This window comes from Poeciliopsis prolifica, unplaced genomic scaffold, assembly GCF_027474105.1.
Source record: "Poeciliopsis prolifica strain line A6 unplaced genomic scaffold, Auburn_PproV2 SCAFFOLD011, whole genome shotgun sequence".
Taxonomy (NCBI): Eukaryota; Metazoa; Chordata; class Actinopteri; order Cyprinodontiformes; family Poeciliidae; genus Poeciliopsis; species Poeciliopsis prolifica.
Window position 1 is genome coordinate 12,309,568 of NW_026562386.1, and position 55,081 is coordinate 12,364,648.

Sequence of the window (55,081 nt, forward strand, 5' to 3'; positions counted from 1 at the left end):
CAGTGTCCTCTAGTCTTCTTTAAAAATACATTTCCATGTTATTGCTGCAAAATCATCATAAAATCCATAACTGGTTCTTAAATACAGAATGCGTGTTGCAGCCATGGGGTTTAGAACTTAATATATTTGAAGAAGAAATTTGATCAATAAGAATAAATAAGATGAAAATAGCAAAAATAAAACTCTGGTCAGTTGCCTTGTTCCCTCTGTGATGTCAGCAGAGGAATGTGTTTCTGAAAAATTAGGTTTAGAAGGGTGATCAAATAATGATCTCCAACTAAATACAATAAATATGAAAGCTGACCTTATCAAGCTGTTTTAGAGATTACAAAATATATCTAAAATGAGGTTAAGGGATTTTACAAAAGTCTTGCCAGTTTATTTAACTCTACAAATATGTGAGTTCAATAGCAAATTTAAAATGTTCATTTATTTAGCCTACTACAAACATCATGCTTATTCTTTGTAGAGGCTAGAGTTCATCTTATGCATTGCTTTTCAACAGTACAGCCATACAATTGGCAAATGACCGAATAGCTGGCGGCTCACAGCGCACCGCCTGGTGACAGTACTCCGGGCTGATAAGCGCTCTAAAGAGGTAAGGGACACCCATTCAAGTCTGGGACCGGTCATTTCCTGAACAACCCAGAGAACCGGGAAGTTATTTCCAGGAAGAGAAAAAAAAAAACGTCCTTGTGATCTAGAGCATTAATAACAGAGTTTATAGCCTCCTCTAGTTTTATGCGTCTTGGTGCGATCAGGCGCGTAACAGAAGGTGTGCGCACATGGGCAAACATTTGTCATTTTAACTCAGTGACCGGAAAATAAAATAAATAAAAAAAACTGTTAAAAAGTTAAACTATAGAAGAAAGAAAGAAGATCGAGATGTCTACTTCTTCTACTCCCGGCCGGGAGAACACGAAGAACTCCAGGAAGTTTTCAGGAGAGGCACGTGGAAAGAGACCACCGGATTTGGAGCTCTCTGAAACCGCATTTAATGGGCATGAATCAGGAACAGCTGCGGGCAGCAACGACACAATGCAAGGAGAAGGCAGCTCCCGTGTTGAAGCTTCCCCTGGTCACCTGGACCCCTACCTGTCTCATCCCCGGATGTCTGTGCGGATGTCAGTGTACAGCACCGGGGTTCGCCCAGCTGTTACCCGCGCCTACATCCAGGGACGGGTGTATAACTTTCTGGAAAGGCCGTCTGGCTGGAAGTGCTTCATGTATCACTTCACAGTGTAAGTGTTTTCCTCAAATCTTCTTTATGTATAAAATTCTGGATTCGCGGGGTATTTCGTGGGATTATTACACACAGATTCAAATTAAACAGACAGTTAGTTGCACTTGGCAAGTGTTGCATTGGAAGGTCTTGCAATAAGGAGCTGTTCATCTTTTGAATTTAAGAAAAATGCTGATCAGATAGACATGCATCTCCAGGTTCCACTGGGAAAGATGAAAGGACTAGGCTGGAAATAAATGTGATCCATTAAAATTTATGAAATGTTGGGAGCACTGAGATGACACTATTACACACATTTTAATTCGGAATCATGTTATTTATTTATTTATTTTTGACCAAGCACCAATCTGTATTTAATTTTCCAGAGATGCATTGAGAATTTACTGGATTGTATTCAGAGATCCTTTGAAAAACACACACAATCTTTACTGCCAGATGCAATGTTATTTTTCTTTTCTTTCTAGTTTCTGCACATCAAAGATGAAATATCAAGTGAAATCACTGTTTATGTTTTGAATTGATGCAATCCACTTTCATGAAACTCACAAGCTTTAAACTGGATGCATTTGATGGTAACCAGCCAGAGGTTTTGGAATGTGGGATATGGTTTTCTAGCACACCCCCATGTGTGCTGTCCATCCCTGCTTGCTGGCACTGATAGCGGGCAGCTAAACTTGGCAGGATGCATGCTGTGGAGGAGCCAGCGGCCCGGTCTCGCCCTGCTACCCTGTGACCCTCTGGTGTCGGTGGGGACACTGAGGAACGCGGCCTGTCGGAGCGGGTTAGAATCTGAGTGACTCAAAGGGAACATGAGCAAACGTAATGCAACTCCAGCATATTTAAATGGCAAGTTCACAGAGCATTTCAGTACGGAAATTATATGGTTAAACACTGTTTTTGTTCAGTTAAGTATGTATGTAGCCTTTATTCAACCAGCTATATCTCATTAAGATAAAAAAAATGTCTTTGTTCATGAGACCTTGAATTACTGCATTTTTAAATGATATTTCTTGAAAAACAATCTTTTGTTGTGTATAGTTGTTAGTTTTTAATTCTGTGTTTGTTTGATCTTCTTATGTTTAGAAAAACTGATTACTACTAGTTTCATTACATTATTAGGGTCCAATGTTTCTGTTTGCTGCAGCTCATCTACTTTCTTCATGAGAGCATTCTTTGCCATGTTACTGGAAGGTTCTTGTTTCACTAATGTTATGACTTTATTGGCCTAAGGGTTTAATGAAATTGGCCTTTCCCTGCACCCCTAAAACAAATATGATGTCAATGGCTTTTGTATTGATTGTTGATGCTTAGTAGTGTGAGAGACTGTAAAAGGTTGGTGAGAGTGATGCAGCAGGTTGTAGCATGAAATTGCACATTTGTGCTAAAAGTGGTGATGAAAGGTCTACATGGCTGATTTCTACGTCTCATATGTCCAAATGTGTTTGTGTTAGCCGGCTGTGGATAGAAACAAGGTCAGAGTTAAATAAAGGATATATTTCATGGCCCCTTCAATTGACATTACAGGAAAATACAGCTTTGGTTTGAGGGACAATACAATTGAATTCACATTTTCTGTAGAAACATATGAAACCGCATGTGGAACCTTGCAAAAGCATTTATATATCTTGAACCTTTCCACATTTTGTCAATGTCTCACCTCAAACTATAATACATCATTTTTGTAATTTTATATGATAACTCAACACAAAATATTGTATAACTGTAAAATATTAGATAAAATAGATAAAGAAATGTGGAAACACATGGTTTTTAAATGTTTTTTATGAATAAAGCATAGCATGCATTTGAGTCAATATTATTTAGAGTCCCATTTCAAAGATAAAACTTCAAGTCTTTTGACTTACTTTATGAAACTCCATGCTTTGCATAGGCCTAGGCTAAATTCTTGCCCTTTCTTCTTTGCAATACAGTTGAAGTTCATTTAAACAGATTTAGAATATCTGGAAACATACATTTTCAATGGCTTCTCAACTGGAAGGAGATGTGGACTTTAACTAAGCCATTATAAAACTATTTGCACTTATAGTTATATGTTTGAGATGGTTGTTCTGCTAAAAGGTGAACCTCTGCCATTCTAAAGTTATTCCCATACTTGAACATTTCTATCACAATTTCACTGTATTTGGCTTCCTTCATTTTTTATTTTTATTAGTAAAACCATTTTGAGGCATTGTATAGCTTTCGTTTTACATCCCAATTATGCATTACTTTGCATGTGTATCTTTTAAAATTCCAATAAAATACACTAAGGTTGCATAGAGTCTGAGAATATTTTGTGATAAAACGTGGTAAAGTTCAAATGGTAAAAACATTTAGCAAGGCACTATGCAAATACTTATATAAATTGTAGCTAGATCATAATCAGATGTACTGGATATTCTGAGAGTGATTGATCAGCATGCAGTTTTGTGATATGAAATCTTACTGTAGGTATCTGGGGCTCAGTACAGAACTTTGTTTTGCAAATATTTGAGAGAACAGCAGCTATGAAAAACCATGTTCTTGTCATTGACCCAGAACTCAAACATCAAAGTGACCCAAAGCCTTATCAGAATGTTTCTTGTGTGTTTGCACTTGGATATACATACATTTGGTGATACAGTTTAACTTGGGCTTTAGGATCTGTTCCATTATGGTAAATATTATTAATAACATTGTTTGTGTACAGTATATGTACATAAAATATGTAAATATGCACAAGTACATATTTAGCTTCATGGAACAGATAACATCCATTGCAACACTGCAATATAGAATGGTTGTACATATTTAGTTCTCCTTTTTGTTTCAGCAAAACTTTTTCCTTGTGTTTCTGTGCGAGTGACAAATAGCTAAATGGGATGTTTTGGTCAGCAGCAGCATGGATTCACCCCACATGCTGGGCGTAGATGCGTCAGCTGGGAGAGTTAAAAGAAAACGGATATCTCAGTGTTTTCCAGACTCATCTCTATTAAACTAAACCACTTATTCTGACAAACAGTCAGAGGGAGGAAGTTCAGACATGCATCAATGATTTAACAAAAAGACTAAGAGATCACAAAGCGTTACCCGTCTTTACTAGAGACACATTTTGACTCACTGTTAGTATTTTATTTTATTGTTTACTGCAATTGTGTGATTTTCTCTTTTCTCTTTTCAAGGTGCTCCAGTTGTTACACACCTTGTCAAACTTTCCCCCCGAAATATCTGCAATTTAACTCAACAGATGCTCACATTTTCAGTGAACCACAATATCAACATTGTTTTACCTATTATTTACATACTGACTGCACTTTGGACAGATAATTTGACAAAGATTTACACCATCTATGTTACAGCCTTAAATCAATTTAGGAATTATTTCTTGATGGAATAAACATAATAGTGTCTAGTGACATGGTCAGTAGGGTAACCCCCAGTTCTCACTCTATGCTTTCCTACACACACAGTACAACATAGTGCAAGTGAACCTGTCCATCAATAATAGATAGGTGGAATGCTTTGAGCTTTTGTTTAGAGTTCAGTGGAGCCTGTGCTGCTGAGCCTTTGTATTATTTTGTCTGTTGCTACACCAAGCTCTTGGGTGCTAAAAAGAGACAGAGGCTGTATTTTCTAAGGGTCTTGAGGTAAAGAAATTGTAGAAGGATAGAGCAGTTAGTGGTGAGAGAAAGACAAGTTAGAAAGTCTTTGCTAAATAAATACTGACGCAATCAAAGCTCAGGATTGTTTATGTTTATCATCATTGCAAATGACATAAAATAAAATAGATAGGGCTTCACTGAAAAAATAGCTATTGCCATAACAAAATGACTCCTCTGCTGTTGAGTCTCTTTTCATTATTATTATTTTTTTCTCACTGCTTCTGTCACACATATAATGACATAAACATGCAATGACCAGTGATTAAATATTTATCACAGCTATTTTACTTTTCATTTTCCAGAAGACAAACATACTTTCATTTACATATGCAACATCCTGGGGACTGAATTTAGGGGACTCCAGTGTCATTTTTACTGTGTTGTTTTGTCTCCATGTTTAGTCATTTCAGACAGGACCATCTGCTTTAGTGGTGTTATCCAGCAGCCCTGAGCAGATCCCTCCTCGGTCTTTTATCTGTGTTGACGTGTGGTGTGCACGTTTTTGACTCTGTGTGTGTGTGTTAGCACAGAGGGGGGGCATTTGGATTCCTGGCTGGACTTCAATAAACGGGAAGCAGTAGCAAGAAGTGATAAGGGTCTTCGTAGTGCAAACAAAACTGTTGCTACACATACTTTCCATCAGGTCTACTCGAATAGGATTAACTCTGTGATTACTTATGATTCTTTAGTACAAGTTGAAATGTTCAAAGACAAGACAAAGGACTAAATTCTTATTGATGTCATAAAATGTCACGCTTTGTGAAAGTTTCACTTTTTGGTTTAAAGATACACTATTCCACGTGCAAACATTTACGCATTTTCTGAATTTGACATATTGTCAATGTTTAAATGGAGAAAAAAAAGGAAAAATTGATGCTGGGTAAAATTCCTTGACTTTGAAGTATCACCATGTGTCATGAGATGGACACAAAGTTGAATTGTTTGCTTCTCCATTGTTCTGCATTGAAGCTTTTCTGGATGCATTGTCTTTCCATTGTTTTCTTTTATAAGCCTTTTTGTTGCTTTTTCTTACTTCCTGCCAATTTCCTGAAATTTAATTTAGTTATACCTTCAACTAATGGCGTCTCAGATGTCTTAAAGCTGTTTCCTTGACTTGACTCACTGTAATTCAGCAGGCATTTCGACATTTGTGACTTTTTACCTTGATATTTCAGTCTTCATTGTGTAGATTTAGTCTGCAGCTGTCACCATTTTAAGGTTCGCTCACACATATCATCCAGGTGCACTGAGAGGATAATGTAAACGTTACAATTTGGATGCTCACAGCTATGCACAGGATCCATGTCCGTCTGCTCTGCAGTGATAACACAGAGTGACTCTGCAGTAGATCTAGTTAATGTCATCATTTCCAAACTCAGCAGTGTTATAACAGCCACATGTTTTCTGCTCTGGAGAGCAGCAACTCATTGAGATGGTGATTATTCTACTTGTTCAGTAAATTACCATTATCTAGTATATGGGTTAACAAGAGTAATGGGGATCAAAGGGAGAATCTACATCGTCTCTTTATTAATCCTGAAGCTTATAGCAGTATGAGATATTCATCTGAAAGTAACACAATCCACAGAATCTGATAATGTGCCATTAGCTTATAGCTTTTTAGCTATGTCAGGGTGAAACCTGAGTGTTTCATTTTTATTTTTTTTAATTTTTTTTACAATAAAACTCTTCACTGGGTTTCATTCATACGGGATTTATTTTGCCTAAAGATAATGTTAAAAAGTGTTACTTCCTAAGACCCCAGTCTGAATGAGCAATGAGTACGAGAGGTCCAAAGCTTACTGTAAACACTGAATAGTCAATTTTGACTAAGTATTAAAATAGGCAGCAACTAAAACAGTAGCAAACATTATACATAAAAAAATCAAGCTCACGTTCAATTCTGTGAATTCCCTTGTCTGTTTCCACATCAATCATAGGTTAGTAATCTCTTTTGGGTTTAACACTCTCAAGATTGCAGCATGGAGTAAACTCTGGATTGTGCTACTATTTCTCTGTCAAAATTGGGGTTCATAAAGATTTTTTTTATTTTTTTGTTTAGAATTACTTTAACAATTCTTTTGGGGTTTCTCAACACAACAAGATACTGCATCCTCTGTTTTTAAAAGGTGATGTGCTTTATTTCTGCCCCTGATTCTAAGAGAGGATTGCACTAAATATATGTAGACAAGACAACCCCTCACATGTTCAGAAAATACAATGCTTAAAATTTCAGCTTTTCTTATTCCACAAACAAAGCAGGTGTTGAAATGATCAAACAGAAAGGAGGTAAAAAATAGATTGAAATAAAGTTCTGACCTGTCAAGTATTTGCTGAGTGATGCATGTTTCTAGTTCACTGCTGCAGATATAAAAAGGCAGGGAAGTCTATTAGATTGCAGATATATTATATAACCACTTTGCGAATATGTACTGCACATCCTTGTTTTTCACAAGCAGGTTTCTTGTGAAAAAGAAACCTTGTGATTTTGACCTGGTAGTATTACTTACTAATAAATTGATGTTGGGAAATATCTGCCTTTGTGTTAGTTTCAGAATAAGAAGAACACAGTCAATTAACCAAATAGTGAATTCTTTAGTAGCATTGATTACTGCAACAGTGTCTTCTTAGGTCTGTTTGAAAAGTCAGACAGACCAGACAATTTTCTAACTTTCATGTCTAAGCTTAAATGCCCTTAAGCCAATTTCTTGAACATCATAGTAAGTTGACTGTACTCCAATGACATCCACAGTCAACAAATCTCAATCCAATAGAATACCTCTGGAATGTGGTGTGAAACAGAACATTCCTATCAGGGATATGCAAGCAACCAATCTGCAGTTACTGCATTTTGCTATCGAGTCAATATGTACTAAAATCACTGTGGAATGTCTCTGACACTTTGTTGAATCTGTGCCATAAAGGACTCAGGCACTTTTGAAGGCAAAGAGAGTCTAGGTGAGGTGTATCTAAGAGAGTCAGTGTATGCAGCTATACTACTCGTTGATATGGTAAAGATGATGTCCAAGAAGATCCTGTGTTTATGACTCAGAAATATGGGACACACATTAAATATTGGATGACTCCACATTTTAAGTGATGTGTGGAAACCCTAAAGCTAGGATAGGCTCCATCTTCCTTGTGACCTTGAGTAAGATTAGATGGGTATAAAAAATAATTGATGATGTCATTACAGTAATTTTTTTGCACTCTTGTCAATAATAGACGAAGAAAAGCATCTGGCAGATCGTTTCTTATCGGCTGTTATGCAAATCACATTTACTTCTAATTCCATGTTAACTGCATGCTGCTTCCTATATAGGTCAATGAATCACAAGAATAAAACAAGCCTTTGGATTTATTCACAATCTCCTATTTCATTCACTTTCGTTCAAGCTTTTATCCTCACATTTCTCACCACCTCTTGCCAGCAGAATAATGAGTTTGTCCTTCCTTCAATGTCAACCTTTCTGCAAAATTTCATAAAACGTTCATTTTCTATTTTACCTGGTAAATAGCTGAACCGCTGAAACACCTTCATCCAAATTTAGCGGTGATAACAGAGACAAAACTGAAGCAAATTAAATGAAAACAGGAGCTCTGGCCCTACTTGATGGGTTGAAACACATGAGAGCAAGAAAATAAGTTGAGATGGACTCGTGAGTTATATTGCAGTTCACCCTGCTTGCCTGACTTCCTCTTCTTCGATTGAAATTGAAAAGGATCCCTCATATTGACTTTTATGAAAATCTCTGAAAAATGATATACACAGGGAAGCAGACTGTATTCTGATTTTCATTTCTGGTTGCAAGTTACTACATTTGAATTTCAAAAACAGCTCTTTTTATTTAGATCTCAAAAACATGTTCATAAAAAGACTCATGAAATCAAGTTCATCCCTAAATCCGTAATCTCTAAGAGTCAGAACTGGATTTATATTGATGCTACTTCTTTCTGTGGTGAAGTGTCAAAGCAGCTTCAAGCCTTTACTTGAAGAATTGTGGCTTTTTTTTATTATAAGTAGCTTGAAGGGTTTTGAACATCTTTTTGTAGTCACATTTGAAGCACTTTTCAACTCAAGAGGGATATTGGTTAAAGAGTAATTTAGTACTTAGAGATAGTGTAAGTGGGTTGTAAAATTCACTATATGCACATGTGACACATTCTGCATGTTCTTTGCATTTAAGTGCATACATTTTCTAAAAGTTCAGTTTTCCCTTTAGAGCAGTTTCCCCAGTTTTTTGTCAGATACTTGAACTAAACACCAAAGTTGAGTTAAGGCTTTTCACTTTTGATCAGAATCTGAAATGTTGACATAAATATGAGCAGGGATTGAGGAGATTCATGTTTGCCTGACAGACTGCAAGCAACATAGAGCTTTGATTTGAGAAGTGTTTTTTTATTGGTGTAGAAGGTTCAGTTCAGCTTAATTATAGACACAGCTCCCACAGGAATATAGAAAGTGACTTCTAACATAAACAACATTTCAATCAAGACATTTTCTGCTTTGATCTATACAGGTTCCTCATAGTACTGGCCTGTCTGATCCTCAGTGTCCTCTCTACCATCGACCAATTCCAAGCTCTGGCTCACACAACTCTCTTCTGGATGGTAAGTTTAGATTCAAATATTCAGACATTCCTAATAGAAAAATACAGCAAAATGAAACTGCAAGTCAAGTGCCAAGAAAACATAAAGAAGGGAGAATATAAGGCTGTAATGTAAATACAATGTCAGAACAGTCATAACATAAAAATATCACTTTTGTCATGGGAATATATCCTACAGGTGCAATCTCCATCTGAGTATATAATTATTTATGAAAACATTACAAAGTGTGATAAACTCAGCTTACATTGAATACTCTGGTAAACCTAAGTTAAAAATGGCCCCAAAAGCAATAATCATTGGTATTTAAAACAAAGGTGACAAAAAGATCATATTAAAAACATATTATATTGGCTCAGCAAGTTTATTTTGACAGTGCACACAGTAGCTATTTTTGACTCAATCAGTGCAAAAACAAAGAAGGATTTCCTTTTGATCTGCACATCCATCAATATCACTGTCATCATCAAGCTTTGTGAATTTCATCTAGATAATTACCATCACCTCTAAGTAAATGGTATCTAAGGCTGTGTTGTAGAGAAAAGAATAACCCTCTTGAAACAGAGCTCGAAGTTAAATGTTAAAATCTCTGCAAAGACAGATTTTAACATTCTGTGAAAGAACTTGCCTTTCAGTGTGGAGTTTATGTCTTTTGTTTATAAATGTGTGGCATTTCTCGAGGTTTTCCAGTTTCCACCCACAATCGAAGACACTATTTGATGCTTCAAAGTGCCATTCTGCATGTGCCAACGGTTGTTTGTCTTCCAATGGCTTGAAGTTTATCCTGCTTTACACTCTGGATAGGTTTAATCAAGTAAATACAATATGTGCGGATGAATACTCTGTAAATATGAACACTTCCTCTGTGATTGAATAAAGCTAAATTCCAATAGACAGTATGCCAGTGGCAGGTAGCAAAGACTCTTCTTCCTCACAAAAAATAATAATGACCTATTCCTTGGATGTAAATTGCCGTATTAGTTATTGTAGGTATTATTTGCTCAGTTGAGCGATTCAGATTAAGTTCATTTTGGACTTCTGTCAATGAATTGGTTAAATGCTTAATGTAAAAAAATCTAATCTCATGTCCTTAAAAGTAACATTATTGGATATAGGCTAAAAAATCGGACTCAAATAAAACTACTTAAATGGAACTACATAAGGCATTTTTAAAAACAATTTCAGTGTGTCCTGCTGCCTTAACAGAGCTAACGCAACTCATCTAAAATCAATATTTAAAGGGATAAACTTAACCCCATTCTTCTCAGCCGGGGAATTGTTTGGTGGGGGCTCAGTCCCTCAAACTCAGATGAAAGAAAACCCAGTTTAAGGAATAAAAGAGCTGAGAATTTGCTGTGTGTAGAAATGAAGAGTGCTACATGTGACAAGTTCACCTTGGATTGAGAATATTTGGATGAGATGAGAACGAGTGCTTCTTGAGCTGTTACATTAGTGTGCCTAAGGCTGTGTAGAAGTATATTATCAGCTTCATGAGGAAAACAGTAAAACATGATTGTGTGGATCTGTAATTAAAATGAAGAATTGTTAAGTTTATCATTATCACACAATCAGGAAATATACATTTCCTTTGCAAAAATATTTTCCACCTTAGGTTTCCCCTCAGGAGATGTTTAATCTTCCTATTCTTCTTCTCAACTCAGATAATGAATAATTAATATTTACGACTGAACCTCTAGAAATCCCAGACATTCATCTGTTTCGTTCTCTGACCCAGGGGGATTGTTTAATGCTTGGTGCTTTCTAGTTGGGAGAATTTCTCTGACCCCCCCACTCCTTTCATTCGTTCCTCCTCTACAACATAAGCCTTTCTTTTTATATTCCTTCTTTCTTCCTTCACACTCAAGGTTAACAGAGACCACACTGTGCTTTGAGGTGCAACTCTGGCTGATGTGCTTTTGGTCAGATGCTTGGCAGTCTGCTCCAAAGATTTATTTTTTTTTTTTTTTCACTTTTTAGGATGCAAAACATGGATCATTTAAACAAATGAGTCAAATTTTACAGTGAATTGTAATTCTGACATATACTCCCAATGCCTTGGTGAGATATAAAATGTTTCACTTCAAATTTTAATGAGTAATAAAGATTTTTATTTTTTTTTTACCCAATTGCTGATTTCCTTTTCTTCTAAGAAATTACATAAGTGGGGGTATAAACAAAGTTTGCATGTAAAATGATGATTGATTTGGGTCAAAGATGTTGCCGTGAGGAACTCTGGGACTTTGACTCTGCGTGGGGGAAATGACTTTGGGAGGAATCCTAGATTTATTGTTCTCCTTGTGGCTTCTATAATGAGAGAAAATGGAAGAGCAGGAGCAGTAAAAGGTGGACCTGTGATCATTATGTGACTTAGAGGTTAGAAGATGTATTGGTTTTAGTCTTTTTAATTGTTATATCTTTATTCACAAATATCTGTCTTTTAATGGAGTACTAAAAAATCCTCTGCCACATTCAAAAACTTTATTTTATGTTAGCAAATCAAACAAACTTAAATGTATTTATTTGTACTTAAATAAAAAAAAAGAGAACAATATTAATCAGCACATTAGAATGAATTGGAAATAAGATAAAACTGAGATTTATTTTAATTGCATGACTTATTCCAGCTTTATCACTACAGTGAAATCACTAGCATGGCTGTATATTTTGTCATAGATGAACATCAGATTATGATTTGCCCAAGATACAAAGGAACACACAACACATCCCTGATGATCCCTGATTAAAACGAGGTCAGAAAATCTACTAGACTCCTTGCAGTAACCATGTGCAGTGACTTCCGCTCCAGCCTTCTCGATTATCTATGAAACTGGCTTCACAAGGCATTAGTGTAGCTTGGGCACCAGTGTTGCTTATCTGTCAAATGGATTTCCTCTGAAATCATATAAATGGGCCAGTCTTCGCAATCTTTTCAGAAAGATGTCCCCTCAAGCTGACTTTTTTCACACAGCTGAAATGATTTCAATTTAAACACAATGTGAGTTGAAATTCAGCCATTACAAAGGTTAGCTACATCGCTAAGATCACCTATTTCTCAGTTTGAGTGGATATTAAGTTTGTTACTTTAACACACTTGAAGACAGTTTCATATTGACATCTTAATTTATGATTTTGGAAAGTAGACATGTCTTTATGCAACATATTTCCCCATATATCTATAAAACTTCCATGAAATAAGAGGGAGAACCTTAATGATGTAGCCTCCTATTGTAACTATTAGGATGTAAAATACACAAGCCTAAAATCAACTTCAAAACAATCTGAAGTAACTTACATTGTTAAAATATACAATTTGACTTTAAATTCTGATTCAAATATGATGTGTTTTGGTTATGTCTTAAATCTTGTCATTAATTTCATAAATGGGTTTTAGATTTTTTAGTTGCTAACCATTTATTTATTTTTTATTTTTTTCAAAAACAGCTGGCTATATGTTCTACTGTAAGTCCAAGGGTAATGTGTGGTCAGGCCTAGATACTAAGTCATAATTTGCAAAGAAAGCAAAAACAATGTTTGGCCTTTTGCCTTTCTTCTAAGTAACATTTCCAGTTCAAAGGTATTCCTCTTTATAGCTCATCACACACTTGCAGAACATTTTCCTTGTGTACCTTCTGTGTTAAATTATGAAACAGACCTAATAAAATACAGATGAAGATACAGCTAAAAAGTCACAGTTTGGTCTGACTAATTTGGCAATTTGTGATTACACATTAGCTTCCTTTGACTAATATCCTACAGATTTAAGTGAATAAAAATGGTTTGTGCATATTTTTTTATTCCCTCACTGTTGGTTTGTTGCTTTTTCTTTGGAAAGGCAGCTTATTTTTCAACCGCGATGTAAAAACCACCAATGATTAAATTAGGAAATGAAACAGTTGGCTGAACATTAGCTTCCGGGAGTACAATTAAACATATTATTCATCCAATTTTCTTTTCAAACGGTGCTATTTTATATTCATTGACTCAGATAAAGAAAGCACTACTAAGAACACTGCTAAAAAATGTGCAGTTCAACATGGAAACACCATTTGTCAGAACTCTTTAGTGTATTCTCTTCATTCACTCCGTAGATAGTGTCATCATAAAAAAGAAATCAATGCGGCTATTGACTTTCTCTCAGTTCTTTTTCCTTATGGCTGTCAAATATGAAGACATAGCTGGATGAAACTGCATTTTACAAAAGCTCATTAATTTCTACTCACTGGACTCACCAGGCAGTCCTTCTTTATTGTAATGTGGCAATTGTGTTGACTGTATTCAATCACCATGAATTAAAAAAAATGAACAGATGGAATTACATTGAAGTATAGAAGTAATATATGTAACTGACACAAACATGTTTTCCAAACTTTGCGGGCAAAGTTTTTAGACAGTGTAGAATGGTTAGATTCATATTTGTTCTATGCAAGATTTTTTAAAAATCATAACATTGTTATTGAATAAAAATACAGACTATCTGTATTTTCCATTGCTGAAAAACCCTTCCAATCTGATTAGCAAATTGCTATAAAAGGAAAGATGTGCAGGCGTTTGTCGTTTTATTTTTGTCAATTTTCAATGACAAAAATATGTCATGCTTATTTTAGCTATGCTTAGAAAACAACAAAACCCTTCCGTTTTGCACCAAGTTGTTCTAATATATGATAGGAATGTCGCAAAGAACATTTCCTTGAAAGTGTCCATCAAACAGAATAATTAATTTCCACCAGAGGAGGGCACTAATGAATCATGTTTCCACCAACGCAGAGCTTGTTCAGCACTGGCAGCATGTGGAGTTGTGTGCACCAAGAAGGTGAAGACTTTTGGACACTAATTTTGACAGAAGACCAGCGATTAGAAAGTTACTTCTATCCAATAAAGTAAACTGAGAAAGATTTAAATATGCTGTCCAACGGTAATGTGTGGTCAGGCCTAGATACTAAAATATCATAGCGTTGCTTAGACCAATAGGACCAACCAGAGATAGCTGGTTAGAGCAGCTCCATAACTGTAAATATTGTGAGATGTATGTAGTCAAATGAGACTGTCCATGCAAGTAGCGACCTGTTGTGCAGAAAAAAATGAGAAAAATTAAAGGGCTTAAATGGTAGCTTTAGAATAAGCAAGATTTCTGCTTCATTGATTATAATTTCAGTTGTAGTCAAAGAGGTTTGGTTCACATATCTTATGTCCTCTTTCTGGAAGTCAGAAGCATTGTTGTTTACAGTTCCAATTCAGAAAATTTCATTTTGAGCAACTTCAGCTTTTAAAATTCACAAAACAGATTGGAAAAAAAAAAATAAAATTCAAACCACTTTTCCAACAGAGAGCCATCTTGTTTTAGAACGTGAATGTGTTCTCCTTACCTTGAAGGTGCAGGTTACTATCTATAAGGTGCAATTACTACAAATATTATTTTGTCCTCAGTGCAATAAAAGCAACTCTGGCCAACTTTAAGATATTTTATGAAGTTTAACACTTATATTCCTTGTTATTAAGTATTAGAACTATACCAATCCAGTTCAGGTAAAAGAACTGAAGTAGATCAAGTTAGAGTGTATGTTATGAATTCTGTAATGAATTAGATTGAAACTGGAATAACTGGTTTGAATGGAATGTGTTGCATATTACCAGATATGAACTTGGCCTATTTATTTTATACAGGTTGCTCTGAAATACATATTTTTTTTTCTAATTTGTCTATATTTGTATATATTTGCACTGTTTAAATACAATACTAAGCCTTTTTCCATGGTACCTAACCATAGATGTCACCTTTAAAAATGATCAAGCAACCAATAGATATCATGCACCAGTAAATCAGAATTAGCTACATATAGACAGCAGATGAATCAAAGGACAATTCCATAATTTGGTGCCAGTTAAACACAAACAAATTGCTTATCTGCTCAGGTACACTCAATAATTAGGTCATATTCTGTTGCTCCATCCATCTTTTCTAAAATCTATATCTCTATTTACATCAAAATCACAATCTTCAACGGTAATAATTTTCTCCAAGAGGGATCCTGATAGAAAAATCAGATGAAAAACAATCTGAAGAACCCTTCTTTAAAAACAACACAATACGGATAAATTCTTTGAACAAGCATGTCTTAGTCACATATTAATCAGGCACAAGTGCACTGTAGCCGAGTCGGAGAACTCATCAATGAGGTGACACGAATGAAACATTAACGAATGGTGTCTCTTCTGAGGGAGAATCAATAATCCTTAATTAATTGTGTTGACAAGATTAAGACACTGTGAAAAGCTTTACAGAGAGCTCACATTTATAATTTAACCATATTTGTTTTAAAGCAAAGGAGGTACAAACCTGAACAGCTGTTCAGGTGCTGTTGCACCAAGTAACCTGCAACAACATCTGATGTTTGTTTTTCTATCCTTCTGTCCCTCTGCCTCATTTGTCTAACAGGAAATCGTCCTTGTGGTGTTCTTCGGTGTGGAATATTTTGTCCGCATTTGGTCCGCAGGCTGCCGCAGTAAATATGTTGGCATCTGGGGCCGACTACGCTTTGCCAGGAAGCCAATATCTATTATAGGTGAAAACACAATCCCCATACACTTGTATATCTCTACCCATGCACACAAGCAGTGATGTCACTCCTCACCCACTCTTGTAATTTTTAAACAATAACTGGCAATGTAGCCTGAGCCTCTTCCTAAAATGAGATAGTTAAGACAAATTCGGCATGAAATTAAAACTGTCACTGCAATATTTTTCTTACGTTTAGATTCTATTGTTGAGATTTGTGCCTCCAGGTGCTTATTCTTAAATGTGCCACTGTGAATATTATTATTACTCACACTTTCACATTTTACCTGATTAACATAATTACTTGAATTTTTAAAAAGCCAATTTCTTTTTTTTTTTTTTTTTATTGTTTCTATCCTAAAATAAACCCCTGTTATCTCATTGATAAACAACTCCAATATGTTCATGTCCCTAACTATGCCAAATTTAAACAAAGATTCATGTGCTTCATTATCACAGATCTGATAGTGGTTGTCGCTTCGATAGTTGTGTTGTCAGTGGGCTCGAAAGGCCAGGTTTTTGCCACCTCTGCAGTAAGGTAAGTAATTTTATGTGTTCAGGCAGACAATGTAAGACATAAACTCTTTAGAGTCCCGTTTTAGAGTGACTGCCAGGACCTTAAACTCTTTTTCTCCATTGGTATAAAAATGTACCTCGTTAATTTTCTATCATACTTGAAAATACTTTAGTCCTATTGTGTCTAGGCATGCCTTGCAAAAGTATTCATTTCCCCAAAACCTTTTCAGGGTTTTCAGATTACATACACATACTGGACAGTATTTCAAAGGAATTTTATGCAACAGATCAACACAAAGTAACATATTTGTGAAAAAAAGAACAAGCCTGTGAACAAATAAAAATCTGAGCAGTCTGGAATGCAACTATATGCAGTTCCCCAATACTTTTAAGTCAATACTTTGAAGATAAGCTAACATTCATGCCCCAATCAGATTTGCATATCAAGAGGCTGAAGTATTTTCCCATTATTTCTCACAAACCCATTCCAGATGAACATGCATTTTCAAAACTTGGCACTGCTATATTTCGCTTGATCCACCTTCCAATCTGATGAGCTTCTTTGTTTATTCTGAAGAAAAGCTTTCTCACTGGATGATGCTGCCACTGCCATGTTTTATTGTAGGGACAATGTGGTCAGGGCAATGTGCATTCTTAGTTTCCTGCTTCATATAGCATATTAACACCAGAAAATTACATGTATGCCTCATCTGAGCAGAGCACACTGTGCTGCATCCTGTGTTCTGCATCCTGGCTGTGCTTCCTCTATTTGGTATTTCAAACTGCAAACAGGAGTTCTATCGGTTTTCTTTCAAAAACTATCTTCTTCTTGCCACTCTGAAATTAAAATCCGATTTGTGGCATGACCAATATTTGTACCGTCAACCACCTGAACTATGGACATGTGGAGCTACATCCACTGTTCTCATTGGCTTTTTAGCTGCTGGTCTTTTTGTCTGGTCTTTCAGTTCAAATCTATAACTAACAACTAGGTTTGAAATTGTGCCATGCTCTTTTAAGATTATGGATTTGACAATGTTCTGTGAGATCTTTGAAATCTGGGCTATTATTTTAAAACTGAAACATTCTTTACATGTCTTCAGATTGTTATCTCTGACCTGTCTGTTAATCGAACACAAATACACCACAGTTTTCAGATTTTTGCTTGTAAAAAATGAGTATCAGGTAAAACTTTCCTTTCACTTTACAATTTGGCTCTTCTCCATTGGTCTATAACATAAAATCTTACATCATTACTGAAAAGTTAGTGGTTGTAACTTGAGAAACTTTGGGCAAGATTATGATGTAGGGATAATTTTGCAAGGCAATGTAGAACACCAGGTTAGAGTGGCAGCTGTCCTCCACATGACCCTAACCTTAAAGTCATTTGGTGCATTTCATTAGCAGCTAAATTTATGTAACATCTATTATTACTTCCATGCTATTGTCTGCACTGGGATGTCTACTTGTATTTGGCAAACATATATTGTCAGCAGGTAAAAAGTGTTGCATTTTTCCAGAGGGATTCGCTTCCTGCAGATCCTGCGAATGCTGCATGTTGACAGGCAGGGAGGAACCTGGCGTCTCCTGGGCTCAGTTGTCTTCATCCATCGGCAGGTACAAAATCACAGCTCTAAATGTGTTGTATATTTCAAGTCCACAGTCATTCCTGTCACTGGGATTTCAGACTATTATAAATATGCTGGGGACTTTCCATCTGGGGAGTAATAGCCTCTCCACATCAGGTATTATTTTTCTCACTGTGCAATGAAATAGATGGTCTTCATATGAATATACATCATACGGTCAAAATAGTATTCAGAGCAGAGAAGTACAAAAAAAAAGCTCAATTATGAACATGGTTAGGTTTTCAGTTTTATAGACACATTAGCTGGAAAGGATTATGTCTTTCTCCAGGGTGTCATTTAACCGAGACACAGAGGTGGCTGTGATTATCCCCAGTGGCCATGGTCGCTGCCTTTAATGTCCATATGAAAGTGATGAGTGATGAGCAGGGTGTCAGGAATTTTACTCATTCAGGGCCACCTGCTGTTCTTCCTTGCCTTCATGATGACTATATCACTTTTTGCTGCTGAGGGTATCGACAGCTGCTGACCTTAGATATGAAGGCAGTTAATATTGGTGCAGGGAAAAGATCAGAGACCTTTTCCAAACAGAGATTGTTGATGTTGACAGCTTTGTAAAAATGTTTAAACAGATAAAACAAGATGTTCACAAAGACTACTTTTAAAATTGACAGTGTCAGATGGTGATTTAATAAGTACATTTTTGTACTTTTCTATTAATCTTGAGTAATAACATCAGGTGTAACATCTGGTGCCTTTTTATAGGTTGTTAAAAGTTACTCATTAAAACAGTGTAAATACAAAGCAAATGCATATGAAGCCAATGTAAGATAAAGCAAAAGCACACTGTATCGATCTTATTTATATACTCATGTTATTCAAGTTATACTTTCAAAATTACAATCCTTCAAAAATTTTTACAAGAAGGATGGCTCTGTGCCACAGTTAATGGAACTGCTGAAGACTGATGAAGATCTGTCTAGGTATTAAGGCCAGCCTTAATACCCCTACTTGGGGTTTGCATGATTCTCCATTAATGCATAGTAGGGCCGTAACGTTTCTTCAAATGATTTGAGTACCTTGATTAGTAAAATTCCTCAAGGAACATTTATCTGCCTCGAATCTTTGTTAAATTATAATTTATTATTTAGCACACAGTGTTGGGCAGCGTTCTCACTTCCACCTAAGAGTTGTTGCTAAGTGCTAGCAGCATAACGTCCAATTTTATGATTTTTTTATATATATATATAATTTTTCTGGGAACAAATAAGCATCCTTAAATTGATTGGTGTGACATTTGGAGTACAACAGCCTTTCTCCTCCTGGGGCTCGCTGGTGGCTGGTTCAAGGCGAACGGAGGGGAAGAGTGCAGCAGGTGTATTTATACAGATGAGTGTTTTGGTTAGAAAAAATTGAGCAAACACTGGCAAACAAACATGTTCATAAAGATGAAGAACACACCAGACAAATGAGAAAAAAATGGAGTGAAGTTTACAGCTGAATTACATTATAAAACAATATTCCAAGTTTCGAACACATCATGAGCACTACTGAATCCATCATATTAAAATGTAAATAGTATATCTCAGTGGCAAGGCTACCAAGACATTGTCATCAAGTATGTTTGTCATCTAAGTGACATATATGGCAAGAAGCACATTAATCAAAGAAACAGCCAAGGTCCATGATAATTTAGCAAGACCCACTGTCGTATATTAGTCTGAACATGACATGATTATGGTAAAACATGGTAATGTAAGCATCATGGTACAGGAAAGCATTTTACTCACCAGGGACAAGGAAGCTGGCCAAAGTTAATGGGAAGATGGATGGATACAAGACGGTCCAAGAAGAAACCTATTTGAAGCTGCAGAAAACTTCAGCCTAAGATGGAAGCTTACCCTGCAGCCCGACAACTGCTCTGACACCTAGCCATACACCAGTGCTACAATGGATGGTTGAGATCAGCGCATATTTATGTTAGAATTAACCAGTCAATGTCAAGACCAAATTTAATTCCGAATCTGTGACAGCTCTTGAAAGTTACTGTTTGCAAATAATATTGATGTGTCTAAGCTTGAACTATTTTGTGAAGAAGAATGGACAGAAAATGTTACCTTTACATATGAAATGCTGATCAAGACAAACCACAAAAGACTTGCAGCTACAACTGCAACAAAATCTGGTTCTGGATGAATGAAAACAGTCATGGCACCCTTTAGATTTAATTTTGTAAATAAAATACAAAAAATAAAAAAGAAACAGAATGTAAAAGAGACTTCTTCACAATCATGCACCTTGTGTTCATGTATCATACCAAATCTGAATAAGATACATTAAAGTCTATGCTTAAGTATAAGCAGGAAGACTTGACAGGGGCACACATACTCAGCTGCTGTCTGAGTATGTGTGCTTATAGTTGTGGGAGAAGTCAGGTATTTTCACTGCCCATGGCGTATCAGTTCATCAAGATCTTGCTTAAACTCCAACAGCCTGTGTTTTGGTATGATCTTATAGCCAATAATAGCCAGTTGCTGTTGAATTTCTTCTTCTGAGAAGTCCAGGTTGTCCATAATGTTGTCAATTTTATGTTATACATAAAATTGTCATGAACACTTTCATTTGATTTCCTTTTCTTTTATTATTATTATTATTATTATTATTATTATTATTATTATTATTATTATTATGAACACTTTCATCAGGCACTGGAGGACTTCACGTCATTAATATTGCACGTAATTTATATTAATGACAATTTTTATATATTTTTGTTTGATTCCATATGAATCCATAAAAAAAAATCTCCTTTCTTTTGAAAACAGCTGAAACCTGATAGTCACACAAAACATGGACATTTAATTCAAAACCTTTTCTCCACAGACAGAAGCTATTCACTATCCAACCCATGTTTGCCATGGACTTAAGGAAAATTTCCTTTTCCTGTGGAAAAGGAAATTTGAGGGCTTTAGCATCAAATTACTCTCAAATTTATGAGCTGGACCCATAATAGGGCTCAGCCTTCACACAGAAACACCAATGGAGTCTAATGGAGTGTGATTACAATAGTGACTCTCTGAGAGGCCTTTTAAAACTCAGTTCTGATTAAAGGCATCAGCAGTCCATCTGTGTCTTGTGAAGGTGTTGTCTCTTTGAGAACTGCACATTATATATCTTTTACTCGTCATTTCATTTCAAATGACCTTTTTAAGAGCAATATAACTATATGATATATTCCAAAGCCCCATGTAATTCCCCCAAAACACAATGCAGTGTGTGTTTGGATATGTTGTAGAAGTCGGCGGAGTTCTGCACTCTTCCGGTACTATTTTATGCTTACTAATACCTTGCAACATAATCTTACAATTTATTTACCGTGTTGGTGTTGAAAGCTGACGTTTCTAGACTGACAATTACATTATAATTATTTTTCTTTCTTGCAAATATATTTTTTATGGTTTAAGTCTAGTTTGGTCTTTAGAAACATTTGTTATTCAATAGAGGTTGCCAGGTGAAAATGGCCACTACACATTGAACAATGGTTAGAAATATTTTCAGTACTTTAATCCATTATTTTTTTACAAGTTTTTTTGGGGGGGTTTCTGACAAGAAGAGTTTTTTCTGCATTTATGTTGTTACCCAGATAAAACTATTCCATCTAAAGCAGATGGAATAGTTTTACTCAACAGGAAGTCATTCTAAATCATTTCTACAGGGCAGCATGATTTTAAAGCAGATGTTAAATCACATAGTAAGTGATTATACACCATTGATATACAACAGTTTTCCCTCCTGGGCAGATTGTAGTTAGTTGTTTGCTGTGACTACAATAATATGGCTTAAGTTTTATTTCAATGCAGCACATGGGGAGAGAGGAGTGCTCAAAGTTTCTGACTAATTGAGGGCATGAAGCAAAGCTGCAGGGGTAGAACTCAGAATGAAAAGACTATTCCGTCTTTTCATTCGGTTCCTATTTTCTGCTGTTGCAGGCAGTTATCCACTCAATGAACAATATTGGTCGTGTGTGGTACCTTCCACAGTTTTTTTGTTTGTTTTTTCAAGCTGCAGTGCAACAGCTCAAAAAAACCTCAGGACATCAGCCCTGAATAATTTTAGTCCAAGAGACTCAACCCTAAAATCTACAAACATTAAAGTTGCGGAAAGTTTTCTTTTTTGGAGAGTGCAAGAGGCTCAGTTATTCAGTTCACTGATGGAAATGATGGCAGTACAAACAAATGCACACTGATGTTTTTCTGAATAAATAAAATGAGAACATTCTGAGGAACCTCGTTTGCATTCTATAAAACATTTAACTTTACGTTTCTTATTTTCTAGTAGCAGTTTATACTCACATGCAAACAGGTATATGATAAGGAGGTGATGTTTTGTCTTCTGACACTTTTTGCGTGCTGCAGGGCTGTAGAGCAAAACATAGAAACAGACAAGAAACAAAGTGATTGACATCAATAAAATATTAACTGCAAAGCTATTTCTAACTATGTTTGGGTGCTTGGTTTTACAATGACCTAGTTTAAGTCTGGACTTTTAAAAGACCATTCAGACTAAAGTTTTCCAGAGTGGCTGAATGACTACAACTCTGCAAAGACGAGTGCGGGCCATGATTTCTACACATCTATGTAAGAGAGTCATTGCCAGTAGCTCATTGATGGCAGTTTTTGATGCCAAGGGTAGCACCATATTGAGTTTTAGAGAGCAATAACTTTTAATGTAGGACCTTTAATCAATTTAATTTAATAAATCAAATAATCATTTATGTGTGACAATAAAGCAACAACTGGAAATATGTTTTTCATGAAGCTGTCTATATATTTGAATTTGAAAGCATTGTTTTTATCATGATGTGTTTGTTAATGAACTCCAGAATGCAGACAGGGGCTGGGAGCATGGGTCATGGTGACTGTTCTATAAAGAAAGAAAATTATGAAAAACTTACAAAGGAGCACAGGAAATCAGAGCAGAAGAAAAATGAAAAATCCAAGAAAAATACTAACAGGGAAGAAATAGGAGGCAGGGGAACAACAGACTGGAGGAACTAGCAAGGAGTGTTAGCAAGAGATGGGTATAAAAACTGTGAGGGTGACCGCTGGAACAAAAGACCTGAGCTGATTAGCTAATGTGTTGCAGGTGTGAGGGGAAAGAGCAACCAGCAGTACACAGGGAACTAGGAAATAAATCTAACACTAAAGAATAGCTAGACATAAAAACAGAATTAATCTAGAGTAACAAGGAATAACGAGGGACAAGTTATGCACTGGATCAAATCAGACTAGTCAAATCAAAGAAAGAAAGAAAGAGAGTCAGGAACACAATAAACAAACCTCAACACAACCCAGCACATAACAGTTTTATCTTTTGTCTTTCTGCAGCAGAACTCAGTTCTGCATCATTAAGTTGGCATAGTACCAGAACATATTCAAACTCTCTCTGTGCAGTAACCCTCCTGTATGTTTTTCCTTGACTGTATGTAGGTTGAGATATAAACAATATGCGCTTGTCATAAATAAAGTATTAATTTGAAAGTTTCTAGTAACCTGGCCAAATCGCAAGCTTATAGAAAATTGAGACTCCAGCAGCCCATTGCATTTTTAACAACCTCTCAATATATTTTTCAAAAACATGCTATCATACACCCAACAACAAATATTTAAATTTCAAAAAGTTCCCAAGGCAGACATTAAATTTCTCTGTGAGAGGATGTTATGGCCTTATTTGTAAAAGCATGGACATAATTGTTGGGAGACGTTTTATCTATTTAGTGTTATGCAAGATAACATTGAATAACAATATTCAATAACAATAGAATTACATCTGTCTTGATGTCATTCTCTCATCAGGACAGTATGACTGTCTAAAAATCTAAGATGGTTTTTATGCTGCTGTTTAAGGGTAGGCAAGTGACTAAAATGCCCTTTTGAAAGGGCAGTTTTTTAACTGATGAATGACTCATGGGATAGAATAGAATAGAATAGAATAGAATAGAATAGAATTCAACGTTATTGCCATTGCACTGTCCCATGTACAAAGCAACGAAATGTAGTTTGCATCTATCCAGAAGTGCTATACAGGATATAAATATTTATAAACAGGTGTACAAAGATATAAACAGAGAATAACATTGACGTGCTATAAATAAAATGTTTTGTACAAATGTAAATATAAACATGAGAGCTATGTACATATTATGCAAATCACACAGATTATATGGAATATACAGGAATATGAAGAATGGATTGTATATATATAATTGTTTTATATTTTAATCTTATCCGCATACCATGTTTACATTAATATTCAAATTCATATGCCATTTGAAGACCGAAATAACTATTGTTTTGTTTCATGTGTATTTCAGGAGCTGATCACCACTCTGTACATTGGGTTTCTGAGCCTGATCTTCTCCTCATACTTTGTCTACCTGGCAGAAAAGGATGCAGTTGATAGCACAGATTCCACTGGTTTTGGAAACTATGCAGATGCATTGTGGTGGGGAGTGGTAAGACTACCTCTTCTGATTATGTCTGTTTCTAAATGTCTACAATTTTGGGAAAACTTAATCATCCCCTTGTGGTACATACAAAGAAAAAGTAGCTTAGTCAATGCATGTAATTATTTGATCATTAACTAAGGTGACCAGCAATTGCTGTTGTCCATAGATCTAAGAAATGTTGTTAGGCTATTGCTGACTCATTTGAATTCCATCATTTTGGAGACTGAAAAATAAATAAATAAATAAATTGAAGTGGATGTTTCTGCAAATGAACACCCAAGTCAAACAATGTAGTATTAAAAGAGAGAAAAAACAAAACAACAAAACATCACACATGTCAGACTCTAGAGCTGGGATTTATTACTCCAGGCCTAATGAACCAGTTTTCAGAATGTTTTGCAGTTATCCCTGGCTCAACATATCTGAATAAAATATTAGTAGTACTTTACTAGTCTGTAGAAGCCAAAATTTCAGCTTTGTTGGAGCTTGAAAATATCAAGATGTTGCAATTGCCCAACTAAACTTAGGATCTTTGCTATTATGGAACCAAAAGAGAAATGTGCATAAAAATGTAACTTCAACAGAGCAGACTAAAGTTTCCAACTACAATGTGAGATATAAGGTTTTCCCTTGGTTTTAGTTACTTTAGTCATAAAACAATTTTTTTGAATGATCATGGCAGTTTTCATGATCACATAAATTAATAGTACATAAGTATGAAATGCAGCCTTTCAAATAACTCTTTGAAATGATCAAGAGAACATGATCAGATACTTGTTTCAAGAAATAAACACATGAAGCAGTTTTTCAAAGTGTATTTTCAACATTTGTAATGATATTTAAGTTACTGCTCACCTGTGACATGGAGTTTTTTTGGTCCCATGTTACACTTCTTGTCTGCCAGCTCCAAACCCAGCAGCAGGGTGTTGTTCATGGGAGATTATCATCTGCTTAATCACAGAGTCTTCAATTTGCAAACACCATCTCATCATTACAATAGTCATGTGACAATACTGAGTCAGAGTCTCATTTTTGGTGCATAGTCCCTCAGTGTAGAAAACAAGATAATGGACCACACAGAGCTACATTTTCAACTTGTTTCAATCTATACAAGGTTTGATCAAATAAAAAAAATGTAATTAGGACTGCATTGATTTGTAACACACCTTTTAATGATTACAACAGTTTAAACACAGAAAATGTTAATCTGTATTTAGCAGGTTCATCTCTCTATATGACCCATAGCCAAATGGGTTGATTTAGATAAAGATAAGCAGCATCAAAATAATTTAGTTCCTTAATGAATAGCTCCTTTCATAATGTAAAATTCATCTGCATTATTACCTCATTTAAAAAGAGACATATTTGAAGAAATATTGAAGCTGCATCTTTACAGCATTCACTGTCCAAATTATGATTTATTGCAGTATGGCTAACATTTTAGTTTTTGCATAAACAAGCTGGTTACTTGTACAATTCACACTGCAGAGCAAGCAAATAAAATGCCAAGTTGCTAAATATGTACCTAACAGATTGTGTCACTTCGCTGCAGTGAGGCATTCTTTTTATTTTTGGTAATTCCCCATTAAAATTTGCTTTTTATTGTTCAATGAATTGTATTTACTGCCTCTTTCTCTGCCTCTAGTTGCTAAAGGCAGATTGAAGGGTGGCTGAATGTCTAATTTCATATGGAAAATACATTTTTCGTCTGTGTGAAACAGATATCATAATTTTAAAGCAGATGAAAATACGAAGCTCAAAGAAAGTTTTCAACAAGTTAATTGTCACTTTGTGGGTGTTTCAAACTATGCTTTGACAACATGCATACTCATTAAAATTAAAACAAAACTCTGAAAATTACATCCCTAATTAAACCCTTCCTGTAATTATCACCCAGATTTTTTCATGTTTTAATTGATGAAATTTGCTTAGTAATGAGCTTCAAGGCTTTTCTGACCAGACGGCCTATTTGCCATTACCCTAATATTTAGCTGCCTCAAGAGATCATCAATCAGAATAAAATCAGGACTAAAATCGGAGTCACATTGAAGCTTTAATATTACTCCCACTCAAAAGAAACCTGTTGGCTTGATCCTGTATCAATCATAGATTGATTTTAGTTAACTAACCACCCCTGGGAATGTTCACGTTTTCTCTATTTGTGGATTATAAGTAAAAACTTTGTAATTTTTACAGACTGTTCGAGGTCAAGGACAACATTTCTCATCTGTTCTATAATTCCTTTTGATCAAAGCATTTAGGATGAGGTATTTAGAGATCTTTTAGTCTTCTCCTTCTATTATAAAGATTCTACATGAGTGTTGCAATTATTTATCTTATCGCTGGGAATGGCTTCACTTATATTGTTGAATAATAGATTTACTTCTGATCTTTGATTATGATCATATTTTAAAAATATTATTCTTTTTAAAGAACCCTTGACTATCCTGGGGCTGTATTTCTTCAACTGTGAAAGGTCAAACATAGTCTGTGTTTTCTCCATGGTTCTGTTGTTGAAGTAGGAGTGTGTAAACTCGTGGGTAGATCCAGTGGGCTGCTAATGCAGGCACTAACACAAATAGTGAAAAGAACATGGGATGAACTTCAGCTTTCTAAAAACTTAAGGGACTCTCTTAAAAGCACACACATGTTCAATTCAGTCGATAACCTTTCTTACATAAATAAAAGTTTCGGTTGATGGATTTTTTTATCCAGTTTTAGTCACAGTGATTTTGTTTTTGGTTCTTCTACAGTAGAAACATGTGAGAGAGAATCAACGAGGTAAAAGTTCAACATTGTGGTCAGGAAAACTGGGAATCTAGTACAAAGAGCAAGAGTTGTTTTGAGTATTTTCCTCAAAAATAAGTTACGTTGTAGTTCTTCAGGAAGTGACTGTAAGCTACACAAACAAGCAAAGCCATACAACATAAAAGGAGTGTTAATAATGCAGTACCCATGCTAGACCTTGACAGTTTTTGCCCTAAGGCCTATAAACTATTCCTGTTTCTTGCCTTTTGACCGTCAATACAATATTTTATATTTTATATCTTCGTGGTCAGAAAGACAAATAAAAACAGTTTAGAATCTAAGAGCAACCTGTAGACAACATGAAGCCATCTAATTTAACCCTTGATAAAATTGACAATTAAGTATCTTTGTAATGGTTGGAAAGTCTTGAAATCAGGTCACCACAGGTGTTATAGATCCCTCTATTACTTCTTTATTCCTTTTGAAACATAGGTATGTATCTATTATAGCTGCAGACCAAGTGACAAATAAGTTGTGCTTTTACAATGATGAGATATCTATACTGAAACTAACCTTTTCTCATCCTGAAGATTTTAATGAAGAGGTATGTGTTGTGACCATAAGTGTAACAAAAACTTTTAATGTAAAAACTGCACATGATGTCATAATTTGGCCAATGTTAAATGGAACAAAGTGAATTAGATTTAAAGTGCAATAAAACGTGTGTTTTAATGCATTTTAAATAAAATGCAATAGTACATGACAGTCGGATTACATGACAGTTATATCAGATTACTGTCATGACAAAGTGACAAATTCAATAAATATCTAAAAGAAATATATCTTTTTTTTTTTTTTACAAAAGTTGTATAATGCAGCTATCACTTGCAGCTGTATTGACATGTTAGTATGTTACTTGTTCAAAAGACATTTTACATGATTGGCATGCTATTATTATTTACGTTTAAGTCGGTTATGATTATGTTTTTGGCAGTTATCACAATATTATCCATTATTATTTTATTTTAGATGTGAGCAGCAGGCGAATTTCCCATGCAAAATGCTGGACTGCAGTAGTGGCTCCTGTCCAAAGTCTGCATCGTTACCTACTGTATTGGCTGACGGGTAGGGGTATTTCCCAGCAGATTACTGTGTTACAGATCCCAAATATCAAGAGGCAGTTTATTCAGCATACTGAATAAACCTCACAGAGCTGCTGACAGACAAGTAATAAATCCAGTTAAATTCACAGACATTGTTATGGAAAAGGTCAAAAACAAAAAATCTCTTCATGACATGTGTAAATGCTCCTTTAATGCCTAAATAGTGACATATTTTATTGAATAGTAGAACAACAGCATTATAATGGAGATAAGACCCAACTATTGCTTCTTACGTTCAACTTAAATAGATGTTTTAACAAAGACTCAGCGGGACGGATCATCTGGGAAATGATGGACAGGGAGAGCCTGACTAAAACTATCTTAATGACAGACAATTTCTGGAATTCATTACCGGCCTCTGCGTATTTCCAAGCCCAAGTGAGCAACTTGAAATGTTTCAATTAAAGAATTATGACCTACTATAGACTATACAGATATTAAATAAATATCTGTATAGTACATCAGAAATATGTGTAAGGGGGCATGAGGAAAAGAAAAACTGAACCACTTTGACACATGTTATGGTTTGTCACACAACTGAACACCTGTGCAGAACAGGCACATCAGAACTACAACAAATTTACTTGCATGATTGTAATAGTGGTTTTAAAACAAAAATCTCTTGTGCTTATAATGGATAAACATTTTTTTTTCTTCTATTTTTCCATTTTAGGTGACTGTGACTACAATTGGCTACGGAGACAAGGTGCCACAAACGTGGATTGGAAAGACCATTGCTTCCTGCTTCTCTGTGTTTGCCATATCTTTTTTTGCTTTGCCTGCAGTAAGTGGATACACTCAGTATGATTTGTTGTTTTGTGAAAATGCAAATAATGGACATCTTCATTGTGAGAGTTTGGTAGTTAAATTATTGTAAACCATAAGCCATAATTATGGAGAAAAGACAATTGAGTACAACAGACAACACAGGTAACATAACTAACAACAGTGTGACTGTCTGTCATAGATGGATTGCCTATTCCACCGACAGATGACAGCAAGATAAAAGCCATGAGTCAAAATAATTTACATGCGACTGAAGTTCACAGGTGTTTTGTCTCTCTGTGACTCATAAGTCACTAAATTATAGACTCCCAGGCATGTCAATCAAGCCAGCTTTGCTCCCAAACATTTCTCTGTTTGCTCTCTATAACGCTGATCAGAAGAAATTTACCTGAGGGAAAAGTTTATTGACATTCATTATGGGAACTTATGGTCGAAAATTGGAGCCTGTGCTTTTGAGATATTGCATGTAAACACACATTTCCTTTTTTTATTTGGTACAAAATAAACAAAGGTTTATTGAACTATACTAATATTGAACAGGTACGCTAAATAGGTTGAAAATAATCAATAGCTCAGGCATTTGTGACTGACTGGTTGCTGACCCCTTATGACCAGAAATTAATTATATAGCACAGCCATGTTTCTAAATCCCAGAAATTTAAAGGACAATTTCTGTTCATGTACAGCGACTGAAATAATTACTGAACACTCCAGCTAGCCACATTAAAAAAGTATTGAGGAAATGACTCCACAAATTAAGACTTGGGTAAAACGTTTTTAATAACACATGCATTAAGTATTAAACACATGATGAATATGATATGCAAAAAGTTATCAAAGGCAAATAAACTAACAGAAATATGTCAGTATTTAGAAATCATTCCTATGTGCAAATCAGAATCATATAATTTAATATTGACTAAAGAAAAAAGTTTTTTTTTTATTATCAAAGTATTGCACAGTGTGGTATGGCTAGTGAAAGCAAACACATATATCTTACATGTGCCTTACAGATTTATTTACACATTTCTGAATGTTCCAGTGCTCTTATTGATTACCAAGCCTCTTTTTTTGGTGAGTTCTCAAATATGACTCCCCCAAAATTAATAATGTATATCTCAGAAAGTACAAGGTGTATTTGACTGGTTCTGGTGTCAAAACAAATGTAATATCACACAGCATACTCTAAAAATCAACATTTGTATTACTGAGTAAGAGCAAACACATATGACATTTTTCACACAGTGAAAAAATGAAACAATAATCTAATGGATTACATTATGTAATGTGGCTTTTCCTTAAAAGCATGCAGGTGGAACTCAGAACTTCTAGAAATCCACAATACAGATTCTGACCACTTACTATAAAGTGGTCAGAATAAGTTGGGGGAACACATTCCCTCCCATCCCCCCCAACTTATATCTTCCTATGAATATTTTTTGCAATTATTAGCAAAGGTTTTTGAAACAATATAAGAATGAAAAGCACTGTCCTGGGTGCTCTGGTTAAACAGCATTGAGTCGGAAAACCAAACCTATGGGGCAGATTATTTGCAGCCCATTGGTTGATTTGGGTGACTGACACATCTAATAGCAAATAGAATCAGGGGGGATTACAAAATCCCATAGCAACATCATTGATGAAGTTGATGAAGAGCCAGGAAACTGTTACTCTGGGAATTATTGAATTATTGGGTACAGTTTTCTCTTTAAATAAATAAGCAGTGGCCTCAACCAGTGTTCTTTATATACTCACTGTACTCGACCATACTGCTGAAAAAAGGATAAAAGGCATATTCAAGCTTATTAAAGTTTACTCCAAAGGATAGTCAAGCCAGTGAAATATTGTAAGGAAGTAGTCTTCCTAAATTCTTCACTCCATATTTGTAGAAGGAATGGCTCTCGCAAGTGTAACGGGTACCAGGGTTCTGGACCGGGCAGCAGCAGATGAAGCTGAAAAACAGCATGTAAATGAGCACACGGGAGACACAGTCTGTGTTAATCCAATTTCTCTCAGCTTATTTATTGAACAAACCAGCCCATTTAACTATCAATACAGCCCAATTGATAGGTCAGTAATTTACTGCATATATAACCTCAGTAGACATATTCTGACATAAACATCAACATTAGCTTTCCTTAAACCAGAAATAATTCTGTAACATCATATTTTGTCACAATTTCCTCAGGTAACATTTACCTTCAATCCACTGCCCTTGATTTAATCACACACAGTGACATATTTTATGGGCATGTATGTTGCAGTTGATGTAAACTAGCATAACTGTCTTTGAATTCAAACTAATTAAGTGAATGTGTTAACATAAACCTATCACAGTTTAACCTTCCATCATTGTGTTTAGAACACAAATAAACCATGGAGCCTGATAACAGTATATTACTCTCATAGCAAGTGGAAAATACATATATCCCAACTTCCTTTACAAGCAGTTACTGTTAGTAATTCAGTGCTTGCATCGATGTAACCCGCTATTGGTCATGGTTTACGCTGCCTTGCAGTATATGGTACTGGCAAACCAGATGCAAATAAAGGAAGAATCAATGGAGAAATGTACTTGGACATCCTTAACTACACTGTAAAAAAGGAACCTCAGGGGTTATCACATTAACAAAAGAATATCTGTACTGTTAACTAAATAATTGCATGTTGAGCCAAAAACATGATACAATCATGTTGCATAAACAAGATAAACAAGATCCACAACTTCAACGTTTATAAAATTGAATCATGTTGAGCGAACATGATTCATTATAGTCAGACCTATCCTATGCTGAAGACCACGAGTGAGATCACGCGATATCACGCAAGTTCACGCAAGATTACGGGAAATCACGGGATATCACGCGAGAATACGCGAGACAATCGGTTTTTTCTCGCAAATGGAATAAAATGTATTCAAGGTGAGATAACGTGATTCAATTACGTCAGCTAGATCTTCCGCCAAAAAAAAAAAAACGTCGGGGCGTATTACATTAACAAAAAAATATCATGTACCTTTCACACAATAATGTTGGGTTTGAAGCGAAAACGTGATAAAATCATGTTGGATAAACAAGATATTCCACGACTTCACATTTATAAAATTGAATCATGTTGAGCTAACATGATTCATTATATTTAGACTGATATTGTGCTGACGACAACGAGTGAGATCACGGGATATCACGCGAGAACACGCGAGACAATCGGTTTTTTCTCTCAACTGGACTAACGTGATTGAATGACGTTATCTCAACTTGAATACATCTAATTCCTCAAGCCCCAGGCCTCTACCAGAGGCCTGGGAGCTTGAGGGTCCTGCGCAGTATCTTGGCTGTGCCAAGATATATATATATATATATATATATATATATATATATATATATATATATATATATATATATATATATATATATATATATATATATATATATATATATATATATATGTGTGTGTGTGTGTGTGTGTGTGTGTGTGTGTGTGTATGTGTGTGTGTGGTTTTTTTTTTATTTTATTCAATATCAATATTTGTCAAAGTTAATCTAATAAAAAAAAACAGTGACGTCAGTTCCAAAGCGCTATTGTGTCAGACTCATCTCCCGCTGAAGAGGATCCAGCGACATCAAGAGATTACGGAAAATCACGCGAGATAACTGGCTTGCACCTTGTTGGGTTTTTTTCAAGGGCAGAGGGGAGATTCCTGGCGTGCATCTACTTAATTTGAAGAAGGTAAGAGTCAAACTATTTTCATCTAAATCCATATAAAAATATGTTACTTAAAATTTCTCTACCATTTGCACCATTTTCTACTTGTTCCATACTTGTGTCACATTATTTCAAGTTCTGTAGATTAAGTCGGTTAGGTTAAGGCAGATAGCATTTTGTTTACATTTATCGCCGCACCATGTTAGGTACATTCTGTGCGAAAAAAGTCTGCAGAGCCATATGTAGTGTACAAAGCTGCTGCCAGAGACACAAATGGACCCCAGAAATGTCACAGTTTTGCTCCTCCTGAGCTCCCTGGAGGTTTAGTGGATTTTTAACACACTGATCTAACATCAGTCTATTTCTAACTATTTTAATTCTATTTCAGTAATGTTACTATGGAGGTAAATGTAGATACACACACACACACTTTGGTACCTTTCTATCATCATCGAGATTCTTAATTAATTATGGTAATAAAAAGTCCTACATTTCAGTCGGTGAAACCTGCAGAAAGCATTGCTTTCTGAGCTTTGTTAAATGTTCCTAAAATACCTGTTAGTTATGGATTTCTAGTATATTTTGTCAGGTTAAAACTCTCAATGGATTATCCATTATTACAGACTTGAGCTTTCTATTTTTTTTCTTTAAAATACATATTCCTCTGCTGTAAAGATGTTGGGGTTTTTTGGACTCTTCTTTGTTGTCCCCAAATAATTGTAGCTCAGAAACAATATTGAAGTTCATTGGTTTAATTTTGAAATGTTGATGTTTTTTGTGTTGATTGCATGTGCTCATTTTGACCTATGTTACTATTACTTTCTACCATGTTCAATTCACCACTGTTCTGCACATATGTGCTTGCATGTGTCCAGTGGTTATATTCATGAGGCATTCAAGGGACTTGTACTAAAAGATAAAACTGCATTGCATATTTTAATGGCTGAAAATATATCTGATCTCTTTCAGAACATCACCTGTCTGTAATCCACCTGCTTAAGTTCTGGTCAAGGGGCTCATCGGCTATCAAGTTATAGATTTCAGTGGCTAATAGTAAGTTTTGCCAGATCTAAAGTTTACTGAATGTAGTGTTAGAGAGCTTATAAAGCTAGGGTTCAGCTAAACATTTATTTGGCCAGTCTGTTTTATTTGTCTTTATTTGCGTGGGGATGTGGAAATGTAAGGAGTGTAGTCTCTCTCTGTCTCGTAGATATGACCTGTTAAAACATTTTACACTTAAACACCGGCATATGCGACGTTATCCATGCCCACACATAGACTGTCCATGTACTTGTAAGACATGGAATGCTTTGCATATTCATTTAAGTAGAAGGATATAGACTGTGTTGACCATTCTGTACTTTTCACATATTTCTTTGGTGATATTTCATGTCTTTATTTAAACATCTAACAGCTTCAGTTAGATGTTTAAATGAGATGTTAAACTCAATTTTAGTCATGGCATAATGAAGGGATACTAACAATTTTAAATATCTTTCAAATAGACTGCAAGCCACTGATCACTTTTGTTGTGACTTCCTTTGAATGTAGCTATGTTTTCAAGTGTGTGAACCTATACTGCTGGAGTTTTGAGATTGTTCTCTTTGTTTTTTGATCTGCATATTTAGGAAGACACTGCTGAGGTCAGACGAGAGTGCATCCTCAAAGGTCTGTGTGTACCTAAATGAAGATCCAGAGAAGCTGGTGAGGGAGTACATGGTATGTTAAATTGTTTTTGTGTTTACAATAGAACTCCTAAGAGTTGTTAAAATACTTTCACCAACTAAGGTCCATGAGTGACTCAATCAATGTCAGTCTTAATTTATTTATTTAATTACATGTGAATTGTTTCCCCCCCAATACCCTTCCCTAACTCCCTTAGGACGTTGATGAATGTGCAGAAATGGCCAAAGCCGAGACTGTCCTCGGAATCGTCATTTGAGCAGAGGGTGCCGATGCACATCTGGATGTTGGGATTGTCCTGGAGGAGGTGGAAGTTATGAACAGCTTGGGCAGTGTATCTTCTGCAATAGTGATGCTGCTGGACTAATCTACGCACTAAACTTGAGCTACCCTCAAGTTTAGTGCGTTCAGCACTCAACTTGCTCAGTAATTCAAGCATACCTTGAAGTAATACAGAAAATAATAATGAAAATTGGATGGAAAGAACTTATCAAAGAAAGCACAAGTTCTCAATATGAAACTCGCTGCTAAGTTGAGTAAAGTTTCATATGGAAAATGAGTGTTTAAAGTCTGCAGTAGAAAATATTTATATTGTTACAGTTCTCTTAAGTTGACAACTATACTGACATGTTTTATGTTGTAAAGAATTGGCTGGGAAATGAAACTGTAACCTTTTTGTAGTTGTTTTTTTTTCAATGTCCAACTCGGCTGTGTTTTGTGCTGTGTAAAAAAACGATGTATAACAATTCTGAAAATACAATTGTGTTGTACCTTTTCTAATTGTTGAGTGTTCTTCCTACACTTTCACCTAGTGCTATCTTAAAATGCTTCATTAACACTTGAAAATATGTCTTTGAATTAACGTCATGAAATAATGGAAAGGATTTCCACACGATTAACTAGCTGTCTTTTAGCATGAAGCATATTTGTTGAGCTAACTTACTTTTAGTGAGTTGGATCTACTGAATCAGGTAGTGTGAAGGTACCACTGTAAAATAAGGTGGTTTCAACTAGATTTACATTCATCTTAATGAAGTTACATCAATGATTTGGTCCTAAACATTGCAGATTAGTTGGGCTGGCTGTATTGCATTACATTGGGTCACGCTATAGTAACTGAGTTAAAGGAACCTTTAAAAAATATGTTGAGCCAACACATTTCATTTGAATTTGAATAACCTTAATGAATGGAGTAGAGCCAACTCATTTGATTTATAATCATCCATTGCATTACCATAATTCTGGTTAAGCCAACATATTTGGTTTAAATTAGAACAACCTTAATGAATTATGTTTTGCCAACTCATTTAATTTATATAAGAATAACCACAATATATTACGTTGAGCCAACATGTTTGATTTAGAATCACCCATTGAATCACCATTGTAACAAGTTGAGCCAACACATTTGCTTTACATTGGAATAATCTTAATAAATTAGGTTGACCTAACATTTGCTTTAAATAGGAGTAACACAAGTACATGGTGCTGAAATAAAGCAAAGTAATCAGGTGGAAATCCTTTCCATAATTTTTTTATGTTCATCCAATGACTTATTTTTTTCAGTGTAGAATCTGAAGATGAAACAAGTGTGGATTTCCAATTAAGATACCAGTCTCAAAGACACAGACAAAAAAACTCTTAATTTGTCAGGTGATGATCAGATAACCACAGGGGTCGGGTTTAAATAGAAGGATCCACTCACAGGGATCATTTCTTCATGTCAGGAGCTCTGATACCCTCTCATCATCAGTCTGCTATCTCCAACAGTACTGAAAGTACTGTCCTCATTCTCTCTGGTGATCCGCATTGTGTCTCTGGCCCTTCTGCAACACCAACACCTGAATACACGTTTTTATGCTCTGATTGTTACTAGAGCAAATTACGGGCTTGTTTCAACCCATCACCAGTACATCTCTGCTTTTGGGTCTAGCCAGCAGCCTACATGAGCACATCTACTGTCAAATCTGCTTCTCACCTCATCTTTGACATAATTGGTTTCAAGAGGAGGAACATAACAAAAAAACTTAAAAAAAAATCTGAGTTGCTTATAGTGGAAAAAAAAAATGAGGAAAATAATTAATCATCTGGTGGTATAAAGAGGACCCACTGAATCTTAGGACTTTTCCCAAAATTATTTAACATATTTCCGTCATCGCAAATTTCTCCCCATAACTTTCATTAACTTATTCCACATAATTTTACTGATTTCCTTAAATTTCATTGTATGAGTGGATTAGTTGGCTACAAATCTTTTTTTTGGCAACATTCGGTCAGAATTCTAAATCTCTCCATTCATCGTCTAAACATTCCTGTCCTTGCAGAGTCACAGGGTGGGGCTGGTGTCCACCTCCAGCAGTCATTGGGCAGGTTTTCTTTGTAACTTGTATTTGTGTGTCTATTGTGTTTTGTTGGGCATTTTGTACTTTGGTTTTGAAAAGGAAAAAGCAAGGCAGACAAAATAGATTTTCTTCAGTATATTGCAAGTAAGAACAAACAGATAATGCACATTTTGTAATTCTTCTTCATATATAGAGAATCATGGCCATTTATTCTGTACAATAAAGCTTTTTAAATTAGTTAAACAGCAAATAGCAAGAGCAGAAGTGGCAGTCTTCTGTATCACATGTTGCTATTTTATAAGGCTGCTTTGTGCTTTGTGTTCTGATCTAACATTTAGTTTGTTCTACTACAATTTTTGTTTGCTGTTACATTTAATCTGTCTTAGTTTTACAAGCTTTATGTGAACATTAAATGACTCATGCGGTTGTCACACATTGCATGAAACAGCTCCAGTTTAAAAGAATCTAGATTAAAAATATATCATGTGGATTTGAAAGTTTGATATGGATGATTATATGTTCTGAATAGTTGCTCTAATATCAACAGTCCGTTTTTACAAAAAAATAGCAAAAAACACTATTTTATTTTTTACAGTAAAAACTATCTTATGCTCAGTAATTTTTTTAAAAAATTACTAAGTATATAAACTCCAAAGAGATCAATGGTTTTATTTATTTTTTATTTAAAATAATTTAGATAAAATGACATCAATGAAATGATTTTGTCAGTAATTATTTTAGTCATTGTCAAGTCTCTAAAAGGTAAAAAAGACTGTTAGAAAAGTGTTTAAATCCATGTTCTGTGTTCTTTTTTGTTTCAATGTTTGCATGACTAGGAAAATGAAATGTTTTTCCAATAAACATTTTATGTTTTCTCAGTTTTGGCCCACATTCATGCTCATATTTGTGGGATTAAAATGGAATTAATAAGCAAAACAACAACAAAAAAAACACTTTGTTGTTGTTCACAGGGAATTTTAGGCTCTGGCTTTGCCCTGAAGGTGCAACAAAAGCAAAGACAGAAACACTTCAACAGACAGATTCCTGCAGCAGCCTGTCTCATACAGGTATTTAAAAAAACCCTCAAAGGAAACCTCAGAAAACCTGGGGGACAGAATGGTCTCATAGCCCAACTTTTATGACTGAGAGCAAACTTTCCTCCATCTTTTTCTGTCTTTTTCAAAATACGGTCAAGGATGAAGTGTATCCATCATTCCAATACATTTCTATTTCCATGTCTCTACAGACATCGTGGAGATGTTTTGCAGTGGATAACTTTGATTCTGCTACACTCAAGCTGTTTTTGAGAAAGAAATCCAACATTCCTGCCTCCTCTCTATACAGCCCGAAGCAGAAAAAATCGGTTAGTAATCATTTTAAGGATTTCACTCCACTTCACTTCTGACCATAATTTCAGACACACAAAGTCAAATAATCTAGTTTGAAGGGAATAACCCTTGAATGTTGTGGATTGTAAATTAAGACCAGTTCAAGTGTGAAGGTGTATCTCTTATTTTTTTGCTGAATGTTTTTTATTTTACTTCATGAATATTTTCTATGCTGTGAAATAAGATAAAGAAATAGGACAGCAAGTAGAGCACCATCACCAACTACATTACATAGACTTCAGGGGCTTGAATAAAAATACTGAGTAATTCAAATCCCTTGATACTCTTCAAACTGTGTCATACATTCCATTTCTTGTGGCTTGGATTAAAAAAAAGTCATACTGGATTATGCTGATGACTTGTGACATTTAATTCTTTTTCTTGAGATAGGTGCACGTAAGGGAGCAATGTTTCAAAAAGACAGAGAAAACATGTTTCCATATAGGATTGTTCTGGTTTTGCTTTTTGTCTTAATTAATTATTTAAGTTCATCAAGCAGTTCTTATTGTCAGATAGAGATATAATGAATAGATACAAAATAGTTTTTTATATTTAGGTGAAGAAAACTATTGATATCAATGTATTCAATAACCTTAAACTTGTCTATGTATGCCTTGATACTTTGCTTTTGTCTTACAAAATGATTTGACATTCACAACTATATACTTACATATAAGCCAAATGCTGATGATTTTTCTTCCTTTTTCTTCCTTTGTGACTAAAATTTCTCTGATGTGTCAAAAGAAGATCTGGAAGGGTCATAAAGTCTTTGGTTCTACAAATCTTTTTTTTTTGCCTGGGGGCACCTGGGTGGGTACTCAGTGAATGTGTTACTTACAGCTTCTGTCATTAGACTAAGCTATTAAGCATTTTCACATGTTTCATTGATGTCCTGCTGAGAGAGACAGGTAGGGGGCTACAACTGCTTTAGGTGATACTGTAAAAGTCAGAGGTGTGACTTATCTTCAAAAAAATGTTTTATATATACACATATATACACATTTATATTTATAAATGTTTTATATATATATTATTCAATTTTATTTTTTTATGTTACTACTGTGGGGAGTATTTTGTTCCAGGAGTCAAAACAGTCACCAATACATAAGCAACATGACAAAATAGCTTATTTTTTGACACAAGGTCAACTTTGTTTTGGAGTTATGTCATTTAAATGTCAGAGAAACACATGTTTTATTTGTGCAGGTGAAGATGAGGAGGAAGCTGAAGAGTACTGACAAGGACAATGGTCCAACTTCTCCCACTGTCCCCAGCATCACTTGTGACTCTGTGTTTGACAGCGGAAGGGAGCTAAGTTCAGATGTTTACAGCACTGTTGGCACAGGTACTACAACAGGACATAGAAAACATAAAGGTTACATCACAGTGTGAAAAATATTGTTGGACCCCTATTCAAGTTTAGAATGTTGAATATTTACTTCAGACAATTTACTACTGGACACCTTAAGTTTTGTCAAATAATATAAATTCAATTGTAGTTATATTCAAACAACAATGCAGATGATTTATGACTTTTGTAAATTATAAATTACTGAGATCTGCTTTTATGTTCTTAGGGATATTCAAATTAATACTCAAATTAATTATCTGATCCTCAGATAATTATTATAGTAAGAAGAGCCCAAATAATATTGCTAAACATAATTTATGGAACCGTACACATATGATTTGTTTAAAATGTTCAACTTATTGATAAAAAAAATAAAACTACATTTAGGTATATGTGCCAACATTGAATGGTATTTGAAATTGTTCATAATTCCCTCCATAGCGACTGAAGACCCAGTTGCATATGAACAAAATAGCCCTAAAAAATTATGCTGCAAACCGTCATGCTTCATGGGGTTTTCTTGGTGTAAATTGTGTTCAAACATAAAAATAATAATAATAATAATAATAATAAAATAAATACGGTCAAAAAGTCCAAACTTGGTGTTAATAGATCATAGCACATTTTCCCACATCTTGGTTATATTTTTACATCACTAGACAGGCAATTTTAATAGATGTGTGCATATTACAATGCCTCTGTCAGTGTACCCTGCCTTCACTGTGGTGTAGTTAGGATATATTTAAGTTCCACAATGACCCTACTAGGCTTAAATCTGCTACAGAAATAGTTTTACTTCTTTATGCTATTCCATTAAATGATTTGTCAAAAAATGCTACATAAATTGTATAATATGAAAAAGAACAGTTTTCATATACAAATATTATTTTTTCTTATATAATTTACACTTCATATGACATGTCTTTCATACACAAACACTAATGTTTTATTTTGTAGTCTCCCTTTCACCGGAGAGTCATGTTTGCATCTGAATTTCATCATCTCTTTTTTGTAAACATCATTTTTGGCATTTAGACACTAACCAAATTCCATTTGCTACAGTTTTGAAAGTGAAATGTTTTCCCCATTCCTCTTTGACATTGAATTTTGGATTTCTTTATTTCTGCTGTTTTTTTGTAGCTCAAGCAGTTTTAAAAGATGAACAAAGTTTGAGACAGTTCGCTAAACATTGTTCACTTTGAATGACCTTTTGAAGTGATTTTTTTTCCAGTTCTTTGATTATGTAACAGATGTACGGATGGACGTTATCATGTTTTGAAGAATTTCTTCTCTCTCTTAAAAAGATCTAAAAGGAAAAAGGGAAACATTACCTTTATTATTCACAAACCCACATAAAGGAATTAATGGATGGGTCTCTTCACAGAGGAATAAAATAAGATATTAGAGGGGACTGTCTGTTTCAAAAGCAGATAAATATGGATACTTTTAGCACGTCCGTAGCATGTAACACCTAATTGCATGATGCTCTTTGTGGTGCCTAGCTAGTGACCTTTTTCTTTTATACCAGGCGCTAACATGAAAAGCTGCTTAGATGTCTGACTGCGGTACCAACACCGGCGTGAAACTGCAAATGGTTTTTGCTTTGCACTCAGTTCTCTGTGAAACAGTAGAATTGAATATTCCCTGTTGTACAGATGTATATGCTGGCTGAATGTTCACAGTGAATTAGTGTCTTTGATAAGAAGCCAAATTGATGCAAGAGGTCAGGCTTTATGTCTAACATCTATAGTGTGCTGCTTTTAACTTTAATGCATTTTCTAAATTACCACTGCTGGATGGATGGATGCTGATTGGATGATGACATGTGCATCAGTTCCCCATGGCTATCTTCTAGCAGTACCCTTTTAGGGTACTTAAAAATAGACTTTTTTATTTAATAGCAACATAGATATCTGTAATTTCACATTCTGTCAGTTGTCAAGATATCAAACTAGTGCTCAATTCAAAAGATTATATCAATAAAGCAGTAAATGATGAGACTTTATATTTTATTAGCTTGCTGCAGTAATATATTCTGTTTATATTTACCTCATTAATATTTCCATCTAAGGTTATTTTGGTGTAGAATTTGGTTCAGGAAATTCTGATGAAAAATTTATTTTATCATTGGTATACATTTTCTTTTATTTACATAACTGTAAAGAGAATTGAGGCACCTATTTTCCTTTGTCTGTATCACTTGATTTTTTGCTAAATGTAGTTCTTACTGTTCCATTCTCTTACTTTTGTGTTTCTTCACACTCCTGCTGTTATATTTGTGTATTTGGTAGGAAGCCAGCCAATTGAAGGATGTGGTAAGCTGCTGTTAGTGTCTATGGACTGCATGTGTCCTCTTCTTTTGGCTTTGACTGCTTTCCCTTTTCTTATTTATACCACTAATAGAAAAATAGAAGTGTTGCAAATACTGTATTTTTAAGGAATACAGTTGCAGTTATACTCATGTCTATGTGCCTTAGACCGCCAGCAGTCATGGACATCTTTGTCATCGCTGCAGTTCAGCTCATCACCCCCAGGTAACTTTTTGCATTTCCTTTCACATTCATCATCATCAGTGACATCTCTGTGGAGACATGGGTCGGTGGGTTCATTTGACCCATAACTGAATGTTTGTCTTTATTTCTTAGGATAATTTAAAAAAACTCTCCATGTCTTAAAACAACCTCTTAAAAAGCAGATGATGCATTTTTCTTGACTCTGTAAATGAGAATAAAAATCTGCTTGTCAAGAGAAAAGAGCATGTTAAGTTATTTTTTTTTTAGCTTTCAGCACAATTAGGACCTTTCCATTTCAAACCCAGCTAAAGCAAAGACACTTCACACAATTTTATTCTTCACACATCAAAATCATGAACCTGTTGTGTCACACTTCTCTAACTGGTGTGGTTGCTCTTAGTTGAATAATCAATGTGTTTCTTTCCAGCCTTCCTTAGCAACAGTCAGAGCTCTGCATTAATTAATACTTAACTAATTATTTTGTGTTTATATTTCCCACAAAAATGACAAGCCCATATGACCAATTATTGTGATAAAACTGTTATATGTTAGGCTTCATCAAAGAGAAAGACATAATTTACTCTCAGTAGGGTTTCTCATAAGTACTGAACCCTTAAGACATACTGACAGGCTTAGTGTTTAGGAGGAAAATAAGCTTAAAAAATGACTTTGTTGTTTACTCTTTGACTTCAAACATTTCTAGAATTTTACATTCTAAATTAAATTACTGGAAAAGACAAAAAATAGTGCATAAAATTAATATAGTTTTTTGCTGAAAAAATTTCCTTAATGACTATTTGCAGATAAGCTTTTGATCGGAATACTGAGGTTCACATAAGGTCTAGTATGCATAATTTGCTGTCATCTCAGAGTGCAAACGGGAAATTGAAAGTAGCTGAATGCCGTCCACCTACTCCCGAACTGTGGCGGCCGTGAAACATGCAGAAAAAGGAAAGAAATAGAAAGAACCACTTAAGAGTCAGTATTTGTTTGTGTGTGTGTGTGTGGGGTGTGTGTGTGTGTGGTGTGTGTGTGTGTGTGTGTGTGTGGGTGTGTGTGCGTGTGTGTGTGTGTGTGTGTGTGTGTGTGTGTGTGTGTGTGTGTGTGGGTGGGTGTGTGTGTGTGTGTGTATAGTTTTTTTTTTTCCTTCTGGGCTGCTGCATAGATGTGGTGCAGCATAGCAAAAGGCCAAGGAGAGTGAAGGCATCATACAAACATGGTTTTTACACAGTTAAGCATAGTCACTGTTAAATTTGTTTTTTCTTCCAATAAGTTACTTTAAATATTACACACTTGTATTTTGTGCTGGTATTTGGGAAATTTTTGGTGTCTAAATCAACAGATTAATTGAGCTAATATTTATCATATTTTGTTATTGAATTAGCTGTACGTGTGCAGCTCTCAATGACTTCTTCTTTCAAATGAGATCTATATGAGGTGAAAAAGATTAATTTCCAGCAATATTTCATGCTATATAGTAGATGGTATGTGGGGAATAAAAATGCTTTCCACTTTCTATAACATCAGGTTTATTCTTAAGATTAAGAACAAACAGTAGAACAGTGCATCCAACTTAGTGCGAAATATTCATAAATTAGGACAGATTTTAATTAACAGAACCTAGATATCTTGATAGGATATATGATATCATATCCCATCATACTCCATCAAATACCTCATTTGATATGCCAGACTAGTTCCTACACACAACCATTCTGGAAGAACCCTGAGGAAAAGTCCAGAACAATAAAGTATCCCCAGCAGATCCAGTCAAAAAATCCAATTACTGAGAAAACCAGTCAACAGAAGATCAAAAAGAAAAACTTTTCTTTAACGCTACAAATTCCTATTATGCACATTTTTAAATAAGCTTGCATTTCCCTTCTTTGAATGGTACCTATAAAATATTAATATTATACCCACATAACACATTTTGTATGTTATTTTTATTATTTGAGATTTTTATTGATCACTGTTATTGTTTTCATTAGTAATATTACAGGCTTTCACAGACTGTTACTTCCCTGTAGTGTTACATATCATAATAGGACATACTGATCAGCACCGATGCGCACTGATGGGATTCTAAACTTATTGATATGCAGAATTGGTTCTTCAGTACAACTGACAACTCTTACAGTTTGTTCAGATATGTTATAAATGTAAATCAAACCCCTTTTGATCATTTTTTTCCCTTAAAATGCTGAATGCAGATGTGGAGCTGAAAATCTGTCTGAAATCTTGTCAGCTAAAAGGTTGTCAATTCTCAACAGCTTAAATACAGAAAAAAAAGGCAGAAGAGCAGACAAGAAGAATGGATCTTATGGAACAAAAAGTTGTTACATCTAAAGCATGCACTTGTTTTTTATACTGCATGCATATTGGGATGTCAATAGCAAAGTGTACATAAATTGCTGCATCCTGATTCAGCAGATGCCAAATTACACTATGTTGCTATATATATTTCTATATTTTTCCATACTTGATCATTTTTTTAAGATGCAAGTTTAATGGAACTGAGACAGCTTATGTGGGGCCTCACAAATAATTTGGAGCGGTATTAATCAGAAAGTTGGTGTGTCAGTTGCAGCTCATTTTCAATATCTGCTTTCTATAGGGAATGAATATTTATTCATGCAAACAGAGAGTCTGCATAGCATAGAACGAGATCAAATAATGTTATTTTTGATTCGAGAACCGTTTGCATAAATTCTTAAGCAGGATCACATCTAATATATATATATATATATATATATATATATATATATATATATATATATATATATATATATATATATATATATATATATATATACATACTTCTCAGAGTTTAAAATTTTTCTACATTGACAAAAACATAATTATTTTTTTTACTTAGCTGGTGAAAAGATTGTGTGCTATAATGTTGAAACTGTAGGGACGCAAAGCTGGAAAGTTGTTTTTGGTCCTCACTGAAATTGTTTTAATTTATGTCCAGGACTTCCTCTTTTGAAATGCCGAGATCTTTCTGGCTAAATAAAGGCATTATCGAGGTGATTTATTGTTTCTAAAAGATAGGAACCTCCTATGTCATTGAAACGCAAGAGAGATATGCATTAGTGTGACAAGAGTGTAAGGCAAACAGAGGTTAGACTTGTTGCTGCCTTGTTTTGCTTTTTGAATTAGATCTTATTCCTGACTGACAGTTCTGGAATAATGCAAAGCGGAGCTCCGCTCGAAATACACAAGGTCACATGGAGTCATAATTTTGCCACAATGAACAGGTCCCATCCCCAGATCATTTGGGATTTTACAAATGTGCTGTAAATGTTTTTCTTTGTCTTTCATTTTTGTCCTTGTTGCATTTATGTACCTTTTTTTGCAAATACAAACCAATTTTTTGTCATTTCAAGTAGCACATCATATAAAGATCTCTTAACAGATATAAAAAATACTGAAAAATATATATAAAATGTCTGATCTGCTTTCAAAGCTAACCAAATCTAGCACAGAAGATGTTGCCCCATTAAAAAAATTACTTGGTTTTTGTGAATTTACAGTAAAAAGAGGTCCCAGTCTTATGGATACCCAGTCTTCCATTCCACTCCCAAGAAATTGCAGCTTTGCTGATGACCTAGAGCTGGAGTTTGAGCGAGAAAGTGATTTGGCTCCAGCCATCACAGTATCACAGTGAGTTGCCATCACTCTGTTGCAATGTTATTGTATTAACATTGCAACAGTGTTAATCAGTGTTTATGTGTGAGTGAATCTTAAGCATGAACTGACAAAAGATGGTCTGCTTGTATTTTATTTTTTATGCTATTTGTAATTAACCTTTGCATTATGCCAACCCCAAAGGGCTCATGATTGTGTGCTAGAGAGAATCCCTTGTGTTTTCTGAGACACTTACACAGCTAGAGTCTGACACTGATATAAGGAAGTGAGTGTTAAGTAAAGGCAGTATAATGTAGATGCACCGTAAATGAAACAAATGGAGCGACAGTTCTGACCCGTGGGATTCACATTCTAAATGGTGGTGTAATGATGCAGAGTGAGAACTGCACGCAGCCGTGTTGTTGGCACGATAACTCTGTGCTCTGCTGGCTCCAAAATACGTAACCAGCTGTTCTCACAGAGCAACGCCACATCAAATCCCATGCTAAATTGAATCGTTATGAGGCAAACTACTATTTCTAGTAATTGTGGTGAGAGAACACAGTGAAAAAGAAATTCTTATTGGGTTCTTTTTAGTTCCAAAATACATTTCCAAAATGTCCATATTGTGTAAGCTGAGTACATAAGAGGAAGAAACGCTTTGCCAAATCTGTTACTGAAATGTCAAGGATACTTGAAATGCATTGATCTAAAATGGAATCACATTTATTACAGTTAATATTACATTATATCATTATTTAAAAATTAAAGATTCCTGAGCTACTGAGAACTTTGACATTTATTTTCTAGAAACAAAACAAAAATACACCAACATATACTCAATGTAAAATAACTTGAAGTAAGAAAAGTGCAAGAAGTAAAATTATAACACATAATCTAATTACTTGTTAGATTCATATGAGATTCCAATGTCATAGGGATCTAATTATTACTATTATTATAGTAGAAGTTGTTGTATTATTTCACATTAATATTTTTATTGTCTGTATTTGCAATGTTTAAAACAAAGCTTTTTATGATCTTCTTACAAGACTACAATATGAAACATACACATATATAATGTTCAGGGGGACTTTGCATTTTTCTCAGATGTGGTTACAACAGTCATGTTGTAACCACAACATGACTGTTGTTCTTCTAGCTTTTTGATACTTTATTTTATTGTGGTCTTGGGAGGTAAATGTGACTGAGTTTTGACAATGTTCAGTGAATCAATGTTTAATTCAGTCAATGTTTAATTCTGTGGATGTTTCAACTTTCTTGTTGTTGTTTCAACTTTCTTGTTGTAGTTATAAAGCCTTGCCTTTTCATTCCATCTGCAGTAATTTAGTTTACCCTCTTTCATTGTTCCTTGAAAAAGATGAAAGAGATTCAGTTTTTGATCTCATGAACTACGGCATCATGATCAAAAGCCTGTGTTGTGTGAAGCATAGCCTATAGATAAATCCCCGTTTTCTTTTTATCTAAGTAAGCAAAAGGAAGATGTATCCATAACTGTTGCCCCGAGTGATGTACTGTAACATTCTTGTCAAACTATTGTATATCTGCCTTGTTTGCTCCAATGCTGAAGAAGACACAATGTCATAGGAATCTAAGGCTCCAGCATCTCTCTTAGGCATTTGACACTAGCAGACATCGCTTGATCACTAGATAAGCCAGGTTGCTGTGAATTTTTTAGACAAGTCAAAAACTGTTGTCGCATGAGCACCACAGCTCTCTCAAATAATCTATATGGCACATATGTGCCACTCATACAGAACTGATATGTCTGTGTGTTTTGTGTGCCAACAGTGACACAATAATTTTTGATTATTCTCACACTATTTGCAGATCCTTCACTTACCTTTGAATACCAGAAGCTTGAAACTGAAAGCCAAACTGATGACATTTGTGATCAAATCTGTTAATAATCTGGACCACCTGAGGGAACTCTTTCTCTTTCGCTGAGAGAAATGAGCAGTTTCCCAGATACTCAGTTGATCTTTAAATTTAAAGAAATTAAAAAAAAGAGACAATAACATAAAGGTTAAAACAACCTTTTATGTCCTGACATATCAGAATTCCACATATATGAACCATTTCCATGCACTACAGCTTGTTTGTGGTGTGATACTGATTGTCAGAGTTAGATGCTACATTTATAACCTAAATAATAAAAGATGCAGAAGTATTTGATGCTTATTCTACTTTGGCGTATACCTAGCATTCCAATTGTTCTCAAGAAGCATTGTATGAAATATTATTTCATATTTTCATTTTAGTGAAGACTAAGCACTTATCATGATTGTATATCCCTAGTTGCCATTAAACATATACCTTTTATATGTTTAAAAATAATCTATGTAATTTGCTAAAAAAAAAGTATCATTGATCAACAAATATACACTTTTAAAATTGAGTATTCCATTAGACCTCAACATATAAGATTAACTCTAATGACTGAAGTTGATTTGACTGCGGGAGGTAGGAGGGTATTTACAGAAAAAAACAACTCATGATCTGTTGTCAGACATGAAATAAATACAAAGAAATTAGTTCTTATTTCATTTTCATTTAAAACATCTTATCACAAGAATAAGATGTTTTAGGCCATCAATAACATAATCTCTGCAAGTTTGTGGAAATCTATTGAACACAATGTTGAACTATTTCTATAAGGAAGACAATGTTCTTAATCTTGGCTTAATAAGTTCATATCACAACATTCATTAGAAAGAAATGCCTTTACTATTCAGACAGCACTTTGAAAGCATTTCAATATCTGCCTACTAAATTAATAGAAAATTGGATTCACTGCCTGGGCTTTCATTATATCAATAACCCATATTCCTTTTTATGATGGAAATGGTTTCTATAATAGCTCAAAGATTAAATTATTGACAGTTCACCATGTTAATTTGACCAAATGTTATGATAGCCAAATGCAAAAATCCAGCCTTTTAAAAGTCCATAATGAAGCTCTTAAAGACCTTGTTCTATAGCAAATACAATTCAACAAAACATGCAGCTCTCCCACCACACGTCCTAACTCACTGCTTTTACAGAGTAATGAACACTGATAAGTAACAGTGTTTCAATAATTCCCACAACCTAATAATGCGGGCTAACTGCCTCACAATAACTCTGGGCTTTTTACTATTTTTCACCTGCCTTTGTTGTCACTGTTCATCACCTTGGTAACACCAAAAGGAAGCAAGGTAATGAGGGAGAAGCTTTGATGTAGACTGTATAGGGAAGAAGAGCATGCTTGATATTTTTCTCTAACCTGATGAATTTTGGCATAATGTTCTTTTTTTTTTTTTTTCTGATACCCATTTCCCTCAAGAAAAATCAAAGGAAAAGCACAGAGGATGCTGCTTTAATTTAATGTTTTGTTCAGGAACTCTTTGTGTGATGCATCCACTCACAAGGTGTGTTGAAATATCAGAACAAAGAAGCTAAACATTTTTTAAAACATGTTGTCACAGATTGACGGAGTCGCACCGAAAAGCCATCCGTGTCATACAGAAAATGCGTTATTTTGTGGCTAAGAGAAATTTTCAGGTAAGAGCATATTTTTTTCAATTACTATACTATGTTTCTTTTTAATTCTTTGTATCTTTATATATATTTTTTGTTTTGTTTTAATCAAAATAGGTCTAAAAAGCATTGTAATATTTCCAAAAGGCCTATTTTAGTTTATTGTTTGAAAAATAATATTTTCAGCAGCTATGTTAAAATAGTCCAAGCTGAATTAGAATATGAATATGGGAAGGGAATTAGAATATGGGAATATGGGAATTAGAATATGGGAAGGGCAACAGTATGGAAAGAGCAATGTCAGTGACTTTTAAACCTGGTCTTTGAGATTACGAGTAGATTTTGCATTTAGGACCCAAGGACTGAAGTAAAAGCATGACTTTATTCAATAATATAGAAAAGGTGTTGTCCATGCATGATCCTGAAAGATACAATCTTTCTTAAATAATTCTTAAATGAACAGATGACAAGTGTAAAAAACAAAAACAGGAGAGATGTGGGTTGTTTTGTTTGTTATTGCAGTAGAGATTTGAACCAGCAGAATGTTTTCAAGGGCTTTTTGTTGACACACGTAAAAAGAAATCCAAAAGTAGTGTGAGACAAAACAAGCACTGGATGATAATATCCCTTATGCAGGAGCCAACCAGATTAAAAACAGAGATCTGGAGAATATAAAGAGGGTTTCATGTCTTTTAGAATAATGATGATGTCTTAAAACTTTACAACTGTGAAGGATGTAAATGATTAGGAACCAAAATATATAACCTTATTGAAAGAGGTATTATAAGTTCTCCAAAGTGAAAATTATAAAATCTACTCTGTAATTTAGCTTTAACACATGTTCTTCTTAAAACTAGAAATATATTTTTTTAAATAACTGTTTTTTTGATAACCGATTAACCAGAGCCATTAGGTCTAATTTAGAGCAGCACTTGTGATGAAATGATGGAATAAAAGTGTTAGGATCATTGCCATGAACTGAGTTCAGGTCAACTAATGCTGGAAAAACATCAGTTGCTGACCAATTAGGAATCTGTTTTTCTAACTTCAGTTTACAAAGATTATTAAGGTGCTCATCAAAAGTATCTAAATGCAGTGTTCACAAAATAAACTACTTTGTGAATGCTTCATACTCATACTTGATTGGCATTAAAAAAGAGCTTAGAGTGTATGTTGAGATAACTGTAAATCGCATCAGTTTGAAATATAAGAACTCAAAACTAGTGATTTACCTGGTTTATTGTAAAACCTTATTTCTCAGAAGCAGAGTTGAATTAAATAAAACTGCTTCCATGTATTCGACATAATTTTGCAACGCAACAAACACATTATTGTATCTTAGTACTTAAAACCCTATTACCAATGTAGTTGTGTGAGCAGTTTTCAGGGCCCACACATCAAACAGCAATGACCAGCATTTTTCTGATCACAAGAACTCATCTGCAGCAAACTATAAATGAGCTCTTACAGGGTTTCGTCCACACTGGCCAATTAAAAGCAAAACTGATAAAAAAGAAAAGAAAAAAAGTGATGTGTGTACAGAATTAATCTTTAGTGTGTGGGCTGTAAATGTCCCCAACGCAATAAATGCACTCCAGTCTCAGCAGCAAAAAAGACTACAACATTTACAGTGCTTTTTGAAAAAAAAAAAAAAAAAAAAGAAATCAAACTTATCAACCTGTATAGGTTTTAAATGTCATTTAATCAATGTTTCCTTTTTTTGTTTTCTTTAGCAAGCTCGCAAGCCGTATGATGTGCGAGATGTGATTGAACAGTACTCTCAGGGTCACCTCAACCTTATGGTGCGGATCAAGGAGCTTCAGAGAAGGTATCCTCTTTAAGTAAAATGAGCTTAAATTAATTAGTTCCCTTGAGTAATGAATTGTGTTTATGATGTATATCTTTTTGCAAGCATATCAAGAAAAACAATCCTTCCTGAAAATATCTTGGAACACAAAAAAGTGTGAGGGTGACAGAGGAAACACAGAGGGAATCTATAAATATTCTTCTGACGTTAGCTCTCTATTGTTTCTCTCAGACTAGATCAGTCTTTGGGGAAAATGACTTTGTTCCAGATGGGTTCAGGTAATAAATCACTACACTTCTACCTGAAAATGAATGATATTAACTGTGAAAAAAAAAACATTTCACTTAATAGTCTCTTTTATTTATTTATGTTTTTACATTTCATTGCCTAATGTCAACCTTGAAGACCGCGCCAGAGATAAAGGAAACAACTCAATTGGATCAAGGCTCAACAGGATGGAGGACAAGGTAGGAACTGTGTAATGTTAGTAGAAATTTACAACCCTCCTTTTACTTCAAGTGGTTTGCACATCTTTTAGTTATTGTTTTAAGATAAAAGTCTTATATTTAAATCAGACAATATTCATTGTGTATTCATAGGTTGTGAGCTTTTATGAACAAACAACTTTTTGACAGAAATTTGAGAACACAGTTAACTTATTAAATGTTAAACACAATTAAAGTGGTTTTGGATATGAAAACGGTTGTTTTATTTCCCCTCCCTTCATCCGTCATAATAAAATATGAAATGTGTGTTTCACTTCAGTAATACATGTCAAATAATTCATAAATCAGATTTTTCTAGAATTCCTTAAGATATGAAGATTCTTGTTATTATTACCAGACTTATGTTCTGTATTTAATATTTTTCTCTAACACAATGTAGACAAAAATTGTTTGAAGAATATTGTGTGATCCATAATTTTAAGCTTTATTGATACTTAGATAATGTAATTGAATATATATCAAACATAGTGTGTTATTTCTTTATAATTTGACTTCTAAGTCAACCTTTTGATAAATTAGACACACTTTTGACTTAATTATAAATTAAATCATTCATTTATGAATTAATTTAACCATAAAACTGTTGATGTTGCATACTGGCATATCATTCTGGCAATAAACTTATGTGGAATTTATTCCCATGACGCTTGAATTTAATCTTTTGATGGAAACAAAAACAACCCATCTAGTTCAAAATGTTTCATTTTATCGATATTTTTTGAAAATCTCACAGATAACACACATGGATCAAACACTGAAACACATCGCAGAGTCCCTCACCTTCCTGCTGGACCAAAGGGATGTCGGTGGTGGTGAAATCAGAGACCGGCTGAGACCTCGGCTCAGACGAACCTGTAATGTCCTCCACAGCCAGGACAGCCTGCCAACTAATGACCAGCTGTCTTCTTCCCCTTCATCCTTCTCCTCTAACAACACCAACCCCGTGCTGTGCCCCAACCCTCCACTCAGCTGCACTGCCAGTCAGGATGAGAGCTGCTGAAACTTGAAACCAGACATCCTGAATGCGCTTCACAACGTTGGCTCATCTGTTTATGATGGGTAAAGACGCACTGGACATATTCTCCCGTCTGTGATGAGCATATGTAGCTACAGCTGTTTGCTGAAATACTGACATGACGACATTTTGGTAAAACTCTTACCAGGATATGTTGCATGTGTAAGGATGCAAATGTATGAAGGGAGTGTAAGAAACCAATCAAATTATGTCTGTTGGGCAACTTCCATATAAGCTCTAACTTTGATCTAATTAAAAGTATTAAGATCTAAAACAAAATCTTTATTCTAGCTGTTTTTGTTTATAAAATTCCAGTGACAAAAAGAATGCTTCAATATTTAATACTGAATATCATCTATCATCTTTATTCTTAGTTTTCAAATGCCATAAAAGTAAATGACAAAAAGGATTTCAAATGTTTGTATAGTCATTATTTACTGTTTGTTTCTGGTGCCTATCTCCAGCTGTATTCCGGGCGAGAGGCGGGGCACATCCTGGATATATGCTATTTAATTTTACATTTGTTTTTGCTTTATACAATTCTCAGTGGTACTTTAAAAAGAGTCTGTAGCTGTTGATAATTGAGGGAAAGTTTTGTAGCATTACCTACTCTCTCCGGAAGTTTGGCCATAACAAGAGCTAACATTCTGGGTATTCCCAAACCTGTTTTTATTTCCTTTTTCATCTGAATAATGTTTCAGTTCAAAGGCTAAGACAATGTTTCCTGTTTTATGTATCAGCTTTTTGAAGAACATTCATTTGCTGGAGTCGCCAGTGTTTTTTTGTTGTTGTTGTTGTTTTTTTTTTTTTTCTCAAATGTCCTTATCTTAGTAATAATTGAAAACATATTGAAGCAAAAGGGTCACATGATTTTTTTTTACACATTTTTAAAAAGATTTTTAAGTTCAATTATATCAAAGGACATTAAGACTTTTAACATAGATTTTATGTGTACCTGAACACATTGTTCAGATACACATTGTACCTGAAAAATGTGTACCTGCTCAGCTGTACAGCTGATCATTTTATCTGTAAGACACTTAAGTAAGGTGGTTGAATAAAGGAAGCGTCATTGGGCATTCATATGATCTAATACTGGATTTTGTATCCCAGAAAACACCAGAACAGTACAGGATAACTTGTTTCTCAGTGTTTCCAAATGGAGAATGCTTATGAGTTCAGTCAGTCAGGTCTTGGAGGCTAAATGGAACTTCTAGAGTTTTAGAATAAACCTCTTAACAATTCTCATGCATAGAGTTAGAGCTTTGCATATGTTGCAAGTTTTTCAAAGTGCTATGTAGCGACAGAACAGAGTGATAAAGACAGATAAAAACCACTAGAAAAGGAACGAACAAAAGCTATGTAATTTTGGACAAAACCAAAAAAGATGCACATGAGGACCTTCATCCGCCTTACATCTAATATGTAGTGAAGATGATTAGAACATTTGTTACTTAATCTAATTATAGAGTAATTTAATTCATGTAATGAGTCAACTGAAGACAGCATTAATTGAAAAAGACTTGATGTTTGCTAATATTTCATCCCATGTTTCATCCTCAGTCTCAATATCAAGCTTCTCAGGCTTGTTTTATTTTATTAATCTTAAGTACTTAAGAAACAAACCAGCACTGAGATCAAATTTTTTGCTTCAGGGGGACCTAAGAGAAATTTTAACCATACATTATTCTCAGATGGTAATTTATGCAGTTTTGCAGCAATTCATGTGATTTTGTAGTCTGTTTGACACAGATTCTCAGTTATAAATTTAAAAAATAATTGAGATTTTGATGAGAGAAGTTGAACAGAGAGAGAAGTCTTGTGGGATAGGCTTTTTCTTAGTAGCAGGGATGAACCACTTAGCCTTCTTAAAGCCATATTGCTAGTAGATCATATTTCTGACATTGGTGGCAGAAATAGTGAGTTCTGTTCTTTAAATATCAATACAGGCTTCTGCCAATTCGTGGTATGACCAGACACCTTCCCAAAGGAATTAACAAGCAAATGTGGTTTTGTCTGTTGAGCGTCTGATTCAAACAGAGTAACATTGTCTGCATATAAAGAAATGCTATGATCAGCTAAGTGTGAATAATGGATTCTATATACATATTTAGCTGTTTTGCTACTATTTCAGTCATTATCTTAAAATCTATGTTGAAAATGGAAATTGGACAGTATGATGACGGATCTGTTTCATCCCTCTCTGGCTTCAGAATTAGTTATTTGATTTGCAAATTTGTATTAAA

At 34.8% G+C, this 55,081-nt stretch overlaps 1 protein-coding gene and 1 long non-coding RNA gene across 2 annotated transcripts; both read left to right on the top strand.

Annotated features, from left to right (window-relative positions):
* Positions 1–885: 885 nt before the first annotated feature.
* Positions 886–53,585, top strand: kcnq1.1 (potassium voltage-gated channel, KQT-like subfamily, member 1.1). The gene is made up of 18 exons (XM_055036498.1): positions 886–1,241; positions 9,405–9,495; positions 15,926–16,052; positions 16,505–16,583; positions 18,082–18,178; positions 24,521–24,661; positions 29,240–29,350; positions 38,054–38,149; positions 38,329–38,445; positions 39,677–39,815; positions 42,113–42,136; positions 42,299–42,355; positions 45,874–46,003; positions 49,456–49,531; positions 51,241–51,335; positions 51,546–51,592; positions 51,720–51,781; positions 52,554–53,585. The coding sequence occupies exons 1-18, from the start codon at positions 886–888 to the stop codon at positions 52,818–52,820; spliced, it is 2,112 nt and encodes a 703-aa protein (XP_054892473.1). The 3' UTR covers positions 52,821–53,585.
* LOC129364078 (uncharacterized) lies at positions 32,922–35,095 on the top strand. The gene is made up of 4 exons (XR_008606401.1): positions 32,922–33,081; positions 34,027–34,110; positions 34,686–34,776; positions 34,940–35,095. It is a non-coding gene; the product is annotated as an uncharacterized LOC129364078 (long non-coding RNA).
* Positions 53,586–55,081: the final 1,496 nt, after the last annotated feature.

Bases quoted from the DNA above. Each gene is read 5' to 3' on its own strand.
- kcnq1.1 (XM_055036498.1), top strand. From the start codon at position 886: ATGTCTACTTCTTCTACTCCCGGCCGGGAGAACACGAAGAACTCCAGG. The intron at 38,150-38,328 runs GTATTTAAAAAA...ATGTCTCTACAG, and splicing joins CAGCAGCCTGTCTCATACAG to ACATCGTGGAGATGTTTTGC. The intron at 42,356-45,873 runs GTAACTTTTTGC...GTGAATTTACAG, and splicing joins GTTCAGCTCATCACCCCCAG to TAAAAAGAGGTCCCAGTCTT.